The 60,948-nt window shown below is 40.3% G+C and overlaps 1 protein-coding gene across 1 annotated transcript; it reads left to right on the forward strand.

Annotated features, from left to right (window-relative positions):
* The first annotated feature begins 16,584 nt into the window (after positions 1-16,584).
* On the forward strand, positions 16,585-55,486 carry TMCO1 (transmembrane and coiled-coil domains 1). The gene is made up of 7 exons (XM_049635250.1): positions 16,585-16,791; positions 17,184-17,261; positions 21,537-21,596; positions 26,859-26,905; positions 28,687-28,754; positions 38,529-38,673; positions 54,902-55,486. The coding sequence occupies exons 1-7, from the start codon at positions 16,722-16,724 to the stop codon at positions 54,998-55,000; spliced, it is 567 nt and encodes a 188-aa protein (XP_049491207.1). The 5' UTR covers positions 16,585-16,721; the 3' UTR covers positions 55,001-55,486.
* The last annotated feature ends 5,462 nt before the right edge of the window (positions 55,487-60,948 follow it).

Genomic DNA, 60,948 nt, shown 5'->3' on the forward strand with positions numbered 1-60,948 from the left:
GACATCATTCCTACTTTTACTGCATTTACAATCAAGAAAGAAAAGAAAAACAGGTTCTCGAATAGGCCATGACAAAAAACGTGAAGCTAGGGAAAGCATTAAGGAATATATAGCAGAGACGTCTGTGTAACCAAGTTCCAGAGCAACTTCAAATTTTTATTTATTTATTTATTTTTAAATTTTTAACGTTTGTTTACTATTGAAAAACAGAGAGAGACAGAGCATGAGCGGGGGACGGGCAGGGAGAAGGGAAGACACAGAATCCAAAGCAGGATCTAGGCTCCGCGAGCTGTCAGCACAGAGCCCGATGTGGGGCTTGAACTCCGGAACTGTGAGATCATGACCTGAGCCAAAGTCAGACGCTTAACCGACGGAGCCACCCAGGCGCCCCAGCAACTTCAAGTTTTTAAAATAACCTTTGGCAGGGCACCTGGGTGGCTCCGTCAGTTAAGCGTCTGACTCCCGATTTCGGCTCAGGTCACGATCTTACGGTTCATGAAATAGAGCCCTGCTGTGGGCTCCTCGCTGACGGCACAGAGTCTGCTTGGGAGTCTCTCTCTCCCTCTCTCTGTGCCCCTCCCCCACTACGTGCCTGAGGGCACTCTCTCTCTCTCAAAATAAACAAACTTAAAAAAAAAACAAAACAAAACCCTTTGGCTCCACTATTTGAAACTGAAAATTTAAATAAATTACACTTGTAGTTCCATTTAAGATAAGGTAATTTAAGTAATAACATTTATAAATTTTCTTTTCCCTAAAAAAGTAGCTACATTCCAGTATCCCTATATCAAGAATACCTTCTAACCCAGAAGAGTTTCCAAATGGCTTTATATTTCCTCGTAGCTGGAAACCGCTTCCTTCCTTTTATATGGTAGGTAGTAAACAACAAAGCATTTTTCTCCAAATGCAAAAGTGGCCTGACATAGGTAAAATGCATCAAATCCAATATAATTTATCTGTTGGTCACAGAAATGTTTCAGCTGTATTCTACATGGAATGTCCCACAAACCAATGTAATGTATTTGCTACAAAGGAACATAATTGGCAAGTACAGACAATGGTCTTTTGTCTATTTAAGAGGGCAAGGCTTCACTGTTGATGTTATTGTCGAATACTTTTAAATCTTAAATGTAATGGCTTTGACTTTTTTTTTTTAATAATTTGTAATTAACAGTTATTTTTTTAAATTTTTAATGTTTATTTATTTTTGACAGAGAGAGAGGCAGAGACTGAGCAGGGGAGGGGCAGAGAGACAGGGAGACACAGAATCCGAAGCAGGCTCCAGGCTCTGAGTTGTCAGCACAGAGTCTGATGTGGGGCTCGAACTCACAGACCGCGAGATCGTGACCTGAGCCAAAGTCGGACGCTCAACGACTGAGCCACCAAGGCGCCCCTGGCTTTGACTTTTTAATATCTCCGTTACATAAGTAATATAGAATTATAGACAAATTAGAAACTCTTAAGTGTGTAAAAAGAAAATAATTACCCTTAAAGTTTTAGTCAGAGATAACTACTATTAACAATTGAGCGTATAACCTCTTGATGTTCCCCCCTTTCCATTCTTTCATTTAACATACTTCAACTGCACAGATTTGAAGCGATCATCACCCTTATTTTATAACACATTCTCATCACTGACCCTCTTTATTTATTATTTATTTAATAAGCCAATAAACATCTATCACCCTTGCAAGACCTAGAATACTGATGACAAATCACAACTTATTGTCAATGTTCCAAGTGTTTTCCTATGCATAATACATATATATTACTCTTTTTTTTTTAAGTACCTTTTTGGGGCACTGGATGGCTCAGTTGGTTAAGAATCTGACTCTTGATTTCAGCACAGGCCATGATCTCACAGTTCATAAACTCGAGCTCTGCATCAGGCGCTGTGCTGACAGCGTGGAGCCTGCTTGGGATTCTCTCTTTCCCTCTCTCTCTCTTTCTCTGTCCCTACTCTGTTTTTGCTCCCTCTCCCTCAGAATAAATAAACATTAATAAATAAATAAATAAATAAATAAAGGTCCTTTCTAGTCAAGATTTTATTAGCCAAGTCTCCATAGTTAAGAGATTGCACTAAAAAGCAATGTTTGCTCTAACACATATTTACCAAAGAGCCAATATAGTCACATAATATACTGTGAACTTGCAGTGAAATCAATATGCATTTATATAATTTTAAACACTGAACAGTATTCCATTGCATTCATTTGTTATGATGTATTTAATTAGTCCTCTTTTTTAGCATTTAGATATTCTGCTTTTTTTCAATTTTTTAAATTGGGTCCCTGCGTGGCTCAGTTGGTTAAGCATCTGACTTTGGCTCAGGTCATGATCTCGTGGTTCTTGAGTTCGAGTCCTGTACCAGGTAAGCTCAAGCCCTGCTTCTCTCTCTCTCTCTCTCTCTCTCTGCCCCTTGTAAGATTCTCTGTCTCTCTCCCTGCCTCGCTCTCAAAAATAAAATAAAATTTTAAAATTTAAGGCTATGAAAACATCCTTAAAAATGCTTAATCGCCCATCTTCTGATTATTTCCTATTGTTGGATCAAAGGGTATGCACGTCTTCAAGCCCTTTGATACATTATGATAAATTACTTTTAAAGTATTTTTTAATGGTTATTAATGTTTGAAAGAGAGAGAGAGAGGGAGAAGGGGAGAGGCAGAGAGAGAGGGAGACAGAGGATCTGAAGCAGGCTCTGTGGTATGTGGGTCTTGAACTAACAAACCAGGAGATCATGACTTGAGCTGAAGTTGGACACTTAACTGACTGAGCCACCCAGGCCCCCCTATGATAAATTGCTTTTAAAGTTTAAACCCATTTAGACTCCAATAGCAGAAGTTCCTGATGCCAGAAACCTCAGGCAGCTGGAAGTTGCCGGAGTAAATACAACAGGTTAGACCGAGGGTGGACAGAGCACTGGCAGAGTCTGTTACGCTTTACGAAGAAATTGCATATAGATCATTTAATTTGGGATATTTTGGCATACTTTTAGGTCGTATGTGCAAGAGTAACTGTATACCTCATGATGAATGGAGGTGTGCCTGGCTGTTTTAGTTGGTAGAGCATGTGACTCTTGATATTGGGATTTTGAATTCGAGCCCCATGCTGGATGTAGACACTATTTAAAAATAAAATCTTTAGTGGCCCTGGGTGGCTCAGGTGGTTAAGCATCCAACTCTCGATTTCAGCTCAAGTCCTGATCTCACAGTTTGTGAGTTCGAGCCCCACATCAGGCTCTGTGCTGGCGGCATGGAATGGGCTTGGGATTCTTTCTCTCTCTCCCTCTCTCTCTGCCCCTTCCCTGCTCATGCTGTCTCTCTCTCTCTCTCAAAATAAATAAGTAAACACAAAAGTAAAATAAAATAAAATAAAATAAAATAAAATAAAATCTTAAAACAAAACACTTAACCGACTGAGCTACCCAGGCGCCCCTTAAAATCTTAAAACAAAACAAAATAAAACATGATGAATGAAAAGTCACAGAAACAAAATTTAGTATGGCCAGAGGTGAAAAGTTCTCTCAGAAAAAAAAAAAAACAAATTATATGATAAAGACTGTGGAAATCAATTAGAAAAACAATAACTGTTAAATCCCCTCCAATTTTTATGTATCTGTGACCTTTAGGCCAACTTGAAATGTGCAATATATAAGCCTACAGGCAGATAAAGACAAAGAAAATATTTTTAAACTCTTACATGATTGTATATTTGCATATTTAAGGACTTTTCTAACCTGAATTAGTAATATTCTAACATCATTCCAGTCCTTCCGTTTACCCATTATTTTAGGTTTCAAAAATGGTAACAACTTTGTAAAATAAAATTTATATCTATATATCTATATTTATATAAAATAGGTAATATAAACACAAGGCAAACAAAATTAAGCAATTTGAGGGGCACCTGGGAGGCTCAGTCGGTTAAGCAACCGACGTTGGCTCAGGTCATGATCTCATGGTTGGTGAGTTCGAGCCTCACATAGGGCTTTCTACTGTTGGCACGGAGCCTACTTCAGATCCTGTCTCTCTTTCTTTGCCCTTTCCCCACTTGTGTGCTCTTAATAAATAAACATTTAAAAAAATTAAGCAATTTGAAAGAGTATACAATAAAAAAGTATATCTTTACCATGCGTATTCCCAGTGTTACTACCCAAAAGTAGTCACTCTTACTGGTTTCTCATGTATCCTTTTTTTTTTTTTCTAAAAGGGAGAACAGAGAATTTTTTTTAAACGTTTATTTACTTTTGAGACAGAGAGAGCATGAATGGGGGAGGGTCAGAGAGAGAGGGAGACACAGAATCTGAAACAGGCTCCAGGCTCTGAGCTGTCAGCACAGAGCCCGAAGCGGGGCTGGAACTCACGGACCGCAGATCATGACCTGAGCCGAAGTCGGACGCTCAACCGACTAAGCCACCCAGGCTCCCTTCATGTATCCTTAAGACAGTCTATGAAAAAAACAAATACACACACATATATGTACACAAATACATCCATGAGTGTGTTTGTGCATGTATGTGTATATTCTACCTCCAATTAAAAAAAAAAGTAGCATATGCTACAAACCCTTCTGCATTTTGTTTTTATCACTCTATCTTAGAGAACATTCCTTATCAGTACAAAGGTATTTGCTTTGTTAAAAAAAATTTTTTTAATTAAAGGCTAAATAGATAACCTGAGATATGTTATAACAAGAAAAAGATGAGGAAGATACCCATTCATTCATTCCTTTACTTACTCATTCAACATGTATTGAATGTTCACCATTTTTGAGGCACATATTAGGAGCATAAAGATGAATTAGAAACCATTTATACCTTCTAGGAGTCACAGACTATTACAAAAACACACTCACATAGGGGTGCCTGAGTGGCTCAGTCTGTTAAGCATCTGACTCTTGGTTTCGGCTCAGGTCACGATCTCGAGGTTTCCTTAGTTCAAGTCCCGTGTCCAGCTCTGCACTGGCAGTGTGGAGCCTGCTTGGAAGTCTCTGTCTCCTTTCTCCCTGCCCCTCCTCAATTCGCGCTGTCTCTGCCCTCTCAAAATAAATAAATGAACTTAAAAATAAAGAGAAATACATGCACATAAACAATTAAGCAACCATAATACGATGAGACGTGATATTATGGTATACCGTGGCAATACAAAGGATTAAGTAATCAACTCTACTTGTGCCAGGAACAAATGCTAAGCACCTCATAGCCATTATCTCAGTGAGGCTCACTGGAACCCTATTAAATGCCTGTGGGGTATCCTTATTAGTCAGGGTTTCATTAGCTAGGTCCCCACAGTTAAGAGATTGCACGAAGAAACAACAGTTTCCCTATCATATATTTACCAATGAACCAATTATCTAAAAAATGAGTCATTGAACATCCCTCCTGATTTAACATATCCTTCTACTCCATTTATCTCTTTGCAAATTCAGTCCAAAGCATTTGCAAAGTGAAACTATAAATCTCTTGTAAAAGAGGTAGGACTTTCATAAAGTCATGAAAAATAATAGTGGAGAACTGCTCCAATTATAAGGAAAGCCACTGACAAAAATAAGGATGTTGTGAAAGTAGACTAGTTAATAATTGGAAAAGAAAAAACCAACAGGGGTAGTGGTATAAACAGACATTTCATAAGAAAATTATTTGAATGGGAAAGGATCTAAAAGCAAATCATCTTTCTGTTTTATGTAATCAAAAATCTATAGCAGATACACAAAAGGTAATGACAAAGGAGTCTAAGCATACCACTACAGAATATCATCAAATCTCACAGAGAATAAGAGAAGAAGAAAAGAATAAAGGAATTAAGAAATAGTCAGAAAACAATGAAGAAAATGGCAATAGTAAGTTCATAGTTATCAATAATTACTTTAAGTGTAAATGGACTACATTCTCCAAGGAAAAGACATAAAGTGTCTAAATGGATTTAAAAAAAAGAAAGAAAAAAAAAGACCCAACTATCTATAAGACTTGACTCATGAGCTTTAAGAACACATGCAGACTGAAAGAATGGGAAAAGATATTCCATGCAAATGGAAATCAAAAGAAAGTAGGAATAACTATACTTAAGTCACACAAAATGGACATTAAGGCAAAGATTGTAATAAGAAATGAAAAAATGTCACTAATATATTGTACCTAAAAGAGAGTACAACATTTGTAAATATTTATGCACCCAGTATAGAAGCACCTAAATATATACAGCAAATATTAACAGACCTCAAGGGAGAAATAACAATATAGTAATGATAGGAGACTTCAATAACCTACTTTCAACAATGCGTAGATAATAGGAATAGGAACAGAAAATCCATAAGGAAACATTGCACTTAAACTACATGTTATAACAGATAGACTTAGCCATTTACAGAAAACAATAATCCAACAGGAGCAGAATGCACATTCTTCTTGACTGCACATGGAATCTTCTCTGGGAGAGATCATATGTTAGGCCACAAAACAAGTATTAATACATTTAAGAAGACTAATATGTCTAGCATCTTCTTTGACCACAGGGTATGAAACTAGAAATCAATCACAAGAAGAAAACTGCAAAATTCACAAATATGTGGGTATTAAACAACATGCTACTGAACAACCAAAGGTCAAAGAAAAAAAAAAGAAATTTAAAAATACCTTGAGACACATGAAAATGGGAACACAATATACCAAACCTTATGGGATGCAGCAAAAGCTGTGCTAGGAGGTAAGTTCATAGTGATAACACCTACATTAAGAAAAAAAGCCTCTGAGAGGCATAGAGATTGGAATAGTCCGGTGAACTTTGCAATGTTGGTCCTCATGGGGAAAACTTTGACATCTAAGAATTAGTACAACTGAAAGCTTAAAAAAGTTCTGTGATCTTCACTTACACTAGGCTCTTTCAAATAAATATTTACTTTTGTATCTAATTTTGATCCTATTTTGATTTTGCCATATTGTTTTTCTCAAAGGGAGTCCCCAGAATTGTGTGAGCTTTGGGTCACAAAGCTTAGATATACCTCTGGTAGAAACCTTAGAATTATTTAAGTATTCTCATTTACTTCATCTTATGTGTTCTAAGAATTACTATTCCATCCTACAAAAGGTTCTTGGTTTATCTCCTTCTCAATTTCTGCTGCTACTACTTGGTTCAGGGCTCCCTTACTTGAAAACTGCATCATGATGATGGCCTGATACTTGGTTCCTCTGTGATCTCTCAAAAATATATCTATCCTATGTAAAACCGCCAGACTAATTATTTTTTCCTTCACAGAAACACTTACTTTGCAAAATTCCCATCCAAGCTCAAGATATTTTGGTGACTTTCCACTATTACTGATCTTCTAAATTGAGATGCTTAAATGCCCAGGCAAGAGTAGTAATCTATCAGAGGGTACCTGAGGCCACAAGGGAAATGTGACATATCTTCCTAGAGTATCATATTTGATGGCAAGTAATTTAAAAGATTACTCCCCACCTTCCCCACTGTCTTCTTCTACTTATATCATACTGATATAGAGTTGAATACGAAAAGAATTTTTTGGGGGGCACTGGGTGGCTCAATTGGTCAGGCGTCCGACTCCTGGTATCGGCTCAGGAACTCACGGTTCATGAGTTCGAGCCCCACATTGAGCTCCTCACTGACCATGTGGATCCTGCTTGGGATTCTCTCTTGCTCTCTCTCAAAATAAAAGAAACAAACTAAAAAAAAAAAAAATTATGTATTTTCTTTTGAGAGAGAGTAGGCAAGGGAAGGAGGAGCAGAGAGAAAATCCCAAGCTAACAGCACAGAGCCTGACACAGGGCTCAAACTCACGAATTGTGAGATCATGACTTGAGCTAAAATCAAGAGTCAGAAGCTTAACTGAGTGAGCCACCCAGTGCCCCCCAAATATAAAATAAATAAAATAAATTAAAATAAAATAAAAAAATTTTTTTGAGCTCAGATGCAGAGAATTCAATTCATCATTATTCTTGGTTCATGACCATCATTGGTGTGTTCAAGGGCCTCAAGCATTCATTCAGTCTTTCATTTAAAATAGCAAATATCCATGAAATCACCACCAACATGAAAACCAAGACATGAATTTACATTTACATACACCTCTTTGATCCTCCATTGCATCACCTATTATTATCGGTAACTTTATAAAAAGTCTACCACATGCTGTAATTCTTAAGGACTTACTCTTTCCACTCAGTATTATATTGCTAGGATTAACCCATGTTTTGGCATATATAACTCTAATACATTCATTTGGAGTGTTGTATAAATATACCCTAATTGATTTATCTATTCCTCTACATGTAGATAGGCATTTGAGTTATTTTCAGATCTTGGTATTAAAGAGGGTGCTCACATGAACTTTTTTTTTTTTTTTAATTTTAAAGCAAGTTGGAAAGAGGGGCAGAGGGAGAGAATCTTAAGCAGGCTAGAGAGAGACAGAATCTTTTTTAAAAAAATATTTATTTATTTTTGATAGAAAGAGAGCTCAAGTAGGGGAGGGGCAGGCTGAGAGAGGGGGATTGAGGATCAGAAGTGGGTTCTGTGTTGACAGCAGCAAGCCCGACGTGGGGCTCAAACTCATGAACTGTGAGATCATGACCTGAGTCGAAGTCAGATGCTTAACGCACTAAGCCACCCAGGTGCCCTGAGAGAGAGAATCTTAAGCAGGCTCCATGCTCCGTGAGAGCCCAACATGAAGCTTGAGCCCATGACCCCAGAATCATGCCCTGAGCCAAAATCGAGAGCCAGACACTCAACCGACTGAGCCATCCAGGCTCCCCTCACATGAACACTCTTGTACATTTGTCCTGGTACCTTTTGAAAAGTTTCTTTTGGATATATGCATAAAAGCAAAATGGTTGGTCAAAGGGTATGCACATATTTACCTTTACAGAGTAAGGACAAACTTTCCAAGGGGCCTGTACCAATGTATACTCTCACAAGGAATGATTAAGAGATTTTGCTGATCCACATCATCTAGATATGGTCCAACTTAAAAATTACTTCAAAATTATGGTAACACATCCGTAACACTAAGTTTACCATTTTACCCAGGTATAGAGGTACAGTTCAGTGGTAAGAAGTCCATTCACATTGTTGTGCAACAATCACACATGACCATCCATCTCCCCAACTTTCTCATCTTCCCAAATGGAAACTCCATACCTGTTGAAACAATAACCCTCCATTCTTCCCTCTCCCCATAGCAACCACCATTCCACTGTCTTTACGGATTTGACTACTCTAGATACCTCATAAGTGGAATCATGCCGTATTTGTCCTTTTGTGACTGGCATGTTTTGTTTTTGTGTTTTTTTTTAATTTTTTTAACGTTTATTTATTTTTGAGACAGAGAGAGACAGAGCATGAACGGGGCAGGGGCAGAGAGAGAGGGAGACACAGAATCGGAAGCAGGCTCCAGGCTCTGAGCCATCAGCCCAGAGCCCGACGCGGGGCTCGAACTCGCGAACCGTGAGATCGTGACCTGAGCCGAAGTCGGACGCTTAACTGACTGAGCCACCCAGGCGCCCCTATCTATGTTTAATGTTTTAAGTAAACACCATACTTTCTCCCACTGTGGTTGTACGTTTTACATTCCTCCCAGCAATGCGTGTTCTAATTTCTCCATTTCTCCACATCTTCACCAACAGGTTCTTTACTTTTTTAAATGTTTATTTATTTTGAGAGAGAGAGTGAGCAGGGAAGGGGCAGAGAGAGGAGACAGAATCCTGTCAGCACAGAGCCCAGTGCAGGGCTTGAACCCACAAACTGTGAGATCATGACCTGAGTGGAAATCAAGTCAGATGCTTAACCGAGTCACCCAGGCGCTCCAGGTTTTTTATTTTAAAGAATTGCCGTTCTACTGGATGTGAAGTAGTGTCTTATAGATTTGATTTGCATTGTCCTAATGATTAGTGATGTTGAGCATCCCTTTATGTGCTTATTGGCCATGCGTATATTTTCCTTGGAGAAACGTCTGTTTAAGTCCTTTGCTCATTTTTGAGTTGAGTTTTGTTGTTGTTGAGTTGTAGTTCTTCACATATTCTGGATTTTAATCTCTTTTATCGATATATGATTTGCAAACATTTTCTCAATCTCATAAATTGCCCTTTTCAGTTTATTGTATCCTTTCGTGCACAAGTTTTAGATTTTGAAGTCCAATTTATTACTTTTTTCTGCTGTTGCCCATGCTTTTGGTGTCATAGCCAAGAAATCATTGTCAAATCCAGCATCATTTTTTCCCCTATGATTTCTTCTAAGAGTTTTATAGTTTTAGCTCTTATGTTCAAGTCTCTGACCCATTGAGTTTTTTGTATATGGTATAAGATAAGCATGTAACTTCATTCTTTTGCATGTGGATATCCAGTTTCCTAAACACCATTTATTGCAAAGACCATCCTTTAGCCATTGAATGGTCTTGGTACCCATGTTGAAAAACATTTAACCATATAAGCAAGGGTTTATTTGGGGGCACTCTATTCTATTTCACTGGTTTATAGGTCTATTTTTTTTTTTAACATTTATTTATTTTTGAGACAGAGAGAGTATGATCAGGGGAGGAGCAGAGAAAGGGAGACACAGAATCCGAAGCAGGCTCCAGGCTCTGAGCTCTGAGCACAGAGCCCAATGTGGGGCTCGAACCCACGAACCGTGAGATCATGACCTGAGATGAAGTCGGATGCTTAACTGACTGAGCCACCCAGGCGCCCCTATAGGTCTATTTTTATGCCAGTATCACACTTTTTTGATTACTGAGGCTTGAGAGTAAGTTTTGAAATCAGGAAGTAGGAGACTTCCAACTTTATTCTTTTTCAAGATTGCTTTGGCTACTCAGCGTCCTTAGAGTTTCCATAGGAATTTCAGGATGGATTTTTCTATTTCTGCAAAAAATGCTGAAATTTTGATAGGGATTGCATTGAATATGTGGACTGTTTAGGGTAGTATTGACATCTTAACAATTGAAAGTTTTTCAACCCATGAACACAAAATGTCTTTGTGTCTTATCATTTCTTTCACCAGTATTTTGTAATTTTCAGTGTACAAATCTTTTGCCTCCCTGGTTAAATTTATTCCTAGGTATTTTATTTTTGATGTTATTGCAAGTGGAATTGTCTTCTCAATTTCCTTTTTGGATTATTATTTTGGAAAATAACTGATTTTTGTGTGTGGATTTTGTATTCTGCCACTCTGCCAAAATTTGCCTACTAGTTCTAACAGTTGGTTTTTTTCTGTGGAATCTTTGGGGTTTTCTACATATGAGATCTTGTCATTTGTAAACAAAGACTAATTTTAATTTTCCCTTTCCAATTTGATGGCCCAACTTTTCAGGCTTTATCTCCAGATCTGAGGTTCTCATTCCCTCCCTTCTGCTCCTTTCTTTTAGATATTTTTGTTAAGTTTATTTATTTATCGTGTGTGAGAGAGAGAGAGAGAACAAGCAGGGGAGGGGCAGAGAGAGAGAGAGAGAGAGAGAATCCCAAGCAGGCTCTGCATTGTCAGCACAGAGCCTGATGCACGCCTTGAACTCACGAACCAGATCATGACCAGAGCCAAGACCAAGAGTCAGTTGCTTAACCAACTGAGCCACTCAGGTGCCCCTGTAGTAAAAAATGTTTGAGCATTAAATGGCTACAGCATCAAGCTTAAGACTTATCAGTCTCTCAAATATACAACATAAATCTTAACATTTATTGGTTTATAAACTCACTTAAGAATTGGATTTTAAAAAAACTAGGGCTCTTTGATTCAGGAGAAAAAATGTGCATACCAAGTTCTTTGCACAGTATCAGATTCATGGATCTGCTGAATTTCAACCTTGTACCCCTTATAGATATAATCCAGTTACTTTACCTAGTCAATTCCATTTCTATTGAATATACATTCTCTTTACACATATTGGTTGTTTCTACTACATACAGGCTGTGCTGTCCTCCCTCCTTCCCACTCCCAATTCAATGTTTTCAATCACTGATTCTCCCATGTCTTGATTTCACTTTTTCTTCAAAGTCAAGCTAAAATTCCCCATTCTTCCAAGGTATTTATCCAACCTATAGTCCTCTCTCCCGAAAAGTATCATTCACTCACTCATTCATTATATATTGAGAAGCTTCTCTGTGCTGGCCCATGTTCCAAAAGCGGGAGATGTAACAAGAAGACAGTTTCTGCCTTCAATCCAGAGTGCTGGGTTGCCCAGAAGGCAAATTAAACACACACTTGGGACACACACTCACAGTGAAAATCATTTGAAAAAATAAGTATTCCAAAAGACAGTAAACTCACATTTCACTTTAGCATTAGTTTTATTTTAAATTGTATTTTGGGAAGGGGCCTCATAATCTTTTCAGTGCTTAGTGTTTCTGAAGGTCTTTATCTAGTCCTCCTAGCCTAGTGGAGAAAAAAAACAAAAACCTTCCCCTAAAAATCCGTTTTTCTCCTGTTTTTTCCAATGTGAATATATTCAGGTACCCAAGGGGGGAAAAATTGGGAGCTGCCCTCAGCTCCTTCCTCTTCTAAATTCTCTATATCCAATCATCTTTGTAGTGGAGAAGGATCACTATTGGCTACATAAAAGAATGGCTTGGGGGGGGGACATAGGTGGGTGTGTAACTAGAGACCATTTAGAAGTCTGTAATGCAAAGGAAGACAATGGTAACCTGAGCTAAAGTGCAGTAGAAGGAATTGAAAGATGTAGAAGAGAGAGAGAGAGAGAGAGAGAGAGAGAGAGAGAGGGAGAGAAATGAAGCGGGGAGAATTTATCACATTTGGTGATTAGATGTATAGGATAAAGAAGAGGGAATAACTGAGGGTAGTTCCTGTTTTCTGGCTTGAAAACCAAGTGGTGCTACTCTGTAAGAGAAGAAAGGAAGAAGGGAATATTGGACTTAGTGTAGAAGAACTGGGTATGTTCAGTTTGGGATCTCCAAATGGAAATGCCCACTTGGCAGTCGGATATCAGGTCTGAAAATCAGGACAGAAACTCAGGCTGTAGATACTGCTTTATGGATCATCAGAAGACAGATGGTAACCAAGGTTTTTTGTTTGTTTGTTTTTTTAAAATGTTTATTTTTGAGAGAGAAAGACAGAGAGAGGAAGACAGAGGATCCAAAGTGGGCTGTGCACTGACGGTAGTGAGCCTGATTAGGTGCTCAAACTCACGAACCGTGAGATCATGACCTGAGCCAAAGTTGGACACTTCACCGACTGAGCCACGCAGGTGCCCCATAACTGAAGCTTTTGAAGAGAACAAGAATCCAGGGAAAATGGATAGAAAAAATAAAATTAGTTCAAGGATTATGTGCTAGGTGATTTAATAGAACCAGTAACAATAACAATCAACACTTCACGTGCCCTTTCTCTGAGCCTGGTACTCTTCTAAACACTTTACCCACAAAATCTTTAAAAAAAAAAAAAAACACCTTTGGATTTAGGCCTCACTACCATTATGCTACTGCATATTCTAGGAAACCATGGCACAATGCAGTGAAATGATTTGCTTAAAACTGCACATCTACTGGAGTGGCGAAGCCAAGATCTGAAGACAGGCGGTCTGACTCCAGAGTGGTGGTCTCAGTCCTACATAAACCTCAAAGTAGTTCTGGAAGGTAGGCATTTTTATCTCTGCGAATTTAAACTCAAGTGAGGCTCAGAGAAGCTAAATCACTGATAGTAATAGGGCTCACACCTAGTGGGGTAGCATTCAAACCTAAGGCCCGTATCCGTTCATATCTGTTATAAAGCAGGGGTTTAATTTCTCTCGTCTTTTATGATGCCTGGCCCGGTCCGAAACATTCGTTTAGAACCAGTGTTGTTACTAACACTTCTAATAATCACATTGCAGGTTTAGCTCCCATTTACCTTCCACAAGTTACTGGAGGATGTACCATAACGTAAGAAAGTATAAACTAAGGGAGAAGATATGGGTACATGTAATAGTGAATCCTATCCAAGAGAACAATAAAAGGAAGTCCCAGGACAAAAGCCTTGTCATAGGCATGGGGACTGAAGGCAGTACAGTAAACTCTGAAATGGTGGTCCTCATGGGGAAAACTTTTGAAATCTAAAAATCTGTACAACTGGAAGATTAAAAAGCTTGGGATATAGGATAAAGGAATCTGGTAGAATGTAGGAAGTGTGTTATTTTAACTTGCCTCTAGCACTATTCTTAAACAAGGGTAATAGGGTCATGATATTGTTGCCCCAGGAAATGATATCCTAGCAGCCCATGGTTCTGTAATAAACTTTTACATAGGAGTAATAGAAATTCCTCTTATTGTATTGTTGATTGTTACTGTATTGAGGCTTTTTTCACTTAAAAAAATATATATTTGTTTAGAGAGAGTGAGAGAGGCAGGGAGTGAATCCCAAGCAGGTTCTATACCGTCAGCGCACAGCCCAATGCGGGGCTTGAACCTACAAACTGAGACTATGACCTGAGCTGAAAGCAAGACACTTAACAGACTGAGCCATTCAGCCACCCCACATTTTAACACCTCTGAATGGCATGCATCTTACAATCGACGGCGCGTCACAGTTTCCCTAGTTGTTTATTTTTTCTTAGCCGCTTATGTTTCATCTTACATGTTGGATTTGAGGAACTGTGTCAGGCACAGCTTTAAATGCTTTATAATATACTTTCTCATTTAATCCTCTGAACAGTTTTATGCAGCTTGTATTATTATCACCATTTTGCAGATAAGGGAACTCAGGCTCAAGGACAAGATGTTCAAGGACAGCTGTCAATGAAGTGGCAAAGCTAGAACAGAAAACCGGGTCTGATTTCAAAGGTAATGTTCTTGACAGATGGTAGTTAACATTTGTGGTGAGCAGAGCATAATAGCTGTGGAACCACTACCTTGTGCACCTGAAACTAATGTAACGTTGTGTGTCAACTGTACTTCCATTTAAAAAAAAAAAAAAAAAAAGTCATGGGGTGCCCGGGTGGCTCAATGGGTTAAGTGTCTGACTTTGGGTCAGGTCACGACCTCCCGGTTTGTGAGTTCGAGCCCGGCGTCTCGGGCTCTGTGCAGGCAGCACTGAGCCTGGAGCTTGCTTCGGATTCTGTCTCCCTCCCTGTCTGCCCCTCCCCAGCTTGCACTCTCCTCTCTCTCAAAAATAAACACTAAAAAAACAAAACAAAGAAACAAAAAAAAACCCCACCATTAAAAAAAAAAAAAGTCATGCATTTCTTGTGCTTCAATATTTACACAAGTGATACAGAGTTGAATAGAAACCTACCCTACCCAAACCTTTAGTCCTATGGTGGTCTAGCTCCAATGGGAAGTCTTCTCAACTCCTCCAAGAAGAAACGAATTTGCCTTCATCTATGCTCGCATATTTTACAAATACCTCGATTATATCTTATTATAATGTATGACTTCCAAGAACTTGGAAGTCAGCAATACTATCTTAATCACCCTCTCTGACCCTACAGGGCTTACCTCTGTACCTACTACCACATAGAAATTCATAGTTCAAAGGAGACAGGTTCTCTGCTGCGAACTCTTAAGAGACGAGAAATGCACATAAAACTAAAAAAGGCCAAAAGTAGCATTACAGAACTCTCAGCACATCGGAGTTTAAGTGAAAAGAACCAGTGGTAGAAAGTACAAGCCAAGGGGAGCCAGTTGAGCCAGCTTCCAGATTTTCATAAACACACACTCCACACAGACATAATCAGTCTGAAAAAGCTGAAAACCTCTGCACAGGCTGAAACCAAGCTTCTGAGGCATTTTCTTTCACTGCTACGGCATTTAAAACGAGTTACCAGCATCTAGAGATTGAACGTTCACATGCATCAAGACTTCTGTATTTTCCTGGAAAGCGCGAAGATAATCAACACTGGGCGCTCCTTCTCCCAGGGAAACTGGCCGGATGTTGAGAACCCATCGTTCCTTTCAGAGAAAATGATCGCTCCCTCGTTCAGGCTTAGCGCCTCCCATCGTTTCCTTGTGCCCAGCCTGCATAAGATGATTTATACGCCGCCACCGTCGGCATTTGGGTTTATGACCCCTTCTCTGGACTCGCCACTCACTGCTCCACTACACCACGTACTCTCCACCGCCCGCGTCTTTGCCTAGAAAGGCCTCTGCTTCCCCGCAACGCACTCCTACCCCTCGAAGCACTGCTCCGATTCCTTTCGCGGCTGTCTCTGACCACCCCCTCAACTGGGTCACAGCAGCCTTCGGGCCACACCTCTCTCAAAACCCTAATCGCACCGTCTGTACAAGTTTCTCTCCTTCGCTAGGACGGGCGTTCCTTGAAGCCAGCAGCCACGACTAACTGATTTCCGCGTCCCCAGCTCCAACTCCGTGGCCTGGCACCTAACGCAGGCGTTCAATAAGCCACCTGACCGGCCGTAGAGGTGTGGCTGGGGCAGAGGTGCGGACGAGCGGGCACAGTGGATTCCGGCAGGAAGGAGGACATCCCAACAGCCAGGGCCGCTGGGCCCAGTCTCGCCGCCGCAGTTCCGGCGCGGCCGCTCAAGGCCCAGCTCTCGCGAGATTAGGCCTGAGCGCCAGCCCTCGGGGCGGCGTGGTTCCCGCTGTGTTCGCGCGGCCACGCAACTCTCCGGAAGTAGCCCTTCCGGCGCCGTGCCCCGGAAGCGGAAGTGTGGCTCCGGGCTGTCTGAGATCGTTGCTCGGTGGTCCTGAAATCTAGGGAAGCCGTTTTCGCTTCATTTTTGCTGGCTCTCGAGCGCTTCCCCCCTGGCGGGTGGGAGTGCAGAGAGGAAAGCGCAAGATGAGCACCATGTTCGCGGACACGCTGCTCATCGTTTTTATCTCCGTGTGCACGGCTCTTCTCGCCGAGGGTGAGAGCGGCTGCTTCTCTGACGTTTGATCACCTTCCGAGGGGAAGGATCCTAAGGCGCGGGACCGTCGGGCCACCAAGGGAGTGGTCGCGAGCGTTGCTTGCTTAGGGTTGGGATGGGAGGGCTCATCCAGGGAATCGGGGTAACTCGGGAACAGGAGCGGGAGGGGTCGCTAGGGTAGATTTCACTTGCGTATTTGTGGAGACACCTTCATATCATGTCTCCGTTGTTTTGGTTGAAGAGTCCATTGTCTTAACATTCGAAAAAAGTTAACTGCTGGTAAATATAAAGCAAAAAGTTGAAATCCCTCCTTACCCAGCAGTCACCACTAATAAGTTTGTTGTGAGCGTTATACACATTTCTCTATTAGCATGTTGCTTTTGATGTTTCAGGCATCACCTGGGTCCTGGTGTACAGGACAGACAAGTACAAGAGACTGAAAGCGGAGGTGGAAAAACAGAGTAAAAAATGTGAGTATGGCAACAGCCTTTAGCTGTAGCTCCCATATATCAAGTTCATTGAGCTCATGCATGTTCACAGTAAATATTTTAGGAGCACCAACCGATACAAAAACTGTATAGGAATACAAAGGTGAATCCGATTTGTATTGGAGCTGTATATAGATATGTGCAGTATTGGATATTTTTATGCAAAACGTGTAATACAAATGGCAGTGCTACGGGACATGAGAAGTACTCGTTATGTGCTGTGGTGGTTCTAAAACAGAGATCCCGTTCACTTTTGAGCAGCCCTGGAAGCGTTTGTGATGCAGATGGCCTTGGTGTCCTCCTTGGGTAGTTAGAAATTGGATAGAGAATGAGATGGGGGAAGGATCGGGGGTGAAGAAAATAGCATGTGTGCAAAAATGTGGGCATTTTAACAAGAAAGTGTGTTTGGGGACCTAGGTCATTATGATTATTATCAAGGTAAGCAGTGTCTTCAGGGATAAGCCAGGTTTCTGATGTGTGAGGAGGTTGATGGAGTTTGAGGAGAAGGTTAAGAACACGTAGAGTTTGCTGTCTTTGAAATACAGCAGGAATTCTCCAGGACGCAGCTGAGGGAGCTGCGAGAGGTATTACGTGAATGGTTCCTTCCAGGTTTGATGTGGCTTTCAGTGTCCTTTTCTGCCTTTTAAAGATTAAATATAACTTTTGTATCTTAACATTTCTATGACTTTCTGTATTCTATGACATACTTTTATGTCTTCATAAGAGTTTATAGGGTTTTCTTCTTTGCAGTATCTCACCTGATCCGCATAGTAGCCATTTATGGTTATATAAATATTACCGTCTCTGTATAGAAAAGAGATTGAGGCTCGGAAAGGTTAAATGACATACTAATGTCTCAGCAAACAAAGAATTAGAATCCAAACTTCTACTTTTAAAATTATAGTTTGCTGCTCCTTCACTTATTCAATGTGGATAATGTACCTCCACATATAGAAACCAAGCTCATTATCTTTACCTTCACTAATGCGGTCCTCTTCCAGTATTTCCCTATGTGGTGAATGGTACCTCCATGCCTCCGATAGTGCAAACCTGAAACCTTGACTGTGAACCTTTCTTCACTTGACTTTCAGAGTTTGCTCTTATCTTGCTGATCATTCTGTTGCAGTTTCCTTGTTGGTTACTCTTCTTAACCTCCTATTGTTGGTGACTCCAAATTTGTGTTTATCTCTCTTTTTTTTTAATGTTTATTTATTTTCTGAGAGAGAGAGAGAGACAGAGCACGGGCAGGGGAGAAGCAGAGAGAGGGAGACACAGAATCCGAAGCAGGCTCCAGGCTCTGAGGTGTCAGCACAGAGCCCAACGCGGGGCTTGAACTCACAAGCCAGGAGATCGTGATCTGAGCCGAAGCCGGACGCTCAACTGACTGAGCCACCCAGGCGCCCCTATTTTTAATCTCTATACTCACTCCCTTGGTGAACTCAATCATGTGCTATATTTGGCAATGGCACCTCAATTTATATCCTGAGCTCTCTCTTCTTAACACGGGATTCATATATCCCTGTAAAAGCTCACCTTGTGGTGAGCTTAGCATAACATGTAAAGGAGTTGGATCAGTATGTTGTATACCTGAAATGTAACATTATGTGTCAGCTATACTCAAAGAAATTTTTAAAGATTCATGTCTCAGTTTGGTCAATTACACTGTAATGTCTAATACACATTTGAAACCCAGCATATCCAAATTGAATACTTGTTTCTCACTTCCAAGCCTCCTTCCTTGGTAGCAATCGTGATGGCAAGTGTATCCTTCTACTTGCTCAGGCCGTAATCCTTGTGCAATTATCTTTAACTCTTCTCTCACACCCCGCCTCTAAGACTTTTGCACCACCTTCAGATACATTCAGAATCTGACCACTTTTCATCACCTCCATTGATAACTGCCACAGTCCAAGACACCTTCATCCTTTGCATGAATTATTGCCGCAGTCTCCAGCAGGTGTTTCTGTTTACCTGTGGTCTGTCCCCAAGATAACATAGAATGATCCTTTTTAAAGACTCTTGGCTCATGTCCCATCTCTGCTCATAACCCTGTGATGGGGTCCCATTTTCACTCAAGAAGAGCCAAAGTCCTTACAGTGGCCTGCAGAGCCTCCCCTATTTCTACTCTGATACACTTTTCCTCTCAACACACTCTGCTTCAACCACACTGACCTGCTTGCTGTTCACTGTGTATCAGCCACACTCCTGTGCTGGGACCTTTCTACTGGCTCTTCCATCTGCCTAGAATGTTCATGTCTCTGATGTCTGCTCAGCCAAGCCTCTTACCTTCAAATCTTTACTCAAAGTTTACTTCTGTGAGTCTTCATTTGACCACTGTCTTTGAAACTGCTCATCTCTTCTCCCACGACTACTCCTCATTTTCCATATCCTGCTCTTTTTTTTCCCCCATGGTTCTTGTCACTTTCTAATATATGATTTATTTGTGTATTGTGTTGCTGTTTATTGTTTATCTCCACTTGCTAAAACAAAAGCTTCACTAGGACAGGGTTTTTGTTGTTGTTGTTCTGATATATTCCACGCACCTAGAACAGTGGCACGTACTAAATGTTTCATAAATATTTGCTGATTTGAATACTTTCTTCTCTCACTCTGTATGTGCAGTCTACCCTCAAGTTACTATTCTCCTCTTGGGAAGCTTTCAGTCTCTCTACATCCCTCCAGTCCTGCCACCACCGCATGGTCTAAACTTGTATCATGTTTCATTTCATCTACTGCAGTAGCCTCCTCATTGGTCTCCCTGCAGCCACTCGAATATATTCTCTATAGTACATCTAGAGTAATTTTTTCAAGACACAAATCTTATGTTACTTGCCCTTCTTTTGTTTTTTGTTTTTTGTTTTGATGTTTATTTATTTTTGAGAGAGACAGAGACAGAGCACAAGCAGGGGAGGGGCAGAGAGAGAGGGAGACACAGAATCCAAAGCAGGCTCCAGGCTCTGAGCTGTCAGCACAGAGCCTGATGCGGGATTCAAACCCACAAACAGCGACCTGAGCCACCTAGGCGCCCCTTTAATACAACTTTTAGAAATAATACATGTACTGTACTGTTTGCTAGTAAGGGAAGTATGCTGAGATAATATACAGAACAAAGAACGTAAATAAACTAAAGCTAATTTTTGACATACCTATTCTTAGTGCATTCATAGGTGGACTATGATAGGTGGATAGATCAAAGATAGTAAATATAAAATTTAAATATGTTACATTATTCCTCTTTATTTATTTAAATTTTTTTTAATGTTTATTTTTGAGAGAGAGAGAGAGAGACAGAGTGCGAGCAGGAGAGGGGCAGAGAGAGAGGGAGACACAGACTCCAAAGCAGGCTCCAGGCTCTGAGCTGTCAGCACAGAGCCCAATGTGGGGCTCGAACCCACAAACTGTGAGATCATGACCTGAGCCGAAGTTGGACACTTAACCAACTGAGCCACTCAGGCGCCTCACATTATTCCTCTTTAAAAGGTTACTTTTGCTTTTACTTTTTTTATCATCATATTAATTGAAATGCATCCAGAGAAGTTGGTCTTAGCTTCCTTTGTTTGTTTTTAAGTAATCTCTATGCCCAGCGTGAGGCCCGAACTCATGACCCTGAGACCCAAGAGTCGCATGCTCCGCTGCCTGAGCCAGCCGGGCACCCCAGTCTTAGCTCTTTTGACTCCTGATCTCCCTACCTTGTGCATAGGTCTGTCATGGCAGTTTTCTGTACTATAATTGTTATTCGATTGTCTGCCCTCACTAGATTGCTCCTCAGAGGGCAGGGATCATGTTTATCTTTTTATCTACCTAGAACAGTGCCTGTTATTTGGCACCAGTAGCAGAATGAATGAATCCCTACCTTCTGGAGGGGATTGAATATGAGAATGAACTGTAAGTAACCGTAGTTCTCTGAGAGAGCAGAATTTGAAAATCATGCTTAGACTCAACCTAAGGCAATCACCCTCAGCTGATGGCTTAAAAGCCATCCTAGTTTTTATTATGTTCCATCAGTTATTATTATTGTGGCCTTATGTAGTCCATTATAGGTGTTTGGTGATGCTTACAGTATTGTTTTAGCCTTAGATTGCTGCGTCTGCCTTGTCCTGCCACCAGGTGTGGGAGTAGATCAGGTGACTTACTCATGACCATAATCAAAGGCAGGTGTAACTTTCTTGTGAGCTTCTTTCATTGGTTCAGCTGTGGTAAAGCCTCCTTCATTAGCATAATGCATGATTAATTTTTGCCATATTACTGTGTTTACAGTGGAAAAGAAGAAGGAAACAATAACAGAGTCAGCTGGTCGACAACAAAAGAAAAAAATAGGTAAGATGAGTTACTGCTATACACAAAATTTACCAGAAATAAATTTTGGAAATTTGAAAAATTTTAAATTAGAAAAATAAATTCTTAGGTAATGAAAATATAATGTAGTTGTTAACAGTGGTAACTCATGTTTGTATAACTTTGTGGTTTACAAAGCACTTGAATACATTCCCTTGATTGTCTCTTGTCCATTTTGTAGGATAAGTTCAAGCAATTGCTACTTTTTTCTCTTAGCTTTGAAATTTTAGTTTTTGTAAAATGATGCTGACCGTTGTAGCTTTTGAACTTGGCTGAGGGTTCTTGGCATAGTTTGATAAAAGTGTATTTTTTTTCACATCTGACATTATTTCCAGTTAAGTCTGAGTAACTTGTATTGTTGCCATGGCTTCCTTAATGAGAATTGACTAATGATGGAAATCCACCAGGGGTAGGAAATTTTCTGCTGCGTAATTTTTATCTGATCTGGAGAGTAATACCTGTTTTTGGTTTTTCAGCGTATTTTAGAACTTAATTTCAAAATGTAATTCTGTTCCGAAAAGATAAGTGATGAGATATGATTTGTATTTATACTTTATGATACTTCTTTATTCTGAAATCAGGAAAAAACTGTGAAACTGTGTGTTTGGTTCAGAAACTGTGTCTGCCTAGGTCACTGCCGTTAATTATATCCTAGGAGAGAATTCTATCAAGCTGGACTGTGCTGCCGTCCTGTTCTGATTAAAGCTTTTGAATTTAGTGTAGCTGATGGTTTCTAAATGGCTGACTCATTTAGCTCCATGGCAGGATGCTGCTGTAAACTTACTCTGGCTCAGGTGCTCTGGTCGGCACCAGAGAAACAAAAGTAGAAAAAATTCTATTAGAAGTCCATTCAGAGAGGGAAAACCGACCAATGCTGTATGGGAAATACTTTTGTAGGGGTATATTCTGAGTGTTATAAAGGTAAAGAGAAAGGATATTTAAACCAAGCTAGGGGATTCGTTTTTCTTGAAGAGATAATGTTTTAGTTAAATCTTAAAGTTTTAGTGTGAATTAGTTAAAGAAAAATGTAAGTAAATAAAATAGTGGTCAGAATTTATTGAGTACTTAACCATCTACAGCACACTGAAGTAAGCACTTTACATGTTGTTGTTTTTTTAAGTTTATTTACTTATTTTGAGAGAGACAGTGTGCACACAAGGTAGGGGCAGAGAGAGAAAGAGAATCCCAAGCAGACTCCACGCTGTCATCCCAGAGCCCAATACGGGGCTGGATCCCACGAACCCGTGAGATCATGACCTGAGCTGAAATCAAGAGTCCGACACTTAACCGACTGAGCCACCCACATGCCCCAAGGCGTCTTTTTAAAAATCAACTTTACCTTTTTATATGTGTCTTTTTTGTCCTGTTCTGTTGGGAATGGTCCCTACTGAAAAGTGGAATCAGTGGAGTATGTAACACACACCTTAAAATTTTTTTTTACATTTATTTTTGAGAGACACAGTGAGAGCATGAGTGGGGGAGGGGCAGAGGGAGGAGGAGACAGAATCTGAAGCAGGCTCCACGCTCTGAGCAACAGTTCAGCAGAGAGCCCCATGCAGGGCTTGAACTCACAAACCGTGAGATCATGACCTAAGCCAAGGTCAGATGCTCAACTGACTGAGCCACCCAGACGCTCCTGTAACGTATGCCTTTTAGGCAGCCTCAGACATAATCAGCTGTTACTTGCCCATGACTAAAATGCCTCATTAGTAGGACTAATGAGAATTAGTCTTAGCTTCTATACCATCTGACTACATCTTGTACAGCTGATCGTGCTCAGCCGTGAATTTATCAGAGCTAGGCAGGAGTGAAGCAAACATCTAAGAAATTTGCGTTTTTTACCTCCTCTAAAATCAAGTGAATATTAACTTATTTCTGAATTATTTAAAACCCAACTAAAACTGCTTTATTTGTATATGGGCAGTACTTAATAACAATTTGAGTTGAAGAATCTTCAAGAACTATAGTAGTGTTGGCATGTTTCATATACCTGTGTTGCTATATTTTTGTTAAGCCATGTATCCATACAGCCTACCTTGACAATACTTAGGGTTATAGTTTCTGTTTGGACATAATTGGAAAAAATGGAATAGAGCTTCAGAAAAACCGTCGCTTTAGTTTGCTCTCAACTTTGAGGCTCTTTTTGCTTTTTCTGCCTCTTTAGGCTACCAGCTTTCTCATAAAGGACTACCCTTCCTAGAAAAGGGTTTTTGGTATGCTTTATCTTCAGATCAACTTTTATTATATTGCTGAGTCATTCATGCAACAATTGTTGAGCACACACTACAATGTTGAGCAACTAACTACATGCCAGTTACTAAGGATACAGAGGTGAAGAAGGCATAGAGGTTCCTTGTCCTCCAAGAGCCTACCATCTAGTTGGGTTTATGGGTATAGAAACAGATCATTATAACAGAATGTACAAATTCAGTGAGTATAATGATAAAGATGAATATGGAATATTCTGGAAGCATAAAGAAAGGACTGCTAATCCAGTGTCTTGAGCCTACATTGTCTAGTACGGCAGCCATTAGCTACGTTTGGCTTTTTTAATTAATTAAATTAAGTTAAAATTTTAGTTCCTCTATCACATTGGGCCACATTTTCTTTTCTCAGGAGCCACATGTAATTTGTGACTACTTTACTGGCGGCACAGATACAGAATATTTTCATATTGTAGAAAGCTCCATAGAATAATGCTGACTAAGGAATCAAGATTTTCAGAAGGAGATGAGACAGCTGAGGCTTAAAAGTTGAGTACTAACTAACTAGGAAGGGGTTGGATAGGGACAGGATAAAACATTCTAGGTAGAAATCCCAGTTGGTCAAGACTGAGGAGTTTTGGGGGATGTGTGGTTCTCAGAGCTAAAATGAGAACAATCCAGGGAAAGTTGGGACAGTTTGTCATCCAAGTAGAAAGGACTTCATGAACAAAGACGTTGAATCCAGAGAAAAACTTCATATAGAGGGTGTTTGGTGTTGCAGCAACATAAAACTTAATGGGTGGGGGGAGGGGGTTAGCAATGAGGCTGCAGAATAAGCAGGGCCAGACGGCCGACTTGCAGGTGACACTGGGACATGCTCTTGAGGATGAAAAGCCATGCCAAAATTTTAAGCGTGGGAGCATCACAATTTTGGTCGGTTCTGCCTTGTGGGTAGATCTAACAGGCAGCTACGTGGAAGATGGATTTGAGGGAGCAAGTTTGGAGGCAGTGAGACGTGCTGGGAGACTTGAAATAACATAGGTAAGAGGGGTTAGAAATCTTCATTCAGATGTGGTAGGAAGGAGGTGAGCAGGGGGAGGGTTTCATAAATATGAGGTAAAATTAATAGGATGTGGTGTTTGGATGAGAAAGTAGGGAGTCAGGGATATGCCCAGGTTTCTAGCATAAGTGCCTTTTATAAGTACCTTTTATTTTATTTTATTTATTTTTAATTTTTTTGAACATTTATTTATTTCTGAGAGACAGATCATGAGCAGGGGAGGGGCAGAGAGAGAGAGGGAGACACAGAATCCAAAGCAGGCTCCAGGCTCTGAGCTGTTAGCACAGAGTCTGACGTGGGGCTCTCTCAAAGCCATGAACCGTGGGATCGTGACCTGAGCCGAAGGCGGATGCTTAACCGACTGAGCCACCCAGGCTCCCCTCTGTAACTTTTTAAAATTTCTTAGCAGTAGTCCCTTCCATCTCTAGTTATTTTAAGCCTACCTTCTCATCATCTCATACCCCAGTCCTTAACCCCACAATTTAAAAATGTCTTGTTACGTTGTAAGAGGACTGCCCGGATAGAAAAAGAGCTCCTTCCCCCAAGATAGACCTCAGCTTCATTGCTTTTCGTTTATTTTCTTCCATATACCTGCAGCATCCCCCTGTCTCCTGTCCATATCCTTTCCTCCCACGGAGAACAAACTGGATAGGAGCAGTTCAGGGCAAGAGATCATATATTCATCCCACTGTGTACTGTTGGGAAACTGCGGTCCGGTCTGCAGGCCAGTCTTCCTGTAGGCCTGTTCTTGATCCTCCTTTCCTTTACCTATCCAAATTTGCTAGCCCTCACACCAATTTATTCTAATGGTAGATTTTTTTTTTTAATTTTAGAGGATATTATATTTTGATTTTATAATCTTCCCGGGAGGGTGGGGATTTTTGTGTGTTTTGCTCATTCATGTATCCCCACTGCTCAGAAAAGTACCTGGCATGTAGTAGGTAATCAATAAGTATTTCTTGAATAAATTAATCCCGGTGATAATAATACATGATCAAAGAGAGCGATAGCATAGTGTATATACAGAATATTGGGCTGGTAGTTGGGAAACTTGGATCTAGTCCTGGCTTATGTGATCTCTGACAAGTCACTTACCCTCTGCAGGGTCTCGGTTTCTTCATAGAAACCATGAAACCCTTTATGTTGATGGGAAGATGGTAAATAAGGGCAGGGCATTAGCGCACACTTGAGACTTCTTCAGCACCTGGGGTTGTGTGTGTGTAACGACTTTCTTGAAATCTATGTCAAATTTTCTAGCTTTCTAAGTGACTTACCTATAAAACTGTTTATTTGTGGAGTGATTAGTCTGTAATATGAAAGAACTTGAATTTTAAGTGTATCTTGATTGGCTTTTATTTTTTAGACTATGCTCTCTTGAAGAAACTGAAAGGGGGAAAATCATCAGAGATGGTAGTAACTCATAGTTGAAACCTAAGTGCAGTCATTATGTTTACACTTCCCATCAGCGTAGTGTAAAAGTATACCTTAATGTGGAGTTAAAACACTAAATACCAGAGATAATTTTTAACGAATCTGTAAAGATTCTTATTTTAGGGGCACCTGGGTGGCTCAGTCGGTTAAGCGTCCGACTTTGAGTTGTGGTTTCGAGCCCCGTGTCGGGCTCTGTGCTGACAGCTCGGAGCCTGGAGCCTGCTTCGGATTCTGTGTCTCCCTCTCTCTCTGCTCCTCCCCCACTTGTGCTCTGTCTCTCTCTGTCTCTCTGTGTCTGTCTCTCTCAAAAATGAATAAACATTAAAAAATTTTTTTAAATTTTTTATTTTATTTAAATTGAAATATTTTAGTGCTCTGATACACTTGAATTGTTTGCTAATATAAAGTATACAGCGTTCCAGGTATTCAGCTCATCTTCTTAAGTGATACTGAGACAGAAGTGCTTTTGTAGTCACCAGTCAGTAACAGTTTAACATCTGCTTTGTGCTCAGCGTTGTGTATATTAACCAGTTCATTAATTCTTTTCAGAGAGGCAAGAAGAGAAGCTGAAAAATAACAACAGAGACCTATCGATGGTAAGAGTCTTAAGTACAATTTTGTGATAAACTACAAAATATTTTTTTAGCAAAAGGCCCTGATTTGCATTAAGTACACCGTACTTACCTTTTCAGAAATTCACCCCATAATGTCCTGGGAGTTCCTGGACCAGACAGAAGTGAAAATATGCTCCTGGGCTTAAACTTTGATTTCAGTAGTAGGAAGAACTCTTCTGGGCTGTCCGGAGCTCATAATTTGTCCCTCTCACACAGTTCTTGATAGCTTCCCCCGTGTGTTTTAAATGAAGTAGTCTGTTTTCTTTTTTATGTGTTTTATTTATTTATTTTGAGAGAGAGAGAAGGAGAGAGAGTTCCAAGCAGGCTCCGCACTGTCAGCACAGAGCCCGACGCGGGGCTCGAACTCACGAACCATGAGATCATGACCTGAGCCGAAGTCGGATGCTTAACTGACTGAGCCCCCCAGGTGCCCCTGAAGTATCTATTTTCTTTTTCTTTTCTCATGTCATTGCTGAGTCTTTGGTTTTCTGGTGACCTGTGTCAGCCCAGTATCTGAGTTGAAGCGTTAGAGATGGCCTTTATTGTTGCCTTTGTTCTTTAGAGGCCTTTTGTCCTGAGTGTCAGGCACACCATAAAGTGTGAAGACAAGTGATTTTATTACCCATTTACTCATTATTTGTAAGCGGTAGAGTTTGTTCAAGCGTGTCTAAGGCATAGGTAGGCTAATTATGTGGCTTGACTAATTTTTCTATTTAATTTCTATATGTTTAACACAGGACATTTGAACTGTGCAACAGTTGCCTTTGCTTACTGAGAGACCTTTGCTATATTATCTTCCGTTTCTTAAAATTCTTACTAATTTAAAGCTGTAACTCAGAAGTGCATCTTTTTGAAAATAACTTTTCTGTTGACATAATTATAAATGTTTATAACACCAAATTCAGAAACTACAGAAAGAAGAGAGAAAAATTACTGATAAGCCTGTCATCCAGAGATAACAGCTATTTTTCTTTTTTAAGTTCGTTTATTTATTTTAAGAGAAAGAACTCGAGCAGGGGAAGTGCAGACAGAGGGAGAGAGAGAGAGAGAATCCCAAGCACGTTCCGCACTGCCAGTGCAGAGCCCAACTCGGGGCTCGAATTCACGAACCGTGAGATCATGACCTGAGCTGAAATCAAGAGTTGGATGCTTAGCCGAGACACCCAGGTGCCCCCAGAGATAACAACTGTTAATCTTACATTTTTCTGATCTTTTGATTACTTATACTTTTACCACATATGTAATTAAGTAAGAAGGTAGCTGTAAGGAACAGAATACTTAACCAACAATGACTTAAATAGATAAAGATTGTTTAGTTGCTCAAGAAGTCCAGAGTTTGGCAGTCCTGGGCTGGTGTGGCAGGTTAGTAATGTCCTTAAGGACTCTAGATTAAGAATCTAGCCATCCTTAGATTATGGTTGTTCGGTTATTTGATAGTGCTTTACCTTCAGGTTTTATGTTCTTCGTTCCGAGGAAGAAGAATGAGCAAAAGGCCTAACGGGATGCTGGCCAAGTTCATCCCTTTTAAAAATCCCATTCAGTACTTGTAAGTCATTGGCCAGAATTGGGTTGCACGGCTACCCTTATACCATTCATCAGTAGGGGACAAGGAGAAGGGCTTGGAGGTGGAGGGCGGATTAGCCAATAAACAACTTTTTGCCGTGAAGGGCCTTTTAAACATGACATGAAACCAAAATTTTTGAGGGTGTGTGTTAGTGGCAGTTTTCTTTAGTGTGAAATGACAATTGTTGGTCTTTTTACAGGTCCGAATGAAATCCATGTTTGCAATTGGCTTTTGTTTTACTGCCCTAATGGGAATGTTCAATTCCATGTGAGTAAACTTTAATAATAACATGGTTTTACATCACTGTTGTTGTCTCTGTGTGTGTATGTGTGAGCAGTTAACTTTTTTGGGTAATACTTTATTTTGAAATTTGAAATTTATAGAAAAGTTACAAGAATAATATATCCATTATCCAAATTCACCCATTTTGCTCCACTTTCTTTCTCTTTTTCTGTCTTCCATATCATACATGTACTCATACACACATTTATGTTTTTTTTTTTAATTATTCAAGGGTATATCATAGGGTTCATGCCCTTTTACACATAACTACTAAAATGTATATTTCCTACACACATGGACATTCTCTTATATAACTTCGATTCAATTACCAAAATCAAGGAAATTCAATTCTGAGAGAATACAATCATATGAAAACTTTTTCATCCTCTTTAATATTGAGGATATTTTATGTACAAGGTAGAGACCAAGGTATTATGGGGCCTCTAAAAAGAATTTAATATGTCCTGTGTGTTTTTAAGTTATTTACCAGCATCCTGGTTCAAAACGAAGGGGGTCCTACAGAGATGTTTGACGCTTTAACAACTGTTACCTGTATGACAAGAAAGTAAGTTACTATTATCTAAACTGGCAGGTAGCAGGCTTGAGTAATTGTGGAACTACTTTTGGTAGGAACTGGGAAAATATCCAAAGATGACAAGCAGTCATTGATTCCTTGTCAGGGCCCACCTGTATCACCTCTACAGAAAGCAGAATTTCCCTCTCTCCCTCTTTACTCTTTCCTCCTGCTCTTCCTCCCCTGTTCCACTTCTGCCTGTCTCTGCCTCTCCCTGCACCTCCCCACTTCTTCTAGTCCATTCTTCCCTCCCCACCAGCGCAGTGCCTACTCTGTGCCAGGCACTGTGGTAGGTACTGAAATATAACAAATAAAGCATGGCCCCTGCCATAATCGATTTTATGGGAAGAAAAGATAGATAAACAAATATGTTGATAGATGTTGTAATAGAAATCTGTGTGTATAAAGTGGGGAAAAGAATTGAGTGGCTGTTTTTATTTAGGTGAGGACTAGAGGAGGTGTCCAAAATGGTTTTAATATAAAATTTCCTTTTAGCTAAGGGTCTAAAATCATAGACCTTTAGAGCTGAAAGGGACCTTTGGAAGATGAAATAACTTGCCTGAGGTATCTAAGAGTCTCATGATTTCAGTCTTATAATTCTTTTTTTTTTTTTTTTTTTTTTTTACATTTATTCATTTTTGATATAGAGAGACAGAGCACAAGTTGGGGGAGGGGCAGAGAGAGAAGGAGACACAGAATCCGAAGCAGGTTCCAGGCTCTGAGCTGTCAGCACAGAGCCCGACTCGGGGCTTGAACTTGTGAACCACGAGATCATGACCTGAGCCGAAGTCAGATGCTTAACCGACTGAGCCACCCAGGCACCCCTCTGTCTTATAATTCTAAACTCAGTACTCTTTTTCACTCTGCCATACTTTCTCTCATTTCTTGGATACATATCACCGTGAATTATCAGGCAAAGCAATCATTGAAAGGTTTTATAGTTAACTAGTAAGTGTCCATTTACAATTGAAATACTCAAATATTCTTCTTAAATTGTTACATTCTAGACAGCATAGGCCTGGCTAAGTACTCATCTATACTTAAAAAAATTTTCTTTTTGGGGCGCCTGGGTGGCGCAGTCGGTTAGGCGTCCGACTTCAGCCAGGTCACGATCTCGCCGTCCGTGAGTTTGAGCCCCGCGTCGGGCTCTGGGCTGATGGCTCGGAGCCTGGAGCCTGTTTCCGATTCTGTGTCTCCCTCTCTCTCTGCCCCTCCCCCGTTCATGCTCTGTCTCTCTCTGTCCCAAAAATAAATAAAAAACATTGAAAAAAAAAATTAAAAAAAAAAAATTTTTCTTTTAATGTTTATTTGGGAGGGGAGGGGCCAGAGGATCTGAAGCAGGCTCTGTGCTGACAGCAGAGAGCCTGACGTGAGGCTCAAACTCATAAACTGAGATCATGACCTGAGCTGAAGTTGGACGTTTAACTGACTGAGCCATCCAGGCGCCCTTCATTTATACTTTTTAAATTTGATGCTTCACTTCTAGTGTTCTCATACTTCTGATTTTTTAAATAATATTTTTAAGGTTAATGCAGTGTGTGTGTGTATCTATTCTGATTGGCCTTAGCTTTATTGTGTGATTTTTGTGACAGATTTCAGTCCTGCCCTACTAGAGGTTCAGCATTTTGTTTTATTCCTTAGTTTTATGTTTGTTTGTCTTTTACCAAACTTATGTTTATGTCTCCCTCTAGTAGACTGTAAGTTCCTATAGCTTCCCATGTAACAGTTTTTATATCCTTAGGGTTTCAGGGCTTACGTAGATATTTACCGAATAAATTAAAAAATAGTTGTAAATATACACCCCAGTTTCCTCATTCATGGTTTCTGTACTATTCTGAGGTAAGAATTTGATCCCATTGAAATGTGAATCAAAACAAAAAAATTTTTTTTTAATGTTTTATTTATTTTTGAGAGAGAGAGAGTGCGAGCAGGGGAGGGGAAGAGAGAGCGGGGACAGAGGACGCATAGCCAGCTCCATGCTCCCAGCAGTGACCCCAATGCGGGGCTTGAACTCACGAACCATGAGATCATGACCTGAGCCGAAGTCAGACACTCAGCTGACGAAGCCCCCCAGGAGCCCCGTGAATCAAAAAATTTTAAATTATGGGGCAACTGGGGGGCTCCATCAGTTGAACGTGCAACTCTTGATTTTGGCTCAGGTCATGGTCCAAGGGATGTCGGATTGAGCCCCTCATCAGGCTCTGTGCTAAGTGTGGAGCCTGCTTGGGATTCTCTCTCCCTCTACCCCTCTCCCCGCTCACATGTGCGCTCTCTCTCTCTCTCTCTCTCTCTCTCTCTCTCTCTCAAATAAAAACAAACAACTGATTAGTGAATCAGTTGCAGTGGAACCAAATTCTCAAAAGTATGAGTCTGAATGTAGTTGATGAAAATGTCTTCTACTAACTCTTTGGTCATAGCTTATTTTAGCCCCAGATAGCTCGAAGTGTCCTTTAATAAGATAGACTAATCTCAGCAATAAATGTTGTATTGAGAGTGTTTATTTCAGTATTAACACATCAATAGTGTTTGGAAAAAATGATACAGAATTGTGTACATTCTGTTGACAGGTCAATAATGTAAATCTAATTTTCAAAGACTGTATGTCTTTACTGATAAGAGTGTTGACATTAGGTTTAAGTAGGGAGAAGTCTTGACTTGTAATCTAAGTTGTGAAACATGGAAATGGATCATTTGGCTTATGTTCATTATTTACAGTAGGAGGTAATATTAGATTATCTTTTTAGAAGAATTTGCCAGTTCTTTCATTTTTTTCTGTAGTTAAAACTAGAGCTTGGCATGGAGTTTTGATTTGAATCCATAGTTGGTTTAGTTGCTAAATGAAGCTAATACGTTTGATTATAATCATGGAATCACATAACCACAAAGTATCATAACATGTTTTTCATTTGCCTTCCTTTGATTTTCTCGCTCCAGTTTTCAGTTTTCCATGAGTGCTCTGTGTGAATATTTATAGTAGGTTTCAACTATTTTTAATGTTTATTCAGGTTGAAAAGCTGGCATGCCATTTTTTTGGTGCCTCTCACTGTGGGAGGTAAAAGAAAATTGCCCAGTCTAAGCTCTCAAGCAGCTTCCTGCCTTCAGATGGAATAGACATCTATATAGGAAATATTGATTTACGAGTTAAAAACTGTTTGTTCTTATGTAGCAGCCATCGTAATTTGTCGAAGGTCCATTATAGAGGTCTCTTAGAGAGAGAAATCCTATAACAATAACACCCTATCCCAACTATATTTTTCCCTTTTCTTGGGCTACAGAGCAGCCTGGCCCTGGGCCTCGGAGAGGCATATTTCTGTTTATGTTATTCCTGAGACTCACTTGCAACCCATCGTGTTCTCTGCCACAGCAGCATTCTTCCTGATACCTGTGTGTCTTTCAGTGGGTACTCCTTTCTAGTCACCTGGAACTGAAGGCTTTGCAGCTTCCCTCCGTCTCCTTTCTTCCTTTCAGCTCACATTTCTTGTGTATCCAGCCTGTCCCAAATTTATCCCAAGTTATCTCTAATACTGTCAGCCGTCTCCTCCATCGGTTAACGGTTCCTGTGGACTCTGACCCATCTGTGTCTGTCCAGTCATCCATCCGTCTATCCATTCTTTCCTTTCTCCTTCCCTTCCTCTCTTTCTCCCACCTCCCTCTCCTCTTTCTGTCCGTGCAACACCAGCTCTCCTAGTTTCAGCATGTTACCTTTCCTCTCTGCTACTACCCTTAACCTTGGGCGTAGCAGTAGCTTCCTCGCTGTTCTCTCTCCTCAGGTGTCCTGTCATGGCAGCATTAAGTTAACCATCACCAAAAGCATGTTCCTCATTGCCTAACGACCACACTGCTGCTGATGGAATAGTAACTGTGTGTTGGCCACTGTGCTAAACACTTAACTTTTGTTGCCTTTGTCATCTTAACAGCCTTCTTTTTTTTTTAACTATTTATTACTGAAGCCACAGTTTCTTAATTAATTAGTTAATTAATGAAAGAGATCGAGCAAGCAGGGGAGGGGTAGAGAGAGGGGGACAGAGGATCCAAAGCGGGCTCTGTGCTGACAGCAGAGAGCCCGATGCCGGGCTTGAACTTCTGAACCATGAGATCATGACCTGAGCCGAAGTCCAAGGCTTAACTGACTGAGCCCCCCAGGCGCCCCTTAACAGCCTTCTGAGCTGAGGATTATAGTCTTTCTTTTACTGACGAGAATGTGAAACTCCCAAGTTATTTAACTTGCCCAAGGTTTCAAAGCTAGTAAACGTTGAGCTGGGATGTAGTTCATGTGTCTCTGACTCTAGTCCTTACATAGCATTGTGCTGCTCTGACTACTGACTTAAGTCCAAATTCCATAACCTGCCTTTCACAGCATTCCATGCTTTGGCCAAAGCCTGTTTTTCAAACTTTGTTTCTTTTTATTGCCTACCAACTATTGTGTTCTAACTGCACTGTTCACTGTTCCTGAGACACACATTCTTTCGCATGAATTTTAGAATCACTTATGTCCCAGTGTCCCCTACAATAATCTCATTTGAGTTTTGACTTAAATTTTATTAAATTTATACATTAATTTTGAAGTGTTAGACACCTTTATCATTTTTCATATTCTCTTCTAGGAACATGGTGTTTCGCTAAGTTTGCTTTATGTGCTTTTGTGGTTACTTTCCAAATAAGTATTGTATATATTTTGTATTGTCTAGCGCGTTACTACTCGTATAAAAGCAAGCCACCAGTTTTTGTCATTTTATTTTGTAACTGACCATCTTGCTGAACTCTAATAGATTCTAGGATTTAATTTGGTTCTCTGATTTTCTAGATAGATAATCATATGATCAGACAAATAACTTGTTCTCATTCTTTCTAAATTTCCTCCTCCCTCCTTTCTCCCTGCTGTCTCCTTCTCTCTAGTTCTAAGCTGAATTGAATTAGAACAATTGGAAGAGGGTCAAAAACTTAATAATGAAATACCAAAAGATAGTCCAGAAGGGGCACCTGGCCGGCTCGGTTGGTGGGGCATGCAACTCTTGATCTTGGGGTTGTGAGTTTGAGCCACATGTTGGGCGTAAAGATTACTTAAAAATAAAATCTTTAAATAAAGGGGTACCTGGGTGGCTCAGTCAGTTAAGTGTCCGACTTTGGCTCAGGTCATGATCTCATGGTTCATGGGTTCAAACCCTGCGTCGGGCTCTGTGCTGATAGCTCAGAGCCTGGAGTTTACTTCAGATTCTGTGTCTCCCTCTTTCTCTGCCTGTCCCCAGCTCGTGCTCTGTCTCTCTCAAAAATGAATAAATGTAAAAAAAATTTTTTTTAAATCAGATTATTTGTTTTTTGCTATTGAGTTTGCATTGTATTGTATTTTGAGTAATAGCTCCTTAGTCAGATGTATGGTTTGCAGATTTTTTTCTCCTAATCCATAGGTTGCCTTTTCCTTTTCTTGCTTGCTTGTTTCTTTTGCTGTGCAGAAGCCTTTTCATTTAATGTAGTCCCACTTGATGATTTTTGTTGCTCGTGCTCTTGGTGTCATACCCAGAAAATGATAGCTGATGTCAAGGAGCTTTTTCTCCACATTTTCTTCTAGAATTTTTTTTTTTTAATCTTAATTTTTGTAAATTCTTTTTTTTATTTTTTTTTTAACACCCAAGTTAATTGGCATATATAGTGCAACAATGATTTCAGGAGTGCATTCCTTACTGCCCCTTACCCATTTAGCCCATCCCTCTCCCACAGCCCTTCCAGTAACCCTGTGTTTGTTATCCATATTTAAGAGTTTCTTATGTTTTGTCCCCCTCCCTGTTTTTTTTTTTTTTTTTCATTTTTTAAATGTTTATTTATTTTTGAGAGAGACAGAGCATGAGCGGGAGAGGGGCAGAGAGAGAGGAAGGCACAGAATCTGAAGCAGACTCCAGGCTCTGAGCTGTCAGCACAGAGCCCAACGTGGGGCTCAATCTCACAAACCCTGAGATCATGACCTGAGCTGTAGTCAGATGCTTAACCGAATGAGTCACCCAGGCATCCCAACCCCGTTTTTATATTATTTTTGCTTTCCTTCCCTTGTGTTCATCTGTTGTGTGTCTTAAAGTCCTCATATGAGTGAAGTCATATGATATTTGTCTTTCTCTGACTACTTTCACTTAGCATAATACCCTCCAGTTCCAGTCACACAGTTGCAAATGGCAAGATTTCATTCTTTTTGATTGCTGCGTAATACTCCATTGTATATATCTATACCACCTCTTCTTTATCCATTCATCCATCGATGGACATTTGGGCTCTTTCCATACTTTGGCTATTGTTGATAATGCTGCTGTAAACTTTGGGGTGCATGTGCCCCTTCAAAATAGCATACCTGTATCCCTTGAATAAATACCTAGTAGTGCAATTGCTGGGTCGTGGGGTAGTTCTATTTTTAATTTTTCGAGGAACCTCCCTACTGTTTTCCAGAGTGGCCACACCAGTTTGCATTCCCTCTTCTAGGAGTTTTATGGTTTCAGGTCTTACATTTCAGTCCTTAATTCATTTTGAGTTCATTTTTGTGAGTGGTATCAGATAGAGGTCTAATATCATTCTTTTGCATGTGGCTGTCCAGTTTTCCCAGCACCATTTATTGAAGAGACTATCCTTTTCCCATCAAGTATTCTTGGCTCCCTCGTCAAATATTAGTTGACTTATATGAGTGGGTTTATTTTTCAGCTCTCAATTCTGTTCCCCCAGCCTGTTGATCTGTTTTTATGCCAGTACAATATTGTTTTGATTATTATAGTTCTGTAATGTAGTTTGAAATCAGGATGTGTGATACCTCCAGCTTTGTTCTTTCTCAAGATTGCTTTATCTACTCAGGGTCTTTTGTGGTTCCATATGAATTTTAGGATCATATTGCCGTTGGAATTTTGATAGATATTGTATTGAATCTGTAAATGGCTTTGTGTAGTATAGACATTTTAACAATATTAACTCTTCCAATCAATGAACACAGATATCTTTTCATTTATTTGTCTTTCTCACCTTATTTCTTAAAAATTTTTTTGATGTTTATTTTTGAGAGAGAGGGAGCACAAGTAGGAGAGGGGGCAGAGAGAGAGGGACAGAGGATCCAAAGCAGGTTCCACACTGACAGCAGAGAGCCCAATGTGGGGCTCAGACTCACGAACCGCGAGGTCATGACTAAGCTGAAGTCTGGCTGCTCAACTGACTGAGCCATCATCAATTTATTTCATCAATGTCTTAGAGTTTTCACTGTACTCCTTGGTTATGTATATTCCTAAGTATTTTGTTTTTGATGCTATTGTAAGTAGGATTGTTTTCTTTGTTTCTTTATGATATAGCTCATTGTTAGTGAATAGAAATGCATAGAATTATGATTTTTGTGTCCTGAAACTTGTCTGAATTTGTTTACTGGTTCTAAAAGGCTTTGTTTGTTGTTTGTTTTTGTTACAATTTCAAGTTGAAAATAACAGAATAAAATGACTATATGTGATTAATTTATTGGGTTTGTATGTTAGTGATAAGAGGGGATAGACAGCTTATATGTGTTCTGTCCCTTCTCCTCATGGTCTGACTCTCCAGTAGGACAGTCACAGCAGAGTACCTGGAACACCATATTGTGTGCAGTTTGGAACCAGACAATATGGGGGCAGTTGCATTTAGTATTTCTTCTGAGAGAATGGGAGTGTCTTCTGAAAAAATTATTACTTTTGTTTTGCTTTTGTGCGCTTAGGAGAGAATGACGGTGATTACTTCAAGCAGATCTTTAAATACTTGTGTCGTATATAAGTCAACTCACTTCGTGATTGAGCCGTTTCCTGTGTAAATATATACTGGGAAGGCAACTGGCAGTAGTAAGTGGACGGTCATGTATATAGAAGATGTCAGATTCATTCTATTCTGTATTTACAGGACAGTTGTGTAAGAAGCTCTTTAGAAGCACGGTAGTTGGTCTGGATATTTAGGGATTTTTTCTCCCCCAAAGACAAAGGTGGTATTTCTACTTCTCTTTTCCCTCTCCCTCCACAGAAACAGTCTAAATACCAAGTGTTTTTCTAAGAGGGCATTTTCTAGCCACTTTAATTGGAATTAAAGACTGTCTGCATAATTCAGCTATGTTATAAAGTATCACTATCCTTAATCACGTTAATTTTTATAATTTTAATTATTGACCGATTATACAACTTATTCATAGGAAAGTAAAGAAGAAACTCAACATAAATGCTGATATGTATCTTTTTAGAACTGTTTTCTAAGCTTTTCTCTTTCAGGAACATTTTTCTTTTCTATTTTAGAAAAAGTAAAAAGAAAACTTTCAAACACTAACAGTATGTTAAAAGTTATGTCTAAATATTGTGTATGCATCTTAAGCACCTACTTTTTTCATTCACTGCTATATAGTCCGTGAATTTCTATTTAGAAATATTCAGCCTGTTTAATGTGTGTATTGGGAATCTCTGAGTCTTGTAAAGAGGGTTCTTAAAGTCTCCTTGGTGCCACGGTTCAGAACAGCGATTCTCAAAGTCTGGTCTGGGGCTCCCTGGACCTCCTTGAGACTCTGAGGAGGCCCTTGAGATGAAAATTACCGCCGTCATAATTGTAAGATGTCCCCCCTTTTTTACTCTTATTCTCTTATTAGTGTGCGGTGGAATTTCCCAGAGGCTTCAAGGTTTCATGGTGTAACCCTGCAACAGCCTGAATACTGAAACAGCTATGCGAATTCAGCAGTGTTCTGTTAAACCAAACAGTAAAGATAGTTGCCAAAAGAAAAAAAAAAAAGAGCCTTTCTTCTCACTAGATTCTTTTTTGTTTTGTAAAAGATATTTTTCATAAAAAATATTTGTGTTAACATAATGAATTTCTCACTACCTTTTAAATGATTTAATACATATTTTAACATTTCTCAGTTTTAATTTATAAAGCAGTAAATATGGATAGATATAACCTTTAAACAATGTAGGGTTCTCAAATTTTCAGAACGTTAAAGGGTTCTGATGCTGAAACAATTAAGAACCATTAGTTTAGAAAAAGATTGATGGGAAAAAATCTAGGTCTTTCCCTACATCCTTGTTCAGTACGTCTCTTTTTAGAATATCACTCTTTGTTTTTTAGAGATCAAGGGACTTAGAGTTCTATTTCTGTCTCATATTCTTCCCTGGAACTAAGAAGCTTGTCAGTCTTCTAAAAATAACAATTCCTTGTTTTTTCCTTTTTAGATTTGATGGTAGAGTGGTGGCAAAGCTCCCTTTCACCCCCCTTTCCTACATCCAAGGACTGTCTCATCGAAACCTGCTTGGGGATGACACCACGGACTGTTCCTTCATCTTTCTGTATATTCTATGTACCATGTCAATTCGACAGGTGAGTGACCGTATCCACTATTAAATATACGTATCCTTCCTTGCTCTCACACTCTAAGTTTGCTTTTGCTTCTTTAATACTGACAATGTTTCAGAACCCCAGTGGATCCTCTAAAGCTGTTTTATTTTTATTTATTTTTTATTTATTTATTTTTTAACGTTTATTTATTTTTGAGACAGAGAGAGACAGAGCATGAACGGGGGAGGGTCAGAGAGAGGGAGATACAGAATCTGAAACAGGCTCCAGGCTCTGAGCTGTCCGCACAGAGCCTGACGCGGGGCTCAAACTCACGGACCGCGAGATCATGACCTGAGCCGAAGTCGGCCGCTTAACCGACTGAGCCACCCAGGCGTCCCTCTAAAGCTGTTTTAAATGTGTGTCTAGTTACTGATCCTTGGGGATGCGTGGTGGTAGCCATGAAGTGAAACATGGTTTCCATATCCCATGTTTAGAGCTCTTAGGTTCCTTTTTCATTCCAGTCATCTAAAGATACAAAAATAAAGAGCGGGTTTGGTCTTCTCAGTGTCGTCTCTTCCTTATTACATACCACTGCCTTCTGGCACTTCAGGAACACAAACAAATGTAGTAATTTGGTGATTTTTAGAATATTCACAGTTGAGATACTCAAGTCGGTGTTAGAGAATTTACATTTGGTCACCAGGATTGTAAGACATTCATAGTAAAAAAGGGTAAGAGCCAAGAGAGAAGTATGGATAGTTGGGGGAACCCGGACAGAGACAGGACATTTGAATAGTTGGGGAAGATTCAGGCAGAAAGTTTTAGAGAATGAAGTGGCTTTTGAGATAGGACTTTATTTTTTTTTTTTTAATTTTTTTTTCAACGTTTTTTATTTATTTTTGGGACAGAGAGAGACAGAGCATGAACAGGGGAGGGTCAGAGAGAGAGGGAGACACAGAATCGGAAACAGGCTCCAGGCTCCGAGCCGTCAGCCCAGACCCTGATGCGGGGCTCGAACTCACGGACCGCAAGATCGTGACCTGGCTGAAGTCGGACACTTAACCGACTGCGCCACCCAGGCGCCCCGAGATAGGACTTTAAAAAGCAAGAAGAGTCATGATCTCGTGGTTCGTGAGTTTGAGCTCTGCATCAGGCTCTGTGCCGACAGCACGGTCAGTACAGAGCCTGCTTGGGATTCTCTCTCTCCCTCTCTCTCTCTGCCCCTCCCCTGCTCACTCACTTTCTCTCTTTCTCTCTCAAAATAAATAAATATACTTAAAAAAAATTTTTTTTAAAGTGAGAAGAGTCCCTGGCTCAAACATTTTATATTTCAGTTTATATATTCAGTTTATAAATAAATAAAATATTTATTTATTTACTCATTTTGAGAAGGAGAGAGCAAGCAGGGGAGGGGCAGAGAGAGAAGGAGAGAGAGAACCAAGCAGGCTCCACACTGTCAGTGGACAGCCCCATGCCGGGCTCCCTCTTACAACCATGAGATCATGACCTGAGCCAAAAGCAAGAGTCAGATGCTTAACGAGCTGAGCCACCCGGGGTCCCTATGTTCCAGTTTTTGAAATACTACCATTCAGTAGGCATTTCAGTGGGGAGATTGGCGCATGAGAATTCTTCTGAATACTGTCAGTGGCAGCAGATTTTTTGATTGACCTGGCATGTGAGAATAAGTAGGAAATGGAATAATAGTTTGAAGCTTACAAAGGTCTTCATGGTCTTACTGCTTAATGCTTTCCCCACCTCCTCTCTCATCCAACCCTCCAGCCATTCTCACTTGCCTGACAATTTCCGTGTCCCGCTCACCCACATTTGCTTTTTGTGAATGCTCTTCACTCTCTCTGGCTGCCTCCCCCCTCGTCCTTTTGCAGATTAAATGCAACCGGGTCTCAAGTCTTCCTGGCATCATTTCTGACATTTACTACTTTCTGAAGGATAGATTTGAGAAGGCCCTGATGAGGTGAAGGAAAGTCAGAAGCCTATCTGAATTGTCTAGCAAAACATCATCATATTCCGAACTACTACGGTGATGAGAGGGATGGAAGGGAGGGGCAGGTTGGGACCTACATGGAGGGAAAGCAGCAGAACTGAGTGAGGGAGAAAGGAGAAACTCAGGTGAGCCCCAGGTATGGCTTTGGTGACCAAATGTAGACTGGTCTCACGAAGAGGGTGGGAATTGAGGAAAGAAGAGCAGGTTGGTTAGAAGATGAGCGGTTTGAGATGTTTATGGGGCAACTAAGTGGGCATGTCTGGCAAAAGTTGTACACTTGTGTGGCTGCAATGGGGTGTAGGCTACGTGTCTTGAAAATGTCTCTTCAGTGAAGCATTGTTTGGCTTAACCAAAGGTGAAAGCCAAGACAGTGACAACACAGATCTCTTTTGTTGGTTTAGTGGAGGTCCGTTGCGTTCCAGAATATTGTTCTTAAATGTGATTATTTAAATCTGAAACTTTTAAATTGGAGCTGTGTCCAAATAGTAATAAAACACAATGATGTATACATTCCACTTTAAGCAACAAAGAGCAGTTCTGCTTTAATTACATTCAGATGTTCATGCTTTATGTGTGACAACTCAAAATAGTCACTTAAAAAAAAAAGTTTTTGAATGTTTATTTTTGAGAGAGAGAGAGAGAGAGCGCGCAAGCAGGGGAGGAATGGGGGTGGGGGTGGGGTTGGGGAGGACACAGAATCCAAAGCAGGCTCCAGGCTCTGAGCTGTCAGTGCAGAGCCCGACGTGGGGCTCGAACTCACGAGCTGTGAGATCATGACCAGAGCCAAAGTTGGACACCTAACCAACTGAGCCACCCAAGCACCCTGACAACATTTTAGATGGGACATTTGCACTGCTACCTGGCCATTGCTCCCCAGAATCACCGTCTGAAACTGTAGAGTTTTAAAACTGAAATAAATGTTAAGAATGATGGGGCATCCGGGTGGCAGTCAGTCTGACTGCCACTCAGGTCATGATTTCATGGTTCGTGAGGTCAAGCCCCGCGTCGGGCTCTGCGCTGACAGTTCAGAGCCTGGAGCCTGCTTCGGATTCTGTGTCTCCCTCTCTGCCCCTCCCCTGCTCACGCTTGCTCGCTCTCTCTCTCTCTCTCAAAAATAAATAAAACATTAAAAAAAAAGGATGGTTGAGGATGTTCACCTCAAGCTGGTATTTAAACTCCTTTGAGGTATTTCAGAAAGTCTGGTGAGGTGTTTGTTTAGCAGTTAATTTTATCAGGAATGCAGTGCTCATTTACCATGGTGGTCAGCGGTTTTTTTCTGTTAAGGTCTGGATAGTAAATATTTTTGTGTTTAATATACTCTGTCATAACTGCTCAGCTCTGCCATTATAGTAGGAAAACAATCATAGACAGTATGTAAATGAATGAGAGTGGCTGTGTTCCAACAAAACTTTGTTTACAAAAACCGGCAAGGGGCCAGCGACAGTCTGCTAATCCCTGAAGGTTCAGGCAGAGACTTGCAGCTGCTCAACTCTGCCATTAGACTATGAAAGCGCCATAGACAATGTGTAGACGAACATGACTGCGTTCCAGTAAGCCTTTGTTTATAAAAACAGGCGGTGGACCAACACGATATATCTTAACTCCTGAGGACTATAGTGCACAACATGTGCTACAAAGTTAGAATAGTAGATCCTAGACAGGTACAGCTTAATAAAATAATTGTTTATTGAGTACAGAGAAATGGAGGAAAGGGGCAGTGAAACACACACACACACACACACACACACACACACACACACACGCACACAAATAATCCATGTGTTTTGAGCCAGGGAGGATACATACTCATTTTTTTTTTTTACTTGTCCAGTTCTGTGCGCTGATACTAATAAGAGAAAAGTATACAAGAGCTATAGTATTGCATGGCTAACATAACAGTGTTGTATTTGAAAGATTTATTTCTTTTGGTATACGGTTATCTTCCCCAAGACGAATGGTGAGTTCTAACTTGTTGCTGCGTCCTGACTGCTGGTCATCTTGGGCAAATAATTTAATTACCCAGTTTTATACAAGGTATTCTAATATATTCAAAATCTTAGAAAAATCACCCAAATGACCTGCTTTTATAATTTTTACTTCACTGGCTGCAAATGGTTTCTGTACCTGTTCCTCACTGATTATTAGCGTATATACTGGAGGATCGTGAACTTACATCGGGTCTAACACACCTTAGCATTTGAAGTGTTATTATGGAATATATGCCTCTTTTTTCTTTAATTACAATGTTTGTTAGCTTGCTATTTCTATGTTTTGTTTTGTTGTTTTGTTTGCTTTATAGGATCTTAGGTTACCTGATAATAGACTATATACAGATGCCTATGAAATGAGCAGCCATAAAATACGAGGCTTTCGGAAATTCAACTTATAGACGTACTGTCATTTCCCCAGCGAGGCCATTCTTAGGCACGGAAGTAGGCCACTTGATTTCAGATATACCCGTGGCATAAAGTAGTTTTAAGAGAACGTAATGAATTGGGTTTTTTTGCTTGCCTGTTTTGGGATGTGAAGCGGAGTACGTGATGGGCAAACTAATATAGAATGATTCAAGCTTCCATGATGATGGCTTATATTCTGCCTTATAGGGGTTTTTATTTGGTCTATTTGTTATTTTTATCTATTTTCTTCTTTCCTTTCCAACTGTTCCAAGGTAGTAAGCTCTCAATTGTCTGCATATATCTTAAAGTACCTATGTATGCTATATAGTATACATCTTAAAAGTATATGTTAAACAAACAGTAGGTGCTACACCGAAATATAAACTTGTAAATTTGGCAAGTTGGGGTTACACCATTTTTTACTCCCAAGAGCAAGGTAGGAAAATGCGTTTCTGCCAGCCTCACCAGCAGAGATTGCTTTTGAGTTTTTATCAGTCTGAGGGATAAGAATTGCTTCCCCGTAGTTTTAACTTGCATTTTGGATTGAGCATCTCTGTTTGTCTAAGGCCGTTCATATATTCTTTCCTTTCCGTGGTGGCGAGAGACCGTGTATGCCTTTCGCCTATTTCTCTAACAGGTTGTTGGTCTTTTTCTGAATTTTAGCTCTTAACTTTGGGACATTCGCCCTCTCTGTGTGCTCTAAGTTGCACATAACTTTTCCAACTTGTCATTTGTGTTCCAGTTTTACTTATAGTGGTTTTTGCCACACAAAATTTTATTTGCTCGCTGGATTTTAGTTTTTCCTTTTAGATCAGATTTGTCTGTCTTTTGTGGCTTTTGGATTTTGAGTTATGGTTAGAAAGTTCTTCTCCACTCTAAAGTTACCAGGAAATTCATCCTCCTTTTCTGTTGGTACTTTTTTGGTTTCAAGTTTTGCATTTAAATGATGAGCCAGCCCATCTGGAGTTCATAGTTACCTTCTTCTTTCTTTACGCTCTTCTACTTGGCCAGCTATTACGTGATTTTGAAGAAGGAGAACGCAAAAACATGGATTCATTCGAGATCACAGTTTGCCTACTTCTTTTTTTTCCAAGACTAAGAAGCCAGAGAGCCAAAAGAATGCAGTGAGGTGAACGATTGGACTTGAATATAAGCCCCGGCCAGCAGCCTAGTAGTGTTTTCTCTAGAGCTCTCGAAATCCGTCTTTGAAATTGGAAAGTCTGTTCAGTCCCAGTGACAAGTGTGTGAGTGGAGACGCTCCTCCTTCCTTCACACCTTGTTTAGATAAGAGGTCTTCTGAAATGTGCTAGTGTCCTGGGGCCGGCTAAGCAGCGTGATCTGAACCCCTAGAGGAGAAGAATGTGGAGGAGTAGGCCAGACGTCTCTGTCATGCCTGCTGAATGTCAGGGCTCTCGACTTGTCAGGGTGACTGCCTGTGGCAGCAGTGGAGTCTTGCAGGATTCTCAAGCCAGTCCTCTCTGAGGTCCAGACACTACTTTCTGGTTTCCTATGTTCGGTAATTCCAGTGCTGTTAATCTTTCTTATTGATTGTGTTAAAATAGACGTAACACAGAATTCACTATTTAGCTATTTTCAGCTGTGCAGTTCTGTGACATTAAGCACATTTACATTGCTCTACAAGCATCTCCATTACCCCCAATCCCTGGCACCCACCATTCTGCCTTCTCTCTCCCTCTGAATTTGACTACTCGTGTCTGTGGGTTGATCTCGTGTAAGTAGACTCATACGATGGTGGTTCTTTTGTGACTAGCACGTTCTCAAGTTTATCCACACTGGAGCATGGGTCGGCACTTCCTTTTCTAAGGCCAAGTAATATTTCGTTGTATGTGTGAACCACGTTTTGTGTGTCTGCTCACCTGTCAGTTGGGCTGCTCCCACCGTTTTGCTGTTGTAACACTGCTGTGAACATGGTGTGTCGATGTCTGTTTGAGTTTCTCTTTTTACGTCTTTTGGGCTATAATCCCAGAAGTAGAATCGCTGGGTCATAAGGCAATTTGACATTTAACTTTTTGGTGGCATCGCCAGCTGGTGTTCACAGCTACTGTGTCATTTTACCCAGTGCCGGTCATCTTAAGGCTTCAATTCACTACCAACTTGAGACCATTCATTAAAAGATTCAAGTAATTTTTCATGTTTTTGTTTCAGTGAATGAAACCACAATTTCATTCACTCAAGGTCAGTTTTATGCTAAACATGTAAAAACAATGTGTGTTTCATGCAAGTTACCTCCAGTAGCACTTACGCCTTGCTGGTTTTAACAGGGAAGTCTTCTTACAATAGTAAACTAGAGTATAGCATCTAGGAGAATGAGAAACATTTCTGTTATTAGTGTCTTTAAAGTGTCAACAGTTTAATTGCTGAAGTGATTAGATACATTTACCGTGGGTTTTCCTGCATTTATGTTTTTAAAGTCTTTTAGTTGTGAAAGATTATGACTACATTTACATTTGTCAGTTAATAACATCTCTACAGTGTTAACCAGAATCCACTTTACTAAATGTGAGTGATGGTATAATTCAAACAACCAGCTCTGTTCCCTTCATGACAGTGTGCACTCCTTTTTATAATGGAGGTATAATAAATATAAGGCTGAATCACAGGTGTCTATCTCCTTCAGTCATTTCCCCCCCATCCTTAAGAGATTATTATCACATTAGTAACAATTTCTTGGTAGATTCTGTTTGTTCATTTATTCATTCAACAAAATGGAGCATGGATATGTATGAGGCTCCATGCTGGGTGCTTAGTATACACTTTGAAACAAAATTGACGTATAATTATGGTCCTTGCTGTCATGGAACTTCTGTTTCTTTTGAAATTAAAAGGTTAATTTTTCCAACTATAGCTTCACTTAAAAAAAATCATTATCAAATATGGAGGTGTAAAAGTACATTTAAAATTATTTTTTTCTTTTTTATCAATGTTTATCTTTGAGAGAGAGAGAGAGGGAGAGGGAGAGAGTGAGTGAGCGGGGTGGTTGGGGGTGGGGGGGAGACAGAGGATCCGAAGCAGGCTCTGCGCTGACAGCAGAGAACCTGACATGGGGCTCGAACTCACAAACCATGGGATCATGGCCTGAGCTGAAGTCGGCCGCTTGACCAACTGAGCCACCCAGGTGCCCCTAAAATTAATTCCATTATACTAGTCATTCAGAGTAGAAGCAGATTGAACAATGATTGAACTTTGAACCTAAACTAACACAATTTTATGATGTATTGCTAGTTCACATAAATATTTGTGAATCTGGTTTTCATCCGTTACTTATTTTTTCCCATAGTAGGATGTTATTAGTTAATTAAATGATTCACCATTGACTTAAGAGCTTTCAAGGAAAAGTGGAAATAATACTATACTGATCATGTAATAGATTTTAAGACGCATTCCTACTTGAGAAACTTTGAAATGATGGGGAGAGAGGAGGAAGACAACATAAGGTTGAGGAGATACAGGTTTTGGAAGTAAAGCACCAGGTTTTGACTCTTGCTGACACTTAACTAGCCGAGTGTCCTCGGCAAAGTCCTAGAACCTGAGTCTTTCCACAAAGGTGAAATGGGGGCGAGTGTACCATCTCACCATGTTACGATGATCACAAGACAATAATACACAGTGTTAGCGGTTCTTAGGGTGACATTTAAAAAAAAATAAGTACCCCCTCCTTTGGGGTATTTTTTAAAATTAGTATTTGTTTTGCGGCCCAGATAGGACAAAGTTGCTTTTTAAAGATTGAAGCAGGGTGGTATGTCTGTCATTAACTGAAAATAAATCTAATTAATTTTTCTCATTTTATCTTTCCCCCTTTTTAACATCCCTTAACGTTTAGTGATTAGTGCTTAGCTGCCTTGACCTTCACACCGCAGCTGTTTCCTTTGTGTGAGTTTGTAGCAGCGGAAATGGTAGGTCTGCCAGCTCCCATCGGAGGTGTCAAATTGGTCCAGGGTGGTGGTGGAATTCAAGAATAGGAGGAAATTTCCTTAATTGCTTTTTAAATTTTCTTGTTAGTACGAGTCAGTAATAGATTACATAAATAGTGATCTCCTCTATTAAAAAAGTGCTCTAAATCAATAAAAACTCAAGCAGATTTACCTGGTAAACAGCTAAGGGGAAAGTGGTCGATTCTTATGAATTTATGTGACTATAAAACCTATGAATAGAATTCCCTTTCTTTGAAAGCAAAAAGGATTAGTTGTTCTGAGGAAGAATGGAAGAAAGAGTTTTATCTTTTTTCTTTTGTCACCCATATCTTAATATTACTTGATGTGTGTACGACTATTATCTGGAAAAGTATCGGTGAGAATTTGTCATGGTCTCTTTGAACAGCTGTGTGCTCAGGAGAGAGATAAAAATAAGCATATTTTATTTTTTTTTCACCCTTGGCTTTCCTGGGGCAAAGAATTTTGATATGCCTTGTGAATGTATAAAAACAGGTTCTAATTATGTCTTGTCAGTATATCTTAAAGTCATCAAAATGAGAAGACCAGATGCCTGCCATCTCCTGTGCCACATCATTAACATATGTCACTTCAGGACTTAGAGCTCAATTCATTAATGTCAGTATAGCTCATCTACAAGCAGGGTATTTTCATTTTTAGCACTTAACTTAAAATCAGAGAATTGCATGAAGTTTAGAAAATGATAGCTTAGCTAGTACGTGAGAAGAACAGATTATTCAGGCATTATCTTACTCTGATCTCTGCGAATCGTTTCAGTGCAGGAGTTCAAGGCTTTATTTAGAATATCGCCTGTCTTGCCGAAGATTGACTCAAGTCTTTATGCTATACCAGGAATTCTTTGATGCTGAGAATACAGGGTAAAAAGCAGTGGTCTCTACCCTGTGAAACTCGTACTCTTTGTGGAGAGATAGATCCATAAGTAATAGAGTATGATTGACGCCCTTTGTGTGTTCACGTGCAAAATGGTATCGGAGGGAAGACCATGCTATGGAAGCCAAATGGCTAAGGGATGAAAGTAAGAGTTTATACAGAGGGGCCATTTTGTTGTATCTTGAAGGACGAGTAGGGGCTTTCCAGTCTTAACAGAGCGTTCTTGGCATCGGAAGTAGTGTGAGGAACAGCACGGAGGCTCGAACGTGTACAGCGAATACAAGACTGTACAAGTCAATACAAGCGAGTGCAGAATTGTTGGTGGGGTGTAACAGGAGAAGAAGCGGGCCCCTGCTTACTACCTGTACCTCACAGTACAGCATCGAGTGATTACTTTGTTTTTCTGGGGTTTGTCTTTTGTTTTGTTTTGTTTTGTTTTTATCGTGTTTACAGTGCAAGTCTCCTGGCAACAAATTCTCTTAATCTTCGTTTATCTGAAAATACTTTTATCTATATTCTTGAAGGATATTTTCACTGGATATGCAATTCTGGGTTGACTAGGGGTTTTGTTTGTTTTAATCCTTTCAGCTTTTTAAAATGCCCTTCCCCTGTCTTCTGGCCTCCATTGTTTCTGATGAAAAGTCCTTCCTATCTTTTTTTCCCTGTAGATAATGTGTCATTTTTCTCTGGCTGCTTTTAGATTTTTTTTTTTTTTATGTTTGGTTTTTCAGCAGTTTGATTGGATGTGCCTACGGTATTAATTCTTTTTTTCTTGATCAAGCTACAGTTGTTTTTCCTGCCCATTCCTTCCCTCTTCTTCTGTGATTCCAGTGTCTTATATGTTTGTCTGTTTTTTCAGTATTGTCTAAGAGGACACTGAGGCTCTGTTCAATTTTTAAAAATCTTTTCCTCTCTGTTCTTTAAGCAGGATAATTTCTCTTCATTTGTCTTCAAGTTTACTGATCCTCTGTCATCCCTAATCTGAATTAACCTTAAATCCATACAATGATTTTTAATTTTTTTTTTTTTAATTTTTAAATTTATTTTGATAGCATGAGCGGGGAAGGGGTAGACAGAGAGGGTGAGAGGGCGAATCCCAAGCAGGCTGTGCACTGCCAGCACAGAGCCCGATGCAGGGCTCGAACCCACAAAACTGTGAGACCATAACCTGAGCCGAAACCGAGAGTCGGATGCTTAACTGACTAAGCCACCCCAGGTGCCCCCCCATACAATGGTTTTTAAATTTTGATACAATGTTTTTTTAGTTCCACAATATCCATTTGGTTCTTTTTTTGTGATCCTTTTTCCCTGCTGAGATTTCCTATTTGTTCATTTATTATTATGAGCATATTTTATGCTTGTAGGCATAGTTATTTAGTTACTTTAAAATAAAAACCTTATCTACTAATTTCAACATTTGGATAATCTGAAGGTTGGACTCTGTCGCCTGCTCTCTCAAGTATGGGCTAAGTTTCTCGTTTGTTGGTATATTTAATTATTTTGGATTGTATCTTAGACATTGTTCTGATAGATTGTATAGACTCTGGATTCTATGATTCTTTGAAAGAGTGGTGAGTCTTTTAGTTAAGCAGGCAATTAACTTGGCATTCACACTCTGAACTCTCCTCTGTGGTCGGCTGTACCTGAGATCTCTGCTATGTTAGTCTCATCTGGGCTGCTTGAAGGCTGTCTAGTGCACGCATAGTTTAAGAGATGTGGGCAGAGTTTCAGTGTAGTTTTGAACTCCTCTGTTAGCTGTTTTCCAGGATCCTCTCACTATTATCATTAGCTGCTATGGTTGCACTAATCCCTGTCTTTTGGTTTTTCAAATGAGTAAGGCTTCAGTTTAATTCTGAGTCTTAGATACCCCACCCAGTGCCAGCTGCATCCTCCTACCCATTATAAGATTAAAAATACGTACATACATACATCCGTTTATACATCTGTAACATACAAACATACATCTTGTCTTCCAGCACTAAACTAAAATTCAGAGCATTCTTCTTGACTGCTCCTCAAATAAAGGGCTAAACAAGAGATCTAGGAAAGTGTTCATTGGAAGGATGGTTATAAGAGAGAGAGAGATTAGGATTGTCACTTGATTGTCTGACGTACCTCCACCCCTTCAAAAAAAAAAAAAAGACCTTTATCACCAGCAAGGCCTTTAGACAACTTAGGACAGAAAATATTCATTCAGTATTACAAAGGAAGTGACATCACTATAGTGCAGATTTGATGTGCTCATGTTTCTTTCAGAATTTCGATTTCCACTTTGTAAGAAATGTGTGCAAATCTGCATTATAATTTGTTACAACACAGTCACGTTCTAGAATGCTAGAGCGACAGGGGACTTGGGCTCCTTGAAGGTGCTTGGTGAAGAAGCTTGAAAGGTCCAGCAGGAGGCTTCAGGTCCCTTCAGTATTTTATCTGTTTTCTGTAGTGGGTTTCTTTCATGAGATTTTGTTTAAAGAAAGGATTAAAGGGTTGAAAATGATTGATCTGGCCATCCCGCTCCTTTCAAGGGGGGAGGGCAGCTGAGATTTGGAAAGGTGAGAAGACACTGCCTGTTGTTTCTTTGCCTGGGTTGCCAGTACTGGAACTCAGGTCTTCTGACTGCTGACCCAACAGTGTATTTCAGGTACCCCAGTGTACTGTCATTTTCTTCAGTAAATATTTCATCTTTACATCCTTTCTCCCAAACAGCTTATTGAAGCATATTTATTTATTTTAAGAGACAACAGGGAGGGGTGGAGAGAGAGAATCCCAAGCAGGCTCTACAATGACAGTATGGAGTCTGATTGGGGGCTTGAACTCATAAACCCATGAGATTGTGACCCGAGCTGAAATCAAGAGTCAGATGCTTAACTTAACCACTTAACCGACTAAGCCACCTTAACCACTGAGCCACCCAGGTGCCCCCCAAACAGTTTACTTAGATGTAATGTGAAAACTGTGGGGCTGCTGGGTTGGGCCATTTGACGTGATTGGATTTTCACACCGCTTTGTGGATATAGTAAAGAATATGTTATGGGAACTTGATGAGAAATTATCATCAATTGGAAGTGAAGGCTGTTTGCTTGATGCCAGAGAAACTAACAAAGAATAAACTAAGGATTGCCATGGCTGAGTTATTTTAGCTAAATGACTAAGAAATAACATTTAGCTGAATGTCTTTATGGCTAGTGACCTGGGTCTTCCCAAAATATCCAGTTAGCAACCAACAACTTCCTTTTCTTGATCACCGGCTCTTATCCTTTACAAAGAGGAAGGAACGCAAATCCTGTAATGGTATTTTTCTGGGTTTCCTGCCAATAAAAGGCATGATTATGGGAAAACGTTTTTCCTTTGTTTTTCCCTTCTGAGATACACTCCTCAGTTGTTACCCTATTTATGACACAGGACTGGACAGAAATTCAAAATCGTTTTATATTTTTCTATAAGCTTACCAAATTGTATTATATTTTGCATGTGTGTTGTGTTCTTCCATATCATCTTCATAATATATTAAAACTTTTGTCTTTTAGCAAAGTATTTCTAAACTAATCTTACGAATTCAGAAGGCCCGAAAAATAGGCGAATTAAGAGATGTAGGAAAGGGGCACCCAGCTGCTCAGTCAGTAGAGCGTCCGACTCTTGATCTTGGGGTCGTGAGTTCAAGCCCCACTTAAAAAAAAAAAAGAAAGAAAGAAAGGGAAAAAAAGGAGATTAGAGGAAAGCAGTCAGGTCGAGTCAGGATGAGGTTGTTGAAAGATATAAAGGAGATAATATAGGGAAAACTATCTGCTGCACAGGGTCGCACTCAGTAAGCATTTGCTGAGTCACGGCCTGGCAGTCAAGTTATTCTTCATCTGCATGTGAGGATAATAAGCCCACCTCACTGCCTGGTTGGGGGATTGAATGAGAACAATGCCTGGCACTGTGAGACAGAGCTGCAGAAACACTTGTCTTTATTTTAGGTTATCCTGTTTAGCAATGTTTCAAAAAGTTGGGAGGCAAGCAATGAGAAAGGGGTATAAACTATTGTTATGTGTCCATATATTTTTATAGTCTTTACATGCATTTTTTATAGACTATTTTTTAGAGCAGTTTTAGGTTCACAGCAAAACTGAATGGAAGGTGCAGGGACTTCCCATATAGTCCCTGTCCCCACATATGTTCAGTCTCCCCCACTGTCACCCCCTAGCACCAGACTGGTACATTCGTTTCCAGTCAGTGAACCTACAGCAACACTTCATTATCACCCAAAGTCCGTGATTTACATCGGGGCTCACTCTTGGTGTATACATTCTATGGGTTTGAATTTATGTACTTTAAAAAAAATTTTTTTTAATGTTTATTCTGAGAGAGAGAGAGAGCATGAGCAGGGAAAGGGCAGAGACACAGAATTCGAAGCAGGCTCCAGGCTCTGAGCTGTCAGCACAAAACCCAATGCGGGGCTCGAACTCACGAACTGTGATTCACGCCTAACCGACTGAGCCACCCAGGCCCTCCAAATGTGTGTGTGTGTGTGTGTGTGTGTGTGTGTGTGTGTGTTTAACTTTATTTGTTTATTTTGATAGAGAGCAGGGGAAGGCAGATAGGGAGAGAGAACCCCAAGCAGGCTCTGCGAGCCCCACATGGGGGCTTGATCTCATGAGCAGTGAGATCATGACCTGAGCTGAAATCAACAGTCAGATGCTTAACCAACTGAGCCACCCAGGCGCCCCCTATTTGTAAACTTTAAAGTGCATAAGAGTGTTGAATGTTATTACTATGGTGGAGAGAATGGTTACCTCTACTCTTTTTCTTAGGTCATTTGTCGTAAGACCATCACTTAGTTCCTACATGTGTTTTCAAGGAAAAGACTTCATGGATCAGGAGAACAGAGTAATTTTTATCTAAGAAAAACCATGATAAGACCTGGGCTCATTTGTGAGACTATAGGAATTTGAACAGGTTATTTAGAAGTTCACTGAAGGAGGGGTGCCTGGGTGGCTCAGTGGGTTAAGCTTCTGACTTCAACCCAGGTCATGATCTCGTGGTTCATGGGTTCGAGCCCCACATTGGGCTCTGTGCTGACAGCTCAGAGCCTAGAGCCTGCTTCGGGTTCTGTATCCCCCTCTCTCTCTACCCCTCCCTTGATCATGCTCTCTCTTTCTCTCTCAAAAATAAATAAACATCAAAATTTTTTAGAAAATTTTCACTAAAGGATAAGATTGCATTCAGTAAATACAGAGCATTTACATTAAAATACAAATACTTGAGTAATGTAACATTGATAAACCTAATTTAGTGTTCCCAAAGGAAGCCTGTGACAAGAGCCACAAGGAGAACAAAGTATAGAGCTTCCATGAACTTAAGCCTTGGCTACTAAAGTGCCTCCGTTCTAACATTCTTGTTGCTGTTTGAGCTCTTCCCCATCTAGAGCAGTGGACTTATGTCCAATAGTCATTTATATGTTTTTATTTCATAAATGAGACTGTCAACAGTCTACGCTTCAAAATATTTCCTATTTTCCTGTCAGTTGTCTTCTGTAAATTATAGTCAACCTGTAATTTAAAAGGCATCGGGCACGCCTGGGTGGCTCCGTCGATTAAGCGTCCAACTCTTGATTTTGGCTCAGGTCATGATCTCACGGTTCATGGGTATCCTCATGGTGCTTATGGACAGTAGGTCCTCGATAACTATTGAGTGAATGGATATACACACGCTAACCTGCCTTCCCGTGGGGTGGAGCTTGTTCTGAAGATGGGAACTGTTAGTATAGGATGTACTGGATGTACTGTGTAAGAGAATCCATCCGATTAAGAATCAAGACACATGAGTTTTAATTCTAACTCTGCTCTTCATTTACCTTCGTAACTTTGGACAAACAATCATACCTTTTTAAGTTTTCATTGGAGTTCCTCAAATACAAAAGGAGACCAAGCAAGAAAACGTAGATGATCTTTAAGGTTTTTCTGTCTTAGAAATGCTGTATGAAATCTTAACACCTGACCTTTACTGAAGCTCTCCACACTCATAAACCCTCTCACTTCCCTCTTTGAAGCATAGCATGCAATCCCCGCATCACACTCCCCCCTCATGGTTGCTCTCTAGTACGCCCACGCCTGTCTGCTTCTACCAGGTGAGTCATTGCTTTTTCAAGAGCCTGTATTTATCCCAAAACAGTTTATGCTGGTTTTACTTGTCGCTATATTCATGTAATTTAATTTAATGTTATAGTACCTTATAAAATGTGAGTATAAAAATAGTTATTTTTATGAGAACTAGTTTAATGAAGGTGAATTAAAAAAACTGTTGAATTTGGGGCGCCTGGGTGGCTCAGTTGGTTAGACGACCGACTTCGGCTCAGGTCATGATCTCACGGTTCGTGGGTTCGAGCCCCGCGCCGGGCTCTGTGCTGACAGCTCAGAGCCTGGAGCCTGCTTCAGATTTTGTGTCTCCCCCACTCTGCCCCTCCCCTGCTCATGCTTGTGTCTCTCTGTCTCTCAACAATAAATAAACATTAAAAAATTTTTTTTAAAAAGCCGTTGAATTAGATGCAATGGGACACGTGGACAAGATGAAGGGAGGTGCTGGAAATCTAGGAGGACTCTGGACTCAGATTGCTTTGCAGGAACCTAAGTGCCCTTATCACTTTAATAAAACTGAAATTTAACATCTTGGTTTCAGCTTTAGACGGTGCAGTAATGACTAACTCCAGCTGATGATTCGTATTCAAAGAAAAGGCCTTGCTACAAGAAACAGCTAATGAATATGTTTTATATGGTTCATGTTGAAAGAAAGATTACCTCTTTTAATGATTCTTCACTTGAAAAAATCCACTCTTTGGCTGTAGACCAGGTCCCATTAGGTGGCAGTACTTTAATTGTTGTATGAACTCCCATCATGTCGTAGGCCTTTTTAAAAATAACACAGTAATAATTGTCCTATTTTAGGTCATAATGGTACTTTTAATTTATGTGGCCTCTCTTCATATGTGATCCATGTAATATACTCTTCTCTACATCTCATATTCAAACCGAGTTTTAATTCTGTTTTCTTCACAGAACATCCAGAAGATTCTTGGCCTTGCCCCTTCACGAGCTGCCACCAAGCAGGCAGGTGGATTTCTGGGTCCTCCGCCTCCTTCTGGGAAGTTCTCTTGAAATCAGGAAGAGCCCTATAATTCCTGTCATTCTTTTTAAACATTCAAATTAGACTGCAACTATTTTGTAGCAAGAGCCATCGACAGACGTAGCACTTGGGCCACTTTCTAATTCTGAGTTATTTCTAGACTTTTTGGATATGATTCTAAAGAGAATGGCACCCACCAAACATGATAGTACTTTCAGTCACAGATAAATTAAAAAAAAAAAAAAAAAAAGTTTGTTGATTAGATAAGTTCAGGTGATGTCTACGTAATAAGAAACAAATAGCATCTTTCTTTTTGGCTTACACCAATGCTTTCTGTGGAACCGACTCTCAAGTCTGTGCTGTGTGCCGTATACCGTGGAAGTTGGCTCCCCGGAGCATTTAGCGATCTGGAAGGAGAAGTTAGTTTGTATTACTCTTCAGTGGAACTATTTGTTGTGCATTTTTTCCCAAGCCAAATATATGACCTAAGATCAATAAAGAGGCCAAAATGTTAGCTATTTCATCTACAAGGAGAGATCTGTTTTGTACCATATTCCTGGAGTCATGTTTTTAATAATCTGAACGTAAACATTAGCCAGGAAGGGCTAAACTAAAACTTTTCAAATGTACTACGTTATCATATTTGCCTAAAAAGCTCAAAACACACAACTGTCCTATCGCGGAAAGCGTGAGAAGGAAAGAAGTAGCTCATGAGAGTATAAAAATGAGGGTCCTCGGCAGTTCCCTTGATACCCTTGTGCGGCCTTCTGGGTCCTTGGGAAGGCACTCCTCGTCCTCCCCTGGAGGCAGGGTTAGGGTTACATGTAAGCGATCTTACATTGCTTCCTTTTGGTCACAACAGCCTTTAGTTCCTGCCATGCTCCTTCGTAAAGGAGGAGAGGGCGCTTGGACCATGGTCATCCCCTGCGCGGTCCGTGGAATCGGAAATCTTGTGTGGAGGGAGAAGTCTGGTCACTTATCGGTAGTCTCCTTAGATGCACATGCTCAGCCAATGAGAAAAGATGGGTTATTTGCAAAGTAACGGCTGTTAAACCGATAGCAAACTTCGCAATGGCATAAAACCCAGAAGACAGTGGGGCAATATCTTCAAAGCTGAGGAGAATACTTATCAGCCCAGAGTCTTATGTGCAACTAACCCAACAGTTGGAAGCAAAACCGGGAGGCAGTATTGTCAGAGCTACAGAGTCCAAGATAATTGAATTATTAAAGGATATATTTTGGGGGCATCTGGCTGGCTCAGTCAGCGGAGCATATGACCTTTGGTCTTGCGGTCGTGAGTTCGAGCCCCACGTTGTGCGTAGAACTTGCTTATTTAACAATATATAGATATGGATACATTTCCAGGACAAAAAAGAACACCAAGAGGAAGGTGTGGGATATAAGATACAACGATCAACACAGAAATTGATCAAATATGTGGATAAACTTCAGTGTTTTATGGATTATCTAATTAAGAATTATTTCAAGACGATCCCATAAGGTAATCACTGTTCCTACCCTCATTTTTTAAAACATTTCTTTGAGAGAGGGGGAAGGGCAGAGAGAGCGAGGGAAAAGAGAATCCCAAGCAGGCTCCATGCTGTCAGTACAGAGCCCAACGCGGGACCGGATCCCACAAACCGCGAGATCACGACCTGAGCCCAAATCAGGAATGGGATGCTCAACTGACCGAGCCACCCAGGTGCCCCCTTATCCTCATTTAACAGATGGAGAAACTGAGGCAGGAGAGGTTAAGTCACTTGCTCAACATTACTTAGCTAGTGAGTGGCAGAGTTGGGATTTGAACCGAGGCCGTCTGAAGTTAAGCCGGGCTCTCCGGTGCCTCCCCACAGGTTATGCTGATTCTCTCCCCTCAACTCTTCTCTCTTCCGCTAGAGATTATGGGCGCCGAAGTTGGGGATTTTTTTGTCATTCTTGCTCTTGTTTCCTTGACGCGGGAAACAGAAAAAACTCAAGCAGATGACATGGAACAGAAATCTTTATTTCTAGGTTGCTTTTCTCAGAAGGACTGACTGATAAGGATAATGGTGATGATTTCTTAATGGCCAGAATGCCATGGACTATTCTGGGCAAAATGATAATTAAAAGAACGATCATGAAGATGATAATGATGATGATAACAATGATGACAAAAATGACTGGCTCTCTAGAAGAAAGCATAAGAGGAGAAGGAGCCACACAGAAAATTCTGTCAATGACTTTGTAAAGTGAGACTTTGTAGTCCGTCCTACCACCCACCTCCTTAGGTTTTGATAATAGGGCTTTCTAATCAAAAAGTGTATTTCAGGAGCGCCTGGGTGGCTCAGTCGGTTAAGCAACTGACTTCGGCTCAGGCCATGATCTCACGGTTCGTGGGTTCGAGCCCCGTGTCGGGTTCTGTGCTGACAGCTCGGAACCCGGAGCCTGCTTCGGATTCTGTGTCTCCCTCTCTCTGCCCCTCCCCCACTTGTGCTCTGTCTCTCTCTCTCAAAAATAAATAAAATTTAAGAAAAACATTTTAAATAAAAAAGTGTATTTCAGTGAAAGAGGGTGAATAAGAAGGGTCAAAAGGAAGAAGGAGAGTAACTTCTCTTCACCCTGTTTCTAAAAGAGCTCAGTAGTTGTATTACAAATGAAATAAAGCTACCACGTCACAGGAGTGTAAATTCGAGGATATATTAAGGGCTATGCAACCTTACAGTGTTTTTCTTTTAATTACTTGCCCTGAAAACTTTCAAAACTACTCATCTGGATGACTAGATCCAGGCCATCACTGAATATTGGAGATGACATTTCAAGCCAGAGAAGCCTCTGAACAACTCTCAAAATGTATGATTTGGCTACTTCGCCTGTGTAGAGGATAGTTGTCCCTATTCTAGTTTAGGGAAAAACTGAGCGTTCTGATGCCTGCATTTGCCTACTCAGGTTGCACTCCTAAAAGGCTGCTCAAGCAGTAAACTTTGAAAAACTGCAGGTAAATCTGAATTTGTTAACAGATAGCATTCCAAAATCTTAAGTCACTTTGGAAGCCGGAAAGCAAATGTGTATAGGTACTCCTATGCCCTTGACCAGACTGCGGTCCTCTTCTGCAGAAGTCATCCTCTGCAGTGTCAGGGACGTACGATGGCATCATTGGGTTGATGAGCACCCAGAATTCCCTTACCAATCATTTTGCCACATTGTAGGATGTAGCGGGGCTTTTTTTAAGTACACTTGTACTTAATTATTTTGTGTATTTCAGTACTGCTCTTCCGTACAAGTAAAGGTGCCGTTACTTTCTTTTTTTGGATTAATTCCGCTTAAGTTATAGTCTTTTAATTTACTTTTTCCTTTGAGTTTTTAAACTTTTTAGAATGGAAAAAATCTTAAAAGTCTTAAAAAGTAAAGAACTCTGAGATACCCATTACTCAACTTCAACAATTAACTCGTGGCCAATCTTATGTCTACCCCTGCCTGCCTCCTGTGGTATTTTGAAGCAAATCCTAGGCATCCTGTCTTTTATCCATAAATATTTCAGGACTTTTAAGCATGTATGCATACACACACACACACACACACACACACACACACACACGTATAAAATCTCAGTATCATTTTACATAGCTAAAAATTCATAATTCCTTGATATCATAAGTTGTCTATAGATGGCAAAACTGTTCAGTCTTTTCGGAATCAAGAGCCAAATAAGACAACCGTATTGCAATTGGTTGATAAACAATGGAAATTTCTTCCAGTCTGTTGCAGCAGTTTTCCAACTAGAGTGCATCAGAACCGCCTTCAAGGTTTATTAAAACAGACTGCTGGGCTCCACCCCAGAGCTTCTGACTCTAAGTCCAAGGTGGAGCTTGAGAATTTGCACTTCAAACAAGTGCCAAGGTGATGCTGATGCCGTAGGGTTTGGAGTCTACTCATGTTGTAGTTCCCTACTGTTTCCGCCCCCCCCCCCTCCTTGCAGTTTATTTGTTGAAGAAACTAAGCTGTTTACCCTGTAAAGTCCCTCAGTTTGGATTTTGCTGATTGCATGCCTGTTTTACATACTGCTTGTTGTCGCTTTTTGTGATGTTAGCTTTCGATGCATTAATTGATTAATTAGGGATTGACAATGGTGATGTTTTAATTTCTAGTATCGCTTCATTTTATTATTAAATACCTCTATAGATAGAAACTTCCCCTCCATCTATGGGTTAGTTACATACAGAGTAGTAAACTTTTTTAGGAAAGGCAGAATAAAAGTTGATTGATTTTCAAAATAATGAGTTCACTGGTATCCTATGGTGAACAATTTCTGTGTGTGTGTGCGTGTGCGCGTGCGTGTGTGTGTGTGTGCTTAGCAGTTCATTGACTTAAACATACTTGATTGACTTTAATCCCCTGTAATTATTTTTCTTGTGAATGCCGAGATCGTACCATTTCTAGCCAACGAAGAGGCTTTCTAAGTTGACTCCTGGGTCCATTTAGCATGACTCTGGTTGTCATTGGTGGGTTCCTTGCTAAGTGATATGACGAGATGTTTCGGAGCCATTTTGCATTTCCTACCTGACTTGACTGCAACGCTTTCGCCAAAGAGGCTTGGTTCTTTTTACTGGGAAATGGTATTTGGAGACTGTAATCAGAGCACTAAGGTTGTGCACTGAAACTGGGTTGCTCGGTTTCTAGGCTTTTTTGGTTTTTTTAATTTTTTAAATATTTATTTTTGAGAGAGACACACAGAGTGTGTGCAGGGGAAGAGCAGAGAGAGAGGGAGACACAGAATCCGAAGCAGGCTCCAGGCTCTGAGCTGTCAGCACAGAGCCCAACCCGGGGCTCAAACCCATGAACTGCGAGATCACGACCTGAGCCGAAGTCGGATGCCCAACCGACTGAGCCACCCAGGTGCCCCGGTTTCTAGGCCTTTTTTTGTGGACTAAGATGGGTAATATGTTTTGTTGTTGTCATTTTAAGATCAAATACATCATGAATTTATACCGATGCCCTCCCCCCTACTTAAATTTAGGGCTTCATAGTTTTTACCTAATTTCTTTAATCTGTGTCTCTTATCCACATCCTAAGAATTCCAGTTTTGAGTACCAGAAATGATAGACTATCACGTCATTCATTGGCATAATCCTATAATATCTGCCAAAAGTCTCAGAATATCAGTACTAATATCACTTCTATCAATATGATTACTGGAAATAGTTTAAGCTTTTTTTTTTTTTTTTGGAAGGGTGGAATTCTTTCTTTTTTTCCTTTTCAAATTTTTATTTAAATTCTAGTTGGTTAACATACAGTGTAACATTGTTTTCGGGGGTAGAACTTAATGATTCATCACTTACATACAACACCCAGTGCTCATCACAAGTGCCCTCCTTAATGCCCCCCCACCCTCACTCGTCTGTCCCATCCCCCACCCACCTCCCTCCATCAACCCTCAGTTTATTCTCTATTGTAAAGAGTCTCTTACGGTTTATTTCGCAAGGGTGGAATTCTTTAAGATACATACCACTCTGGGTTCATAGACCACTGAGATTTCAAATTACGTGCAATAGTCTATGCCACCAACTGGATATACATTTGTATTCATTTATTTGCTTTTCAACTTTTAGGGCATGCTCTTTCATTTTACCTTATAATTATAAAAATGACATCTAATGTTTTAGTAGGTTTCTAGCCTCGCCCAAAAAAGCATATTTAACCTCCGTAGAGAGGGGGCACCTAACTACCCATCACCATTCTTCTTTTATGGCTGCAACCCCACTCATAAGCCACCACATCCATGGCAAGTGGGTAGGTAGAGAATATTGCCAGAAACAATTGTATTGAAGCCAGTGGTGGGGATGGCAGAAACAGCAGCAGCACTGCTCCCTTATCTTTGCCCGCACTTGCTGGATAAAGCGAGGAGGTGTTTTGGGAAGAGAACACCATGTGCTGACGTGGCCAGCACTGACTCCTGCAGGTTCCTATCTCTGGCCCCCGGCCCCCCCTCCCAGGGAGTCTCCCT

Source organism: Panthera uncia, chromosome F1 (genome assembly GCF_023721935.1).
Source record: "Panthera uncia isolate 11264 chromosome F1, Puncia_PCG_1.0, whole genome shotgun sequence".
NCBI lineage: Eukaryota > Metazoa > Chordata > Mammalia > Carnivora > Felidae > Panthera > Panthera uncia.

Excerpts from the sequence above, each read along its gene's own strand:
- TMCO1 (XM_049635250.1), top strand. The coding sequence starts at position 16,722 with ATGAGCACCATGTTCGCGGACACGCTGCTCATCGTTTTTATCTCCGTG. Across the intron at positions 17,262-21,536 it reads GGAAAAACAGAGTAAAAAAT|TGGAAAAGAAGAAGGAAACA; the intron begins GTGAGTATGGCA and ends CTGTGTTTACAG. Across the intron at positions 38,674-54,901 it reads GTACCATGTCAATTCGACAG|AACATCCAGAAGATTCTTGG; the intron begins GTGAGTGACCGT and ends TTTTCTTCACAG.